Source organism: Solanum lycopersicum, chromosome 8 (genome assembly GCF_036512215.1).
Source record: "Solanum lycopersicum chromosome 8, SLM_r2.1".
NCBI classification, from domain to species: domain Eukaryota; kingdom Viridiplantae; phylum Streptophyta; class Magnoliopsida; order Solanales; family Solanaceae; genus Solanum; species Solanum lycopersicum.
The window spans coordinates 56,452,537-56,524,625 of record NC_090807.1 but is presented as its reverse complement, the minus strand read 5'-3'; the positions used below and the strand labels follow the sequence as shown (position 1 = coordinate 56,524,625).

At 32.3% G+C, this 72,089-nt stretch overlaps 4 protein-coding genes and 1 long non-coding RNA gene across 5 annotated transcripts; 1 reads left to right on the top strand and 4 right to left on the bottom strand.

Moving 5' to 3' along the window:
- Positions 1-3,746: 3,746 nt before the first annotated feature.
- Positions 3,747-5,361, bottom strand: LOC138337670 (uncharacterized). Its single transcript, XR_011211066.1, has 2 exons — positions 5,247-5,361; positions 3,747-4,350 (listed from the first exon to the last, which is right to left on the bottom strand). It is a non-coding gene; the product is annotated as an uncharacterized lncRNA (long non-coding RNA).
- Positions 5,362-20,328: 14,967 nt separating this feature from the next.
- LOC101250615 (uncharacterized) lies at positions 20,329-20,892 on the bottom strand. The gene has a single exon (XM_004245105.4). It carries the CDS (start codon positions 20,890-20,892, stop codon positions 20,329-20,331), a length of 564 nt encoding a protein of 187 aa, XP_004245153.1.
- A 21,429-nt stretch (positions 20,893-42,321) lies between these two features.
- Positions 42,322-46,305, top strand: LOC101250324 (uncharacterized). Its single transcript, XM_004245104.5, has 7 exons — positions 42,322-42,845; positions 44,152-44,190; positions 44,378-44,448; positions 44,975-45,039; positions 45,263-45,352; positions 45,434-45,526; positions 45,631-46,305. The coding sequence occupies exons 1-7, from the start codon at positions 42,427-42,429 to the stop codon at positions 46,066-46,068; spliced, it is 1,215 nt and encodes a 404-aa protein (XP_004245152.1). The 5' UTR covers positions 42,322-42,426; the 3' UTR covers positions 46,069-46,305.
- Positions 46,306-46,386: 81 nt separating this feature from the next.
- Positions 46,387-47,391, bottom strand: LOC109120967 (lachrymatory-factor synthase-like). The gene has a single exon (XM_019215385.3). The coding sequence runs from the start codon at positions 47,065-47,067 to the stop codon at positions 46,552-46,554; it is 516 nt and encodes a 171-aa protein (XP_019070930.2). The 5' UTR covers positions 47,068-47,391; the 3' UTR covers positions 46,387-46,551.
- Positions 47,392-58,306: 10,915 nt separating this feature from the next.
- On the bottom strand, positions 58,307-59,047 carry LOC101250037 (lachrymatory-factor synthase). Its single transcript, XM_004245103.5, has one exon. The coding sequence runs from the start codon at positions 58,893-58,895 to the stop codon at positions 58,386-58,388; it is 510 nt and encodes a 169-aa protein (XP_004245151.1). The 5' UTR covers positions 58,896-59,047; the 3' UTR covers positions 58,307-58,385.
- Between the last annotated feature and the right edge of the window lie 13,042 nt (positions 59,048-72,089).

Sequence of the window (72,089 nt, the reverse complement as noted above, 5' to 3'; positions counted from 1 at the left end):
ACTGTTTTGAATTCAATTTTGATTCCAAAGGATAATAAATATTTATTGTGGCACAATAGGCTTGGTCATTTACCTTTTGCGAAAATGAGAACCATACAGTCTATACCTACAACCTTTAAAACCAAACAACTATTTCTATGTCCAGGATGTCCTATGTCTAGGTACAACAGACTATTCTTCCACAAAAGCACTACTCAATTCACTAAATTGTTTGAACTCTTACATGTGGATCTTCGGGGACCTTACCACACTCCCACTCATGATAACCAAAAGTATTTCATTACCATAGTGGATGACTAGAGCAGATCCACATGGACACATTTTTTAAGCTGCAAGAGTAATGCTCTTCAAGTAATCAAAACTTTCATTTCCATAGTTGAAACACACATTGACTCATCCTAAAAACCATTAGGTCAGACAGTGGCTTAGAATTCATAAATAATGAAGTCACTCTTTATTTTCAATCCAAAGGCATAATTCATCAAGGGTCCTGCCCATATACACAACAACAAAATGGTGTAGTTGAAAGAAAACACAAGTATTTACTAGAAACAACCAGAGCCTTGTTGTTTCAGTCTCTCTTACCACAGAAATATTGGGGAAAATGCATCTTGACAGTCACTTACATAATAAATAGACTACCTTCTACTTACTAACATGGAAAATGTCTTTTTGAGGTCCTATATCAAAGAAAGCCCCAATATTCAGCATTAAAAAGTTTTTGATGTCTTTGTTATTCCACCATTCCAAAAGTTCATAGGGACAAATTTGAACCTAGAACAACACCTCATATTTTTTACGGGTACCCATTTGGAACAAAAGGATAAAAAGTATTGAGCCTAGCTACAAGAAAGGTGCATCTTTTGATTATGTTTTAAAATCCTTGCAGTGCATTCTTTCTAATTCTCCTAGTTCTATCAACTTTTGTCTTGACTATGATGACACACTTATGATTGTACCACATTCAAATGGTCATGAAAGTATAAGTGTTACAAATACTAGATCACCTGTCACTACTCCCATAATTAACCTGTTGATGAACCTGTTACTCAGAGAAAATCAAGTAGACCTCATAAAGCACCTGCATACCTGAATGATTATCATTGTCTTAATATTGTACATAACCAACACACTTCTTCCTGTCTCTACATGCCTTGTTTTCTAAAACCACCATATCACTCCTGATGTTTTATATCCTGATAGTCAAGTTTTGTTACAAAATGTGTGTCATGATAATGAACCAATGACCTATGAAGAAGCAGCTATCAATCTTGCATGGCAAGCAGCCATGACTCAAGAGTTTGAATCCCTACATGCAAATCACACTTGGGATTTATTACCACTCCCAATAGATAAGAAAGTCATTGGTTGTAAATGCGTATACAAGGTAAAACACAAGACAGATGGGAGTATTGAGAGATCCAAATCTAGGTTGGTTGTCAAGGGTTATACTCAACAGATAGGGATAGATTATGTGGAAAAACCAGTTGTGAAGATGACAACAGTGAGATCATTGATTGTCGTTCCTGTGAAGAGAGGTTGGAGTATTTCTCAACTTGATGTCAACAATGCATTTTTCCATGGAGACTTGCATGAGGAGGTTTACATGGAGGCACCCCTCGGTTTGTTAGTTGATACATTAGGCCTAATATGCAGGCTGAATAAATCACTATATGGGCTTAAACAAGCCAGCAGACAGTGGTATGAAAAAATGATTGTTGCCTTGTATTCTAGAGGTTATACACATTCAGTCAATGATTATTCCTTGTTCTAAAAAAATCTCACAACTCAACTGTGTTTGTAGTTGTTTATGTGGATGATGTTCTACTTACAGGTACTGACTCTACAGAGATAGAATCATTCAAAAGTTTCTTGCATGACAAATTCAAAATCAAGGATTTAGGGAAGTTGCATTACTTCTTAGGTCTTGAGATTTTATACAAAAATGATGGGATTTTGATTTCACAAAGAAAATTTGTATTAGATCTTTTAAAAGAGTTTGATTGCCTAACTTGTCACATCTCTTATTCTCCACTTATCCTACTGTAAAGTTGAAAGCCAAGGAAGGAACAATTTTATCAGACTACTTTTTATAGAAAATTGGTGGGGAAGCTGAATTTTCTTACTAATACATGGTTGGATATATCCTATGCAGTCCAGCACTTCAGTCAGTTTCTACAGGATCCCAGAGAACCTCATTTACATGCATCATTTCATTTGCTGAGATACATAAAAAAGGATCCCACACTTGGAATTTTCATGTCTAATAGTCATGACTGCACAGTAAGGGCATTCGGTGACTCTGATTCGGCAGCATGTCCTGACTCTCGAAAATCAGTTTCAGGGTACATTGTGCTGCTGGGAAACACTCTTATTAGCTGGATATCCAAGAAACAAGAGATTGTGTCATTATCCTCAGCTGAAGTTGAGTACAAGTCTTTGAGAAAGGTTGTTGGAGAACTGGTTTGGTTGAATAGACTTTTTAAGGAGCTAGTAGTGCCAACCTCTACATCCTATGCAGTATTTTGTGATAGTCAGTCAGTCATTCACATTGACAGGGATCCTGTGTTCCATGAAAGAACTAAACACATAGAAGTTTACTGTCATTTTGTAAGGAACAAGATCCATGATGGCCTTATGACCTTACACCATGCCTTTACCTCGAACCAGCTTTTAGATATTTTGACTAAACCGTTGACAGGAATTAAATATTCAGCCATACTTGACAAGTTGAATGTAAGAAGCAAACTTCCAACTTGAGAGGGGGTGTTAAGATAGTTGTTATCTAATTAGATGCTGAGTCAGCATATTTTAGTTATTGTTTCTGTTATTTTGTTAGTTTACTAATTTGTTGAGTTGATTAGCTTAGACTAGATACAACATCTTTTCAATGAGATGTACTTTTTCATTTTCTCAAATTGATTCACATTATGAGATATGCTCCTATGGAGCTTACATCAATAGTGGAGTCCTGATTATAGTACTTATCTATAAAGAAAAGGAAAAAGAATTGAGGGACATTGGATGTGGTTTTTCTATTTTGGAGTTAAAATTCAAATATGAAGTCGAGACTGGAAAATACCACTATGACATGTGTATATAACAATCTATGATATGTATATCACAAAAGGATATACATAATATATAATAGATACAAGGAAAATATATACATAGAGATAGATGCAAGATATATTCAACTTTTGCAACAATTTTGTAACACACTTAGACTTACAACAAATAAGCTCAAAATTTAGTAAAAGTTTCACACAAAGATTTTGTAACACACTTCGACTTACAACAATTTTTGAATTTCTTTGATAACAATAAGTTTATTTTTCTTTTTCCTAAGATCAATAAGTTTTTTTTTCCTTACAACATTGGACAAGTTGAAATTGCTAAAGAACGTGCATGTAGAAGCAAATACAATGTATTTAAAGGTAACTTGGATAAGATATATAATTATTAAAACTATTGATACCTTAAGTAATTAACTCATACATTGATGTGTTTTATGAAAGTTTCTCGTTCTAAATTTTATATCTCTTCTTTTTACAACATTAGACTACCTAAAATTGTTAACGAAGTCTTGAAAATAATTACAATTTATGTTGCTAGAGTAATTGTCATTGGATTTAATGCCTCTATAGACTTTAAGGCCATGCACAAGGAGTTCTCATTGTTTCTAAAAATACATATTTAACAACAATTAAGTTAATATCATTAATTAATGGCCACTAAAAGATAGATTTTATTGTAGTGTAAGAAAATTATATACTCAATAATATAGTATTATAACATTCAATAATTAAAACATGAGCAATGAAAAATATGTGACCTAAATTCATCTTATGACAAGAACTTTGATAAATCTTCTAGACATTTTCTTAAACAAGTTCAAGATTGTTTAATAGTAAAGTCAATTCTTGGAACACAACTAGAACTTCTTGAAATTTTGGACATTGTATGATACTTGATTTTCTCCTTATTTTCATGACTTCTCCTTGCAATGTTTCTCATAGACATTGTGAAAGATAGTTTTGGGTTGAGTCTTGTTGAACTATTAAATTCTTGACAAAACTTTGTATGTGAATTCATAGCTTCTTCAATTGATCCTCTTTTTATAAGTCCTTCTTTTACAGCCTCAGAACAAAGACCACACACCCATTTCCCTGAATAAGAATCTTTGATTGTTTTTATGTAATCTTGTGTGCAATCCTCTCTAAGGCCACAACATTCACATTCTGCTTGTGTAACTTCATCAATATTTGGGCAAATATTGTCTAAGTCTTTGCCAATTTTGTTTATTTCAACTGATACATCTGATACCACCTTCCTTAATACTTGTCCACTCTAAATAACAAAGCAAGCATTTCAATTCATTAGTTCACATGGCAAAAAAAAACTAGGTTTAACCAAGAAATAAACATGATATAAAATATTTTAGGCTAGAAATATAGGTCAAACTACTCTGATGTACTTTTTCATGTTTGATTGGTCAATTTTAAAAAAAATATATTTCTTAAAATGAGAATAATGATTTTTCTAGTGGAAGCATCGAAAACAAGTCCTCGATAAATCCGATCCCACCCAAACCACTCATAGCTAGCTCTCATCTTCGCCACTTCACACTTCTACTTGTTTATATAAACAATAAATACTTTTGAACTAATATTTTCTACTTATTACTTAACAATCACTACTAAAAATTACTATTTTTCCCACTACAAATTTTTAACCGTTATTCCTAAAAATATTTTGATTGAATGGTATAAGAAAAATTGATAACTATTCATATGGAAAAATTAGTAAGCTTTTTCACTATTTCAATGAGATTGGTCTTCCACCATGTTATTTTCCAATGAACTGGTTCGGTGGGAAATGTGCGGAAAATCATGTTCTATAGCACAAATTTCTCACTGATTATAATGGAAAAAATCTTTATTTTTAGTAGTGAAACACCAAAAAATAAATAAGAAAACCACATATTATCAAAAAAAAAAAAAAAGATCATCCAAACCAAAAACACCCATAATTCAGCAAGAATTTCTACGAGAATATATGAATAAATTACGTGTAGTGATACATCAAAATGGTTTAAAACTATACATATAGTGACTAATGAGTGAACATCAAAATGTATAAATTAAAAAGAATATGTGACTCTATATTGATCTAAACACTAAAGAAACATAACATGTCTAAATGTGTGTGTGTGAGAATGAAATCAAACTCTAACTATATATTACCATGATATATAGGCAAGTTTGTTCTTCCAAAGTAATGAAAATACTACTACAATTTTCCTATGTATAAAGAAAGAAGGATCTTTTGCTTATCAATCACCTCTCAAATGCTATATATATAGGTTTCACTGACTTGAAGATGATAAATTAAGGATCCAAAAAGGTAGATAAATCTTAGAAAAAGAACAAGTGAACATATGAGTTGATAGGTACTTGTCAATGGATTTTAGAAACTTTCTTGTTCATCAGTGGATAGGTACTTCCTAATTAATTTTTGAAACTATATTTCTCATGCTAAGGGTGACTATCTTTACAGATAAGAAAAAGGAAAAGAAAACATTTTAAAATATTACTCTTAATTTGTTTTAATTTATTTGTCTTATTTTTCCTTTTTTATTTCAAAAAAAAATGTATGTTTTCTAATTTGACTGCTCTTTAATTTCAATATTTAGATGACATGTTTAAGACTATAAGAATATAGATGTTTTTGTATGTTAATGAAGGGCTTTCCCTCCTTTCCGCCCGACTCTTTGGTATTAAAACTGATGGTTTTACGAATGAGTCATTGTCCTTCTCCGACCTTGACTGCTCAACCTGCGCAAACAGTTAATGGGTTCCACTTATTGATAGGGTCTATGGTCGGTCTGAGACCTCTGGATGCTGAAGGCGTCCTAGGGGTGATCTCGTAATTATTCCGAAGATTATTTTCCATGACCTAATACGAAACATCGTTTAATCGAGGTAGTATGATAAATACACATGTTAATTATTGTTTTCTTAATGGATGTGTCAATTTCAAATATGTCAAATAAAAATAAATGGAGACAATACATATATTCTAAATTAGCTTAGAATTATAAAATTTAAAATTTGTTTTATATTCTTGAATTTAGTGTCTAGTCAAATTAAAACACACCAATTAAAAATTAAGAAAGTAATACTTTTATTTTTAAACAAAAAATCTTTTAAGTTCACTTGCCATGCATTAATGAGATATTTGTTCCACTAGGCCTTTTGTGTTGCAAGTTGCAACAGAGAGTTATATATTTCCATAGCATGCAAAAAAAAAAAAGGTAGTGAAGTTAGCATGTGACTTACCAGAAATTTGAGAGTAAAAAAATCAGTTAATTAGTTTATCAAATTTATGGAATTTTATGAAATTGGATAGACTCGTGAGAGAGTTGATTGAACATGTCATTGTATAATTAATTTATGAAAGTGTGTGCATGAATGTCTGTATTTTGGGTGAAGGGATTAACATGAATGTCATGTGAATTCTTGTATCAAAAGCATAGTCTAGCCAAAGAAGCTAAGAATCTAGCCAATAAAGATAGCTGCTGAATTATCAGCCTTGCAACAAGAAGATCTACCACGAGAGACAAATATCTCTTTATCAATTGAAATTACTTTGAATTTACGTGATACTATTTGATTGAATTTTGAATTTTTTAAAAAAATTAGAATTGATGATTTAAAATAAATGGACATGAATTACGAGTATTTGTTGCGGCCATATGCACACGCAACTACACTATCGTCAAGTATTGAAATGAGTAAAAATTGGATGTTGAACCCACGTGGACTTGTGATTAATTATCAATTAAATTAAATCAATGACCTACCCTTTTGGATTGAGTTAGAATCAAATACTATATGTTCACTCGATATAAGAGTTATATTCATCCTTATTTGAGATCTCAGTTCATGCTTCAGTTGGACTTTTGAGCGTGAATGAGAGTGTTATAATAGGTTTAAGTCCTATAATAATTGAAAAATGAAATGATAGTCTTCTTATATGGAATCGAGCTATCCCATTCCTGAACTAGCTTTTCAAAGTTTCTTTTTTAATTTTATAGAGAACATTCCCAAGGTAGGAGAGGGTAGAGAAGAAATTGTTGGAAATAGTTTGTGTAGGTGTTGCAAGGACGGTGGTTGTAATCTATATGATAATTGGCTAAAATTTAATGAAAGAGATTGAAAAAAACTATTGTGCAAAGTATATGGTGATTTTTAACTCCTTTGATCAAAGAATTTTTTCACATAATTTCTTTTTTTAAAATGATTTAATATCCTCATTTTACATATAACATTGTTCCTTAAAAGAATTTGATTCTTGGAGAATATTTTACTATTTAATTTGATCTTTTATTAATATTTCCAATATTTATTAAAAATGTTAATATTTTACTTTGTTATTCTTTTGAAATACATTAATTAATAACAAAAAGGAGAAAATTATTGGAGATGATATTTTTAAAAAAAGAAATATATCACTTAAAATTTTCATCAATTATAATTTCAAAAGTAATTGATAATATTCATCATATTTGTATGATATGTGTATTTGTATTCATTATGATTTTTATGTTTGACATTGTATAATGACATTTGTATTTGTTTATCGGTTTGTATTTATACAAATAAATATAATCAATTGAATTTCAAGTTACTAAAGAAGCATATTTGTATTCATATACTTATGTAAACTTGCGTTCATTTAGAAAGGATATAACATTGATTTGTATGTTTTTTTCTTCTTAAAATTTCAACATTTGTATTTCAGTCATTAAAACATACAAATATACAATCATAGTAGAATTCAAAATTAGTATTTTTAAAAAAAACGTATTTCTTATTTGTTATGTATTCTAAAAATATCATATTCAATGTCTAATATTTAGAACATCTACTAAATAGGATTTCAAATTATTTTTTATTCCAAGCATTCAACATACAAAAAAAATAAAAACAATCCAATCATTTACTTTTGTATCTTAAACATATTCCAGTTTAACCAAATTGAATACCTCAGTGACCATCTAACATTTAAATACAATATTCGAATAGTAACTTATGAAGATCTAAAGGTGAAGATCCAATATAAAATATTATTTTCGAATATTTTTTCAATAACCATTTTCAAATCAAAGTTGAAGAACTAGAAAGTATTTTCTGCATGGAAGAAAAATGAATTCACTAAGAGGCAAGGGTTGACTGCAACAAGTCATCAAGGTACTTCTCTGCCTACGGTTTATCAGGAAGTAAGTCTTGGTAGTCCATTTTGTGCTCGGGCGTCTCAACCAATGCTCCGTGAATGATCTCTGGAGTGTACCCACGGCGAGCGGGTTTTTCCTTGTTATAATGAAGAAGCTATGGAACAATAGAAGAAAGGAAAAAATTTTCAAAATGTCATTATTTTAACATTTAATAAGACCCCTTGTCAACACTTTCAGTATTTATTAATAATGTCAAAATTTTAATTTGTTATGTATCTTATTTATTTTTTTATTATTTGCTTTTATTGAAAGAATACAATTGTTAAGTAATAGAAAGGAGAAATTTAGGGGAGAGAATAATTTTAAAAAGGAACAATCACTAAATATTCTCATCAGTTACAAAATAAAAGATAAATGACACAGGCATTCACATAATTGATTAAATTTCTCATTATGGATTTTCAATTGAAATCTGATCAATTCATTTGGATTAAAATCAATTTTTTCTTTTTGGTTAGAAAAATTGAAAGAAATAGTTCAAAAAATTGTTGGCAAGCAGCTTTCGAGAAGTAATTTTTTACTGGGAGTTCGATAGAAGTGATGAAATACAATTTGAATCAGTTATTAGTTAATTGTTGCATTCTTAATGTGTTTCTAATTGACTATAAATTTGATTTGAATTTTTTTTACATAATTGTACAACGTATTTATTCACATACAATATTGTATGTATTGTGACCAAGTTAGTAACAATGAGTTTTGACGAATTCGTTGAATTTTTTTTGTTGGTTGAATACGAAGATAATAATGAATTATTTGAGGTCTGACTTTTTTCTTTGGCTAATTCTTTTTGGTTTTTTTGACCAAAATGGTATCCAAAAAATTAAATATTACGACAATTGTACTGTATTTTTATTTTTTCTTTGATTATTTATTTTCTATTTTTGTACTATTTTATATCGCTTATCGAAAAGAATATCCTAAATATAATGTATTTTGTAATTGTTTGACCTGAATACAATTTGATGTTACTTTAATATACATATATGTTAGCTGACATATTATAAAATTGTGATACACACAAAATAATTTGTTCAAAACAAGATAAGAGCCCCATTGCAAATAAATATTATTTTAACTTAGATACAAATAGAAAAAAAAATACATTTTATTATGTTCGGATTTTTTTGGCGGTCGTAGGTTACAATTGAAGTAGGGATTATGCAGTTTTGTTCAAAAGATGATACAAGTACTATTGTAAATATATACATTTTAACTTGGATACCAAAATACAGTTTTGTAAATATAATTTTGTTCAATTTTAATTTGAATAGTAATGTGAACATAATATACAAAAGTTGTTCGTATACAATTATGATGAAAAACATAATAACAAAGAAATACAGACTTGTTGGCATTGAAAATTGAGTTTCAAATAAAAAGTGAGATTGAAATACAAAATAGGCACATATAATACTCACTTCGATTGGAATCAAATGTGACTTTGTTGGCATATCATTACGATGAATATAAAATAAAAAGTAATACAAACTTGTATGTTTACAATGTGACAATAAAATACAAAATGAGCAAAATAAAAATACAAAATTTGTTGTCATTTAATTTGTGTTCTGAGTGATCGATGATTGTGAGGTCGGTGACAAAGAATACTAACGATGCCACCATTCTTCCGACACTAGTTAATAGCAATGGTCAGATATATGCTTGGATGTTGGATACCACTTATAATCCTCTTAGAGGGCCATTAGAGAGGATTCCTTGAGATTTTCATTATCCAAAACACTAAATAAATAAATTTTTTGAAAGATTTAAATAAAAATGAAATAGGTTAACAAATCTAAAAATCAAATAAAGATGCATACCTTAATCAAATGAGATTCTTGTGAATATCTTATATTCTGTCATTAAAGAGTAATTTAGAATTTATCAAATCCTAAATATTATTTCAACTATAAACAACAATTTTGAACGATTTAAACAAAAATAAAATCATAAAACAAATCTTAAAAAACAAATAAAGATGCATACCTTAATATGTGAATATCTTTATAATATATATTATTCAATTTCTAAAACAAAAAAAAAAAGAAGAGAGAAGCGTACTTGAAATGAAGAATATGTGAAGAATTGGAAGATGAAAATAAGATAGAGAGAGAGAGAGAGAATATTTCATTTCTTAAAAAATATATGAGAGAGAATTAATTGAAAAATATGTGAGATAAAATAAAAAGTAAATTAAGATACATTATCTTTTTTAAATAATGACATTTTTGATATTTTTACAAATTATTTTAAAGTATGGAGGTTTTTTACTTAATATGTTTGATTTTTTTACTAGTTCGCTAATTTTTCCGTGTGAGAGAATGAGAAACGACAAAAAGAGAAACATATAATTTGGGTAAAAAAATTAGAGAGATAAAAATGGCTAATGAGGTCTTTTATTAGTGGGCCCAATTTGAGAAATAAAAGGAAGGTAAATGAATAATATAAGGATACACTTTATTTGCTAAAAATATTGACATTTTAATAATTATTTTAAAATATAGATATTTTTAACAATTATGTTAGAAATTTTGACTAGTTAACTAATTTATCCTAAAATATAACCAAATTAACAATGTCAGATGTAGTATGCATACCTATGATCAAAATAAGAATTTTTTATCCGGCCCATAAGTTGGAATTGACTGATGAAATCTGTTTATTACATTGCACATATTTAATGTGTAAATAAGGTATATAGCATTTTTTATAGTAATATTCTCAAGATATAGCATTAGAGTTTGTATTTCAATATATAACATTTAATATCTCAAGCTATAGCATATTATCATAAACTTAATGTTAATTTGAAATAATTAAAAAAAATTGTTTTAAAAAAAATTGAATAAAAAAACTGACAAAAATATAAATGGAAAATGACATCCTTTATTATTTAATTAAATACAATTATTAATTGGTGTTAATTGATTAACACGTTTTAAGGAAATTTAAAAAATATTCAGATTAGTTAGTTGCCTTAAATCTCTCAAATTAGTTTAAATGAGAATAAATTTTGATTTAATTCCTTAAAAAGCTCTAACAGATTGACATCAACGTACAAGCTGTTTTTTTTTCCTCCAATTTTTACTATTCTTTCAGATTTGCAGCAGATATCAGTTCGTTTTTTTTTTTGTAATTGAAGAAATTTTGACATTGGAAAAAAATTGATTTGCTATGATGGAGAACATTGTGTCGATATTAATTAAAATGGTGGAATGTGGAATTCATCAGGTTGGTTTTAATTATGATTTGTTGATTTTGATTATGATTTGTTGGGTTTTAACATGGAGAACATCGCGTCAATTTTTTTTGATTATTTTAAGATCTGATATAGATTATAGCTTGTTTTTTGGGGATGAAACAGTGTTTTTGTATATATACCGTATCTGAAAAACAGCGGTAAATGTATATGTGTTTGAGTTTTAATAAAATTGAAGATTCGCGTAATACTTGATTTATCAACAAAATATAAAAAATAAGTTTGATGGTACAGTGTATATAGTTACTAGTCAAAAAATAAGTATTTATAATTATGTGGATCGTTGAAGTATGAAAGTTGTATTAATCGTGTATGAACCTTATATGAAACTTGTATTAATTATGTATGAAGTTTCTTTTTTTTGTTGAAATTAGAATATATGTTTCTGTTTGGCATATGAAGGTAAATGTTGATATAATTCTTTATGAAAACTGTATTTTTTTTGTTTAGTTATTTTTTTTTGTTTAGTAAATTTTTTTTGTGATGATGAAAGCTATATTTGTTTTTTTGTTTAGTAATTTTTTTTTATTTGTGAATATGTGTAATATTAATGGAATTATTGGTGAAAAAATAGTATATTGGTCGAAATATGAAATGCTAGTTTCTTTGTCTGTTTCTGATTTGTAAAGCAATGTTTGTATTTTTTTGACATTTATAGTATGAAAGGTGTACTATTTTGATATTAAATATTTTTATTTTATTTTTTAATGACATATTTTTTTTGAAATTGTTTTTACTGAGCATTAATTTTCCATGTTAGGTAATACCATCGACGGTTGATACGTATGTTCTTGTTGAAGGACCAACGAAGTACATAGCAAATTTAAATACAAGGTGTGTAGTTGCGGGAGATTTCACCATTATGAAATACCATGTGATCATGTAACTGCAGTTCTTAGATACAAGAAACTGCATGAAACATATTTCTATTCTGTCTTTTATAGCCTGAAGAATTTCAGAGGTGCATATGTCATCCCTGTTGAACCTATCCCCTGCGAGAGTATGTAAGATATACCCAATTATATTTCAAAGCCTAAATTGATGGCACCCGATACAAGTAGATCATTTAGAAAATTGCATGTTGAACGTTGGAAGGAGTTTGCTGATGTGAAATTCAAAAGGTCGAAGGTTACTTGTAGTAAATGTCGTCAAGTTGGACATAACAGGAAGACATGTTCAAATTATCCTGTTAAAAAAATGATTTCATGATTTTTACTTTTTGTTACATAACATGTTTTGTTTTATGGAATGAATTTGGTATAATTAATATTTGAGTAGTTGTGATTTCTTAATATTATCCATATAAATAATTCTGAAACACATTTTGTGTCCGTTTTCAAATTTTATTCGTATACTAATATATAGTTAAACAAGAATCGTACATAATTCATACAAAAAACATATATATGGAACAACTTTTTAACATATTATTGTACAGTAAAACTCTTGTTAAAATAGTTCATACATAGATCAACATAGTTCGTACAAAGTTCATACATATGGATCAAAAAATATATGATAGTTGTCATACTAGAACGATAATAAATCAAAAATGTGATATCATGTTCATACTAGTAGTAATCAGAGTTCATACATATTTCATCCAGACAGTAATCAGACTTCATACATAATCAATAATGGAAGAAAGATTTATACAAAAATGCCAACAAATTAGAAATGTAATGTCATGCCCATACAATTAGTAATCAGACTTAATAGAAAAAAGTCAACAAATTAAAAATATAATGTCATGCCTATACAATTAGTAATCAGACTTCATACAAAAAACCCAACAAAGTAGAAATGTAATGTCATGCTCATACAAATAGTAATCAGATTTCATACACACATCAATTTATATATCAATTTAAACATCATTCAAACACTGGTAATCTGTATTAATATCATATGAATTCTGTGTGGATTGATGTATTAGTTTGTATGACTTGTGTATCAATGTTGTATGAATTGATATATACATTGATGTATTACTGTTGTATGATTTGTGTATGAAAGTACCTTAGAATTACATTTCATGCTTTGTGTATGAATTGATTTGGTTGTCTATTTATATGACAGTGTTTGGATTATGTTTTAATTGATATATAAATTGATGTATGTATGAAGTCTGATTACTAATTGTATGGGCATGACATTACATTTCTATTTTGTTGGCTTTTTTGTATGAATCTATCTTCAATTATTGATTATGTATGAAGTCTGATTACTGTCTGGATGAAATATGTATGAAGTCTGATTACTACTAGTATGAACATAATATCACATTTTTAATTTATTATCGTTTTAATATGACAAGTATCATATATTTTTTGATCCATATGTATGAACTTTGTGCGAACTATCTATTATCTATGTATGAACTATTCTAACAAGAGTTTTATTGAACAATTATATGTTTAAAAAGTTGTTTCATATATATATTTTTCGTATGAACTATGTATGATTCTTATTTAACTATATATTAGTATAGAAATAAAATTTGAAAACGGACACAAAATGTGTTTCAATATTATTTATAGTTGGACAATATTAAGAAATCACAATTACTCAAAATTAATTATACCAATTTTATTCCATAAAACAAAACATGTTGTGTAACAAAAAGTAAAAATCATGAAATTATTTTTTAACAGGATAATTTGAACATGTCTTCCTGTTATGTCCAACTTGAAGCCATCTACTACAAGTAACCTTTGACCTTTTGAATTTCACATTAGCAAACTCCTTCCAACGTTCAACATGCGATTTTCTAACTGATTTACTTGGATCGAATGCCATCAATTTAGGCTTTGAAATATAACTGGGTATAACCATGTACTCTCGCAGACGATAGATTCAACAGGGATGACATATGCATCTCTGAAATTCTTCAGGCTATAAAAGGTAGAACAGAAATATGCTTCATGCAAGTATTCTGTATCTAAGAACTGCAATTATATGAATGGTGAAATCTCCCACAACTACACACCTTGTATTTAAATTTACTATGTACTTCTTTGGTCCTTCAACAACAGCATACATATCAAACGTCGTGATATCACCTAACATGAAAAATCAATGCTCATTAAAAACAGTTCCAAAAAAATATGCCATTAAAAAATAAAATAAAAATTTTTAATATCGAAGTAATACACATTTCATATTATAAATGTCAAAATAAATAATACAAACATTGCTTTACAAATAAAAAACAGACAAACAAACTAGCATTTCATATTTCATACCATATTAATATGCAATTCAGACAACTAACATCATGTTGACCAATTTTATACGATTTTTTCACCAACAATTTCATTAATATTACACATATCCACAAATAACAAAAAAAATTACCAAACAAAAAAATAAATATCATACAATCTTATAACACTCTTAATACAATAAATTAACATAGATTACTAAAAACAAATCAGAAAACTATAACAAATACCAACATGACGAATCTCATCTGCCACCATGTTTAATTAATATTGATAAGTTATTGTCCATCAAAATAAATCACAATTTTTTCACATGAAAAAAACTCAATAAAAAAAAAGGAGTAAAAATTCTGCAAACAGGAGAGTGAAAAATGTGATAGAGAGAAAAAAAAGTAAAAAATCATGTTTTAATTTGATTTAAATTAGTTTGAGCATTTTAAGGAAACTGAATAATTTAAATCTTTTTTGAATTCCTTAATATGTGCTAATTTGTTAATTATCCATTATTAATTCAAATTAATTCAAATGCCACAATTGGTGCTACTTACCAATTAATACATAAACGTGGTTTACCTTTTATTTTATTTAAAAATAATATAAAATTTAAATGTAAAAATAAAAATAAATATTTAAACTTATTATTTAGCATTTAAATAATTACTTATAGTTGGTTTTTAAAATATTTGGGGAAGATGAATTTTTATTTTTTTTTAAATATAGCGTGTGACGGTTTTAAAAAAAAATTGGTATTGGTTTAGATAGTGGTGGGTAGTTATTATGGAATGAAAAAATACCTATTATTTTTTAATTTTTTTAAAAAGGTAACTATATAATGTTTAATTTAATTAATAATAGTTAAAGAGTTTTGTTTAAAAAAGGTAACTTAAAAAAATAATGTAATCAAATAATTTGGTTTAAAAAAAGGTAACTTAAAAAAATAATGTAATCAAATAATTTGGTTTAAAAAAGGTAACTTAAAAAATTAATTTAATTAAATAGATTGATTTAAAAAAAGGTAACTGAATAATAAATGTAATTATTTAAATAAATTAATATTATTTAAATAATTAATGAAAATAATATATTTTTTCTTGATATGCTATAACTTGATAATAATATGTTACAAGTAGTTTATTATCAAAAAGTATGTTTATAACTTGATATTTATCATCTTAAATGTGGGTGGAGTGTTATTTTTATATATTTAATATACTAGTATTGGGTTGTAATTAATTAAACAAGCATCCTGACCATAGCTAGTGAATTAATCTACAATATTTTAAAATAATTACATAATCTGCGCTCTCTCTCTCTCTCTCTTAATTCCCTCTTCATGCTCAGCGATGATGGCATATGAAGGCAATATATATATATATATATATATATATATATATATATATATATATATATAGCCTAAGTCATATACAAGCCCTTAAAGTTGTCCGAATATTTCATTTAGACACCTTAACTTAGGGCAGTATCTATTGAACACTTTAATCTTAACAAATTTATATCTATTAAACACAAAATGAAAATTTATGGAAAGACATAAGTGCGTGTGTCTCAAACACAAATACATAGCAGATAGACAAACAAAATAATAACACGTAGCAATTAGATAAAAAAAATTAAAGAAAAAAACAAATTATTTTATCAACCACCCATCCCTATTCTTTTTCGTCAAAATTTCCTCCCATTTAAAGCTTTTCGCCCATTTTGAATTTTCTTTGATCACTTACTACCATAATTATCTAAAGAAAACAACGACTTCAATTTTCTTTAATCACTTGCTACCATAATTATCTTAAAAAAATAACAACTTTTGATTAAAAGAATAATCAATTAATATTATTTTTATAAAAAAGAATAAAGCTTTGCTACAACATTTGAGTTTTAGAACTATTAACTTTTAATAAATTAAGGTAAAAGTAAAAGAAAAATAAAAAAGAATTAGAGAGTACTTAGATGATGAATGCAGTGAAGAAGTGAAGAAGAAGACAAGTTTTTTCATTTTTTTTAATTTAATTTTAAGAAATTAAGTATATAAGTTGGAAAACAAAAAGAAAAAAGAAAAAAATTAAATTTTTAATAGCTATACGCGCTCAAGGAGAGTGGAACACACTCTTTTTGCCATGTCATCATTTTGTATTAACAGGAATGATTTATGAATAAATAAAGTGTTCAATAAGTACAAGCCTTAGTTAAAGTGTCTAGGTGAAATATGTGGACAACTTTAGGTGTCCGTGTATGACTTAAGCCTATATATATATATATATATATATATATATATATATATATATATATATATATATATATATATATATATATATATATATATATATATATATATGCCAAAGTCATATGCGGCCACTCAAACTTGTCCCGATTACTCATTTAGACACCTCAACTAGACGTACGATCTATTGAACACTTCAACCATTCTGAATTTGAACGATTTGAACATTTTTTCGAGAATAAACAAAAAATAGAGGATGTGTGAAATACACTCGCTGACATGTCAATTTGACCAATGAAATAATGACATGTGTTATTTTTAATCCAAAAAATTATTTACACATTATATTATAAAGTAAAAAAAATAAAAATTATTTTAAAGTAAAAAAATGAAAAAAAAAGTAAAACCTAAACTTCCCTGCCTTCAACTGGAACAAAACATACATTTCCCCTAACTCCATTAATGGCTACCCTCCCCTCCCTATACGGTTCCATCTTTAATCCGACAATTTTTTTTTCATCAGCTTTTTTATTAATTATAACTTTTTACTTCATCTCGTTTTTTAGGTAGAGAAAGAATGGGAAAAGAATCTCTTCAAAAAATTTATAAATGAAACAAAATGCTAAGAATTTTGAAACCATTAGAATGGTGGGGGAAGAATATAACCACTGATACTAAGAATTTTGAAATCATTAGAATGATGGGGGAAGAAGATAACCACTGGTGTATGGGTATGGGGGTTGGGTTGGGGTGGGGTTGATAGAAATAGGGAAGAAGAAGAAGAAGACAACAGTTCTTCTTCTTTTTTGTTAATTTTTTTAAAAAAATTAACTTAGGGGTATAAATTAAGAGAAAAAAAAGAAAAATATTACTTTTAATAAATTAACGCGCTCAAGGAAAGTGAATTACACGTTTTTTGCCATGTCAGTATTTTGTGTCTAATAGGAATGACTTTTGAACAAACAAAGTGTTCAATTGGTACATGGATTAGTTGAGGTGTCTAAATGAATTATGCGGACAACTTTGAGTGGCTGGAGATGACTTAAGCCATATATATATATATATATATATATCCACAAATACAATAAAAATTTGATACCCCATACATTGATGTGATATCGGATGCATTGAATAAAATTTATTTTGGAAGAAACATATATATGAAATTGATACTGGATACATGGATACATGAAATTAATATTGATTACATCAATAAATATACATAAAATTGATATCAAATACATCGAATAAGATATATAGTTATTGAGATCATCGATAATTTGAGTAATTAGCACCTATACTAATGTACTTTAGGAAAGTTTTTTTTTTTTTTTTTTGAAGTGAATGATGACTTTGTAACTTGAGTCACCCCAATCTACTTAAATAATGATGGGCCAATTCATGGAAACTGAGGTAGATATTAGCCTGAATTTTATGGGCCATCCATCAATCACCAACTTCCAACAGTGAAAAGTCATAGTACAAATATTTGGACATTTTTCCTTTGAGCCACTCCTCAAATTTATCATGTTTCTACAGAGATGATATTTCTAAGGCCTATTTAGGAACCTAAATTTGGCCCAGTAGAATTGTTTTGGGAGGAAGTTACCCGTAAATAAAGGACAAAAATAATATACTTTATCATTTGTCCCTTATAAGTTATATAATTACAGAAATTCCTCAAACTAATATAATAATATAAGCACTGATACATTAATCTGATGTGCGAGATACATTAGTCGTTAAGTAAGATACATTACATTTTATACATGATACACTTATCTGATACGCGAGATACATTAATCTGATGCGCGAGATACATTAATTTGATGAACTGATACATTAATTTGATGCGTGAAAATGAGGGATTTTGGAGATTTGTAAAACTAACAAGGGATATTGGTACTAAGAGAACTTAAAGGTGGGTTCCTTTCATTTTTTGAATCAGAAATAATTATTTTTGCTAGCTTAATATCTATTATTATGTGTCAAAAAATATATTTTATACATAGTATACAACATACATTTGTTCGCTATTATTTTAGGTCAGTTTCTATTGTTTTTTCAAGTTTGGAATTGTAAAAATGGAAGAAAACAAGAAGAGAATGATTTTTTAAAATTTTTTGTCTCTAATACTTAATGTTATATTTAAAGTGAATAACAGTGTCTCTTCTTCTTCCTTTTTTTAGAAAACCTTGATTTACTTTTATTATTGTTCCATTTCAACTTTTTAAAACTTAGTAAGTTAGATGAACACTTATTTGTATAGATTTCTATTATATAAAGGATTTAAGTGTTTGATTTTAAAAGTGTGTGTATCTATATATATATATATATATATATATATATATAAAGAGTAATATATTCATGTAGGAAATAATTTACTCTAATTAATATGTATTTTACCCTCCATATAAATTTGATTTGTGATTGAAATAATTTTATTTAGTGTAAACACATTTTCCATATAAAATAATAAAACTGGTAATGAAATTTATGTCTAATTCAATAGCTCATAACTAATATGATTTATTTGATAATTCTTTACGAATTCATTTGCCAATTCAAAAACGAGGAATAGATTGAAACATTTGTCTCATGCTTTGAATAACAAGCCAATAAATAGAAGAAAGATTTAAGTTGCATAATATTGTCTCAACTTTTTTATACTATTGTAATATATTGTTATATATGTCAAATTCAAAATTTCATACATCAACCATTTTTCATGGACACCCCCATACATTAAGAAATAATTTAAGATGAGAAGAAAGAGGAAATTCATTTAAACATTAGAAAGAAGATTACTCTACCTATAACAATAGTCACGTATAACAAGATGTTATCTTGTTTTGATTAACATGCAACAACAATAAATTCATTCAACTTTCACGGAGTGATGACGCCTGAGATGAATAGAGTATATACAGAAATTATCAATTATATAATTAAGATACGATAAACAAAATAATAAAATATATAGAAAACAAAATATCATCAATTACTTTTTCTACTGAAATAAATGAACATGAAATGAAATTAAATATATAGACCACTGAGATTAACTTAACAACTTTATATAAAGAAGTACATACAAGAATATTCCCATTGGTTAGAATAATTATTACAACACTCTAACAAGAAAAAAAAACAGTTATTCATATAATATGAAGGAAGCATTAACTCCCTAACTTAGTTGATCTCAAATCCTAAAAATAAGTTATATGCACTGACGATATAATAAACAACTAATATGACTATATGTATCGAAAAGTGATGTAATAATATCAGTAAACGAATGTTCTCCTCAATCAACAATTTTAAGATTATTAATATCTTTTATAATTGCAGGAATACAACTTGAACTCCTAGCAATCCCACCTTTCTTTTGAGTATTATCTCTAGGACTAAGAGACTTAGCCCTACTCTTTTTCAATATTTGTCTCATAGCCTCAGCTTGATAAAGCAAAGGATATGCCCTACCAAGTCTATTAAACTTAGAACATGCATTCATATGCTCATTTAAAGCTTCTTCTAACTTCTTACCTCCATTCTTCTCCATCTCTTCCTTCACAGCCTCAGAACACAAACCACAAATCAACTTCCCTGAATATTTCTCCTTAACTCTCTTAACATATTCAAGTGTACATTCTTCAGACATACCACAACACTCACACTTTGCATCTTCAACTTCAGAAATAGGTGGAAGCACATTCTTCTCAATATCATCATCGTCATCGCGATCACATACTACTAATGCTGCTACTTCTTTGCTAAGTTCAAATGAGATATCAGATATTGTTCTTTGGAGACCATTGTCTATGGCAAGTTTTTTAGTCCCAACAATAGTTTCTTCTCTATTATGTCCCATGATGAGATTATAAAGATTAGGGTTTGGTTTTGTAAGAGATGGAAAAAGGGTTTTCTTGGAGATTGAGTAGTATATAGAAAAATTGTATGTTAAGCTTCTAATTTATACTTGAAGGGAACATGTATATATGGGAAGTGTATGTAGACAGATATGTCTCAAGTCAACATTTAATGTATGTGTGTGCCTTTGAGTGAGTTGGAAGAGAGAGAAAAAGAAAAAGGGAGATTAATCTTGAATCAACTAGATATTTCATTGCATATATGAGTTAATATCTAATAATAGTGTATGTTCATTCTTGTTTTAAAAGTTGGAGTTGTAGCGTATTGATAAGTAATAATTTCACCATAGATGATTTGGGTAACGCTTGGTTTATTTGATTTTTAAAATAAAAGTATCGTGTAAATTGAAACGGAAGTATCTATTTAAGCACTTAAAATCATTTAACCTATAACAATGGTTAGTTACATTACTTTAGAGATACTGATGTGGAATATCAACTTGCCAATATTTATTCTGGAATAAACAAAATAATATCATAAGAAAAGAATATAATCTGATTACACAAGAGAGTAGGAGCGGTACAAGTAACCTACATGTGAGTTAAATTGAAGTCGGTAGATTTTGCTCAAAGTAATATTATATATCATCTAAAATTGTTATTATAAAATTCAGAACTCATAAAGTTAAAATCTTAATTTCGTACTACTCGATGAGGTGAATATGCTTTTGTACCTATGAGATTGTTCACGGGACTAACAGTCCGACCATCACTTTTTTATTGTTGTTGGAAGAAAATGAAACCATGAAAAGTAGAAAATAAAGAAAAGAATATAGTTAACTTTGTATGTTCTTTTTACCTAATACAAATACATAACAACAATGAAGTTCACAAGTAATGAACAAAAAGCAAAATCTTGTGCCTTTTTTGGGTAGAGTTGGATATACCATATGAAGGGGGAAAATCAACTTTAATTGCTTTAGTTTGTGATAGAATCACATGAATCTTGAAAATAGCAAGAAGCAAAAAGGGTGTTTTGTGGCTTCACTACCTAGCTTAGTGATGGATAAGTTTAACTTATTTTGTTCTAAAAGTAATAGTTTTGGCTTTCTTTTTATAAAGTTTTATTTCCTTAGCATATGAGAATATTATACATTAAGGTGAATTTTATGCATCTTATTAGCTTAGTATTTTATTATTATAAATCATAGAATCTTTGTTATAATTGATCTTTGCTTTCATACTTTGGTTTTAAATTGCGAGAGGTTTATGCATACTTGACAACTTAATGCCTAATTATTCGATTAGTGACAATAATATTTATTGAGATTTAGAAAGTTCTTTTAAGATAAAACTATAAGAAAAGTTAGAATTTCAATCTATGAATTTAGGCTTATAAGTTCAAAAATCAAAAATCATTCCAAATCGATTCTAAACGGGACATTAAAATAGATCGTCCCTCTTTTTTTCTCTTTGTTTTTAGTATAAGACATTTTATGTAGGCCCAATCCACAAGTAGCTCAGCTTTAGATACATAAGGATGGCCCAAAAAACTTAACTGGCCCATATTTGTATTCATAATATCTTTGTCAAAACTTATGGAAAACTTCTATGAATATACTATAAATATTAGTTTATTTTCAATAGTTGATCAAAGGGACCATAAAAAACTAAATATACACCATGAATCGAATACATGTATTATATGTGATATTATTTAATCCTTAGTTTGATGATATAAAATAAACAAACAAACAGATATTGCATAGAAGAAAAAGAGTAATTAACAAAAGACCACAACAAATATATATATGTTATAATCCTTCATATTGCACCGAAATCTGACTTAACATATAAAAGGTTCTAAATTAAAATCTTTTATTAGATATTTTAAAAATGGATTGTGGACTAACTTGCGCCGTCAGTTTCGATATCTCCTATGCTTTTTGTACCACTTAAATTAAAAGGATTAAAGACTATTTGATTCGAATATAAATTACGATGGAATTAGTAATATTCATATAATTTCTTAATGAATGCATTGTATAATTTCTATGAATAAATTGTTTGGTTATAAATGCATTTCATTAGTGTAATCAATGTAAAGTGATGTATAAAAAAGATGTTTGAAGGAATATTTTTATCCTTTTAACTATTTTATTTCGGAGCAAGTTATCTTAGGATTATTTTTTTACTTAGAGATCGAGATAGCTTATATCGGTACAAACTATTATTAATTCTATAATGCGTTATTATAGAATTTTTTTTTTATCTATTATATCAAAACGTGTCCAAGTGTTTAATTGAGTGAAATTTTTTTAACCATCATTTTCCACAAGTCTATTTCTCTGCATTGAACACTTCAACTTAGCTATTGAAGCAAAAGTTGGATGAGAGACTAAGCCAACATATTTTTTGAAAAAAATAAAATCTTTATCATCATGCGAAGCAATAATCTAGATTTTGGGTTGCCAGATGTTATTTAGATTTAGATAGATTATAAAAATAAATTGTATAAAATAGCAAACGATTAATTCAAATTAAATGTTATAGTCATAGTCTATTTTAATTGTAATTTGCAGCAAACATTTCATTTTTTTCCATCTGATTTCAGTATAATTATCATTTTCGATATACAATTAGTCATTTTATACATTTCGATATAAGATATGTAAAATGTGTTTGTGTTTGTATTAAGCGAGCGAAAAGTGCATATATAAATACAAATACATATATTTTCGTCCTATACACTTATTAATATACAAATGCAAATCTTATTATACAAATTACAATGTATAATGAAATTATACAAAATAGAACAATTTGTATAAAATTGGATGTTTCTGATGAGTTATACAAATCAAAAGCTCCATAACAAACATAAAATTTGTCATAAGTATAATTATGTAAATTATAACTATAACATACAAATATAATTTCTAAATATAATTTCTAAAAAAAAAGAAGGTGAAAAATCATCATTGTCAATGGAAAGAGTACAAGTACAAAATTGAAATTGAATAATGTCCACATGCTCTATGGTGTCAAGTAACTTAAATTATAAATTATTATATATAGCCAATCATTTTCTACGAATGTGAAGTGGACATTATGTTGACGCAAGTGTGAATATTGAATAGATATGGACCTGATGATCGTTGTGGGAAGTAAATAAGAGAGATTTATAGATAAATTTGAATTTTGAAAAGAATATTGACAGCCATTTGAAGGCTGGATCTTTTTATTGTTCTAATTTATATAAATTTATAAAAGAGCGAAAGTATTGAGAATATTTCTAAATTTAAAGTAAATTATTAGTTTTGTTTTAAATTATTGATGCCTTTAAAAATATTTTTCTACTTAATTGATTAAATTTAGATACACGTCCATAGGGCAGTTCAAAATCGAATCGAAACCGATAAGCCGAATCGATAAAAAAGTTATTGGTTTATAGTATTGGGTTATTAGTTTAGTGGTTTTAATAACGGTTTTGATTTTTTTGTTATCGGGTTATCGGTTCTTAACGGTTTGAAGTTTTTTCTTAACGGGTTAACCGATACTAAATTAAATAATTATATTTATACCATTTTGTGTAGAAAGTCCTCGACTTAGAGTTTGATTTCCTACTGTCACGACCCAAAACAGGCCGCGAGTGGCACCCATACTTACCCTCCTATGTGAGCGAACAAACCAATCTAAACCCCAACAATTCAACGATAATAAATAGAATATAATGCGGAAGACTTAAAACTCATTAACGAAATCAACAATTAACTTCTAAAACTCAAAACTTATCATTATCCCCAAAATCTGGAAGTCATCATCACAAGAACATCTATCCTCAAATTACTAAATCTAAGAGTATCTAAGAAGCTAAAATAAGTAAAAGAGATGGTCCATGTCCGAACTTCAAGACATCAAGACGCGAAGGAAAGAATCCAGTCCGAACTAGGAACAATAGCTCACCCTGAAATCTGATTATGCTGAAGTCTGGCTAGAGTTGCGGTTGAGTCGAAGTCGATGGCACGTTTGCTGCACTCCAAAAATAACAAGAAAGAAACATACAAGTAGGGGTCAGTACAAGGCACAAGTACTGAGTAGGTATCATCGGCCAACTCAAAATAGAAAATAACATATATCAGATAATAACATAAAATCAACTACAATACTCAACAGACAACAACAACAAGTACCATAACCATTGGCCACAACCCAAGCGCATCCATGAGTACTCACGCCTCCACACCATACTCGTTTGGGAAATAGTTTCTTTAAACCTGAGTATATTAACATGATTCAAGATTCATTCTTTTTACTATCCTGGTGTCGGAACGTGACACTCCGATCCTCTACTACTATCCTGGTGTCAGAACGTGACACCCGATCCACTACTACCGTGACACCCGATCCACTACTACTATCCTGGTGTCGGAACGTGATACCCGATCCATTACTACTATCCTGGTGTCGGAACGTGACACCCGATCCATTACTAGTATCTTGGTGTCAGAACGTGACACCCGATCCACTATTACTATCCTGGTGTCGGAACGTGACCCGATCCACTATTACTATCCTAGTGTCGGAACGTGACACCCGATTCACTACTACTATCCTGGTGTCGGAACGTGACACCTGATCCACTAACCTCATTCTTTTAGTTCATCAAGCCTTCTTTTATACCAAGGCATCATCATTAACACAGAGGGTTTTAGGTTTAAGCTTCACAACCTCATCTTTCCAACTCATTACACTTACATAATCACATCATGCAAGCATACAATTAAGCATATAGAAGACTTTACAATACTACCCAATACATATCATTCGCTATTAAGAGTTTACTATGAAATAACATAAACCATAACCTACTTCCATCGAAGAATTCGTGATCACGCAAGCTACTCTTCAAGGTCTTTGCTTTCCTCTTCGTTCTATCTTCTCTCGCTCGTTCGTCCCTCTCTTCTGTTCTTTCTATTTTTCCTTATTCAAACTCTTTTTCTTTTACCCTAATTACCATATAATTAAGTATAAAAGATGGTAAAAGTAACCCACTATTTATTTCAAGGTTATCACCTTTAACCCCCAAGTAATTGAATTATTAACATTAACCCACTAACTTTACAATTATAAGCAGGAATAGTCCAAAACGCCCCTTAAAACATTTAACAGAAATCCGACTCAGTCAGGGTTACGCAGCCTGTGACGGCCCGTCGTGCCTGCGACGGTCCGTCCTGCTGCTTCCGTCACAAAGTTCAGAGACTGAATTTCATTAAAGGGTCTGTGACGGTCCATCGTGCCCACGACGATCCGTCCTGCCATGTCGTCGCGAAGTTCAGATAGTTGTTCTCAGTACCCAAAATTTTAGAATCTAAGTGTTTTGGAACGAGACCCCTTCGACGGTCCGTCGTGGGATCCGTCGACCCAGACAACTATTACTAGAATAAACTCTACTGCTCAAAACGACTAACAGGTCGTTACAATAGATACCAATTTACCCATCGTTTGTCCCCGAACGATCACAAGAAGAAAAACAAGGGCGAAAAGGAGTACCTGAATCTGTAAACAGGTGTGGGTATTTTTCTTGCATATCAGCCTCCTTCTCCCAAGTGGACTTTTCAATTGGTCGATTCTTCCATTGAACCTTGATGGATGCAATCTCCCTTGACCTCAACTTGCGGACTTCTCTATCTAAAATAGCAACAGACTCCTCCTCATAAGATAAATTCTCATCAAGAAGAACTGAATCCCAATGAATGATGTAGTTTCCATCCCCGTGGTATCTTTTCAACATAGACACATGAAATACCAGGTGCACTCCTGAGAGTCCTGGGGGCAAGGCTAATTCATAAGCTACCTCCCCCACGCGCTTCAGAACTTCAAATGGACCAATGTACCTCGGACTAAGCTTACCTCGCTTACCGAACCGCATCACCCCTTTCATGGGTGAAACCTTCAGCAAGACTTGTTCACCCTCGATAAACTCCAAGTCTCTAACCTTTCGATCTGCATATTCTTTCTGTCTACTTTGAGCCGCTAAAAGCTTTTCTTGTATGCATTTCACTTTATTTAATGATTCCCTCAGAAGGTAAGTACCCCAAGGTCTAACCTCAAATGCATCAAACCACCCAATGGGAGACCTACATCTTCTCCCATACAGTGCCTCAAATGGGGCCATATCAATACTTGAGTGATAGCTAATGTTGTATGAGAACTCTGCTAAGAGTAAGAAGTTATCCCAATGACCACCAAACTCTATCACACATGCACGAAGCATATCCTCCAAAACCTGAATCGTTCGCTCAGACTGACCATCAGTCTGAGGGTGAAATGCAGTACTAAGATCCAACGTAGTACCTAATTCAGCATGCAATGTTTTCCAAAACATAGAAGTAAACTGCGTACCCCTATTTGATATAATGGAAAGTGGAACTCCATGCAATCGAACAATTTCTGAGATGTAAAGTTTGGCCAACTTCTCTGCATTATAAGTCACCTTGACCGGAATGAAATGAGCAGACTTAGTTAATTTGTCAACAATTACCCAAATGGAGTCATACTTACCCATTGTCTTTGGAAGACCAACCACGAAGTCCATTGCAATTCTCTCCCACTTCCATTCAGGAATGGACATTCTCTGAAGTGTCCCTCCAGGCCTCTGGTGTTCATACTTTACTTGCTGACAATTCGGGCATTGAGCAACAAAATCAACAATGTCACGCTTCATCCTACTCCACAAAAAATGTTGCTTTAGATCACGATACATCTTGGTTGCACCAGGATGTATAGAATACCTTGAACTATGAGCCTTTGTAAGAATAGTGTGAATCAAATCATCGACACGGGGTACACATACCCTTCCCTTAATTCTCAAAACACCTTCCTCATCGATTTTTGCTTCTTTAGCCTCTCCTCGCAACACCTTATCTCGGATCCGGATCAGTTTCTCATCGGTAAACTGTTTTCCTTTAATCTTATCAAGAAAGGAAGATCTTGCCTCCACACAGGCCAAAAATCCTCCCTTCCCATTTACTTCTAGCCTCATAAAGTCATTAGCCAGAGTCTGAACCTCTCTAGCCAATGGGCGTCTAGAAACCTGCAAGTGGGCTAGACTTCCCATGCTCCCTGCCTTTCTACTTAAAGCATCTGCCACAACATTAGCTTTTCCCGGATGATACAAAATAGTGATATCATAGTCCTTCAGTAGTTCCATCCACCTTCTCTGTCTCAAATTCAAATCTTTCTAAGTAAAGACATACAGTAAACTACGATGATCCGTATAGACTTCACACTTAACCCCATATAGATAATGTCTCTATTGCTTTAATGCAAACACTACCGCAGCCAACTCCCAATCATGGGTCGGATAATTACGTTCATGCACCTTTAATTGTCTCGAAGCATAAGCAATTACATTCTTCTCTTGCATTAGCACTGCACCCAAACCCGAATAGGATTCATCATAATAAATAATGAAATTCTTACCTTCCACTGGCAGGGTAAGAATTGGTGCGGTAGTCAACAAGGTCTTGAGTTTCTGAAAGCTTTCTTCACACTCGTCTGACCATACAAATGGGACACTCTGCTTAGTTAAGTTTGTCAATTGGGAAGCAACAGAAGAAAATCCCTCGATAAATCGATGGTAGTAGCTAGCTAAACCAACAAAGCTCCTTACCTCTGTAACATTAGTAGGTCTTTCCCAACTCTTCACTGCTTCGATCTTAGAAGGATCCACAATCACTCCATCCTTAGAAACCACATGCCCCAAGAAGGACACTGAATCTAGCCAAAACTCACACTTGGAGAATTTGGCATTAAGCTTTTTCTCCCTCAACATTTCCAATACCATTCTCAAGTGCTCCTCATGTTCTTTCTTGCTCTTTGAGTATACCAGTATATCATCAACGAATACAATGACAAAGAGATCTAGATATGGATTAAAGATTCCGTTCATCAAGCTCATGAACGCAGCAGGGGCATTCGTAAGCCCAAAAGACATTACTAAGAACTCGTAATACCCATATCTTGTTCGAAAAGCAGTCTTGGGCACATTCGTTGCCCATATTTTCAATTGATGATAACCAGATCTCAAATCAATTTTTGAGAAGGTACAAGCACCTTGTAACTGATCGAACAAATCATCGATGTGAGGAAGAGGATACTTGTTCTTAACAGTTACCTTATTCAGTTGTCTGTAGTCAATGCACATCCGAAAACTTCCATCCTTCTTCTTCACAAACAAAACAGGAGTACCCCAAGGGGATGCACTTGGTCTAATAAAACCTTTCCCTAACAACTCTTGAAGTTGGGCCTTTAACTCTCTTAACTCAGCGGGAGCCATTCTATAAGGGGGTATGGAAATGGGGCGAGTACCCGGCTCCAGATCAATACAGAAATCAATATCTCTATCTGGTGGCATACCAGAAAGGTCTGCAGGAAACACATCCAAAAACTCACGGACTATCGAAACCGACTCAATTGAAGGTACTTGGGTAGTATCATCCCTGAGGTGTGCCAAGAAAGCTAAACACCCTTTACTAACCATTCTCTTAGCACGAAGAAATGAGATGATACGAACTGGAGTGGGAGTGTAGTCACCCTCCCACACTAACGGATCTGTCTCAGGCTTGGCCAATGTCACAGTTTTGGCATTACAGTCTAAGATTGCAAAGTTTGGAGAAAGCCAAGTCATACCCAGAATTACATCGAAATCAACCATTTCTAAGATAACCAAGTCTACATGAGTATTACTCCCCATAAAAGTCACAAGACAAGACCTATACACCTTTTCAACTATCACAGACTCACCCACCGGAGTAGAAACACGAATAGGCATGTCAAGCAATTCACAATGTAAATTAAGACCAGTAGCAAATGAGGAAGATACATATGAAAATGTGGATCCAGGATCAAATAATACAGAAGCCATGCAATCACAAACCAAAAGATTACCTGTGATAACAACATCAGATGTCTCCGCTTCAGACCTCCCAGGGAAAGCATAACAATGGGCCCTATCACCTGTCTATCCGTTGCCCCTACCATGTTGTGCTGCAGTCGCTCCGGCTTGTCCGCCACCCCGGTTGATTTGTGTGACCACCATTACCTCGGCCACCATGTTCTCCAGAATAGCGGCCTCTTCCATGACCACCTCTACCCCTGACTATTGAAGGTCTGTAACTCTGTTTTGGACAATATCTCTTAATATGTCCAATTTCCCCACATCCATAACACTCTCTGGGTTCGAGCATAGGTCTCTGTGAGAACGACGGAGTCTGGGGATAACCTCCAAACTCAGAGAAATGTTGACCGGTCTGTGGACCCCCAGCTACAGCCTGTAGTGAAGACTGAATAGGTCGGGCTGGATACCCTCCTGAACTCTGCCCTCTGGAGTAAGAACTACTAAACTCACCTCCCTTACGAAACTTCTTAGTTGTTGATGCCATGGTGAAATCATCTGGCTTCACTCCCTCCACCTCTATCACAAAGTCTACCACTTCCTAAAAGGATTTTGCTGCAGTAGATACCTGTAAGGCTGGAATCTGCAAATCTGACCTCAATCCCTTCACAAAATGGCGAATCCGCTCTTGTGGACTGAAGCAAAGCTGGGTGGCATACCTAGATAATGCACGACACTTAGCCTCAAACGCAGTAACCGACATCCTGCCTTGCTCTAGGCTCAAGAACTCATCTCTACTCCTATCCCTCTAAGTCCGGGGTATATACTTCTCCATAAACAAGCTAGAGAATGATGCCCAAGTCATAGGCGGTGCCTGTGCTGGTTGACACTCGACATACGATCGCCACCACATTTTGGAATTTCCCTGAAACTTATAGGTTACAAACTCAACACCGAATCGTTCCACTATGCCCATCTTATGTAGAAACTCATGACAATCAACCACAAAATCATAGGCATCCTCAGATTCAGCACCCTTGAAGACTGGAGGTTTCAATTTCAAGAACTTATTGAAAAGTTCGTGCTGATCACTTGTCATTATAGGTCCTGTAGTCAACCGAGGAAACGTGCCTATTTCCAATGAGGCATCCATGCGGGGAGCCATAGCAGCTGCATGTTGTACTCCCGAAACCTGAGGCGTTGGTGCAGAAAACACTGGAGGTGTCTGGCCTTGATCAGATAACCCGCTAAGATAAGCAAGAACCTGGTTAATCATCTCTGGGGTAGGTTGGGGTGGTAATTCCTCATTCTGCACTTGTTCATCCTCCCCTTCCTCACCCTCTCTTACTACTTCCTCAGTCGGTGGAGGAGTCACCGCCCTAGTACTAGATGGGCCAGGTGCTTGTCCTCTTCCTCTAGAGGACGTCCTCCCGCGACCTCTACCACGGCCTCTTGCCACTGCTCATCTTCGAGCTACAACCCCAGTGGCTGGCTCAGACGCATCTTGTCTTGCCGGTGTTGGTGTTGGCGCAGTTGTTGCTCTAGTTCTAACCATCTGTGAAATAGAGTGAAGATGGTCAGATACCAATTTGTATCACCTAGATACCAATTGGATCCAAGTAAAAGCACGAAAGAAGGAAAGAATGGAATTTTCCTAAAGTCTTATAGCCTCTCAAAGAAAAGTAAAGGCGTCCCCCTACCGTTCCTCAAGACTCTACTAGACTTGTTCTTGTGTGATGAGACCAACGAACCTAATGCTCTGATACCAAGTTTGTCACGACCCAAAACGGGCCGCAAGTGGCACCCACTCTTACCCTCCTATGTGAGAGAACCAACCAATCTAAACCCCAACAATTCAACGATAATAAATAGAATATAATGCGGAAGAATTAAAACTCATTAACGAAATCAATAATTAACTTCTAAAACTCAAAACTTATCATTATCCCCAAAATCTGGAAGTCATCATCACAAGAACATCTATCCTCAAATTACTAAATCTAAGAGTATCTAAGAAGCTAAAATAAGTAAAAGAGATAGTCCATGTCCGAACTTCAAGACATCAAGACGCGAAGGAAAGAATCCAGTCCGAGCTAGGAACAATATCTCACCCTGAAATCTGATTATGCTGAAGTCTGGCTAGAGTTGCGGTTGAGTCAAAGTCGATGGCACGTTTGCTGCACTCCACAAATAACAAGAAAGAAACATACAAGTAGGGGTCAGTACAAGGCACAAGTACTGAGTAGGTATCATCGGCCAACTCAAAATAGAAAACAACATATATCATATAATAACATAAAATCAACTACAATACTCAACAGACAACAACAACAAGTACCATAACCATTGGCCACAACCCAAGCGCATCTATGAGGACTCACTCCTCCACACCATACTCGTTTGGAAAATAGTTTCTTTAAACCTGAGTATATAAACATGATTCAAGATTCATTCTTTTACTATCCTGGTGTCGGAACGTGACACTCCGATCCTTTACTACTATCCTGATGTCGGAACGTGACACCCGATCCACTACTACTATCCTGGTGTCGGAACGTGACACCCGATCCATTACTACTATCCTGGTGTCGGAACGTGACACCCGATCCATTACTACTATCCTGGTGTCGGGACGTGATACCCGATCCACTATTACTATCCTGGTGTCGGAACGTGACACCCGATCCACAATTACTATCCTGGTGTCGGAACGTGACACCCGATTCACTACTACTATCCTGGTGTCGGAACGTGACACCTGATCCACTAACCTCATTCTTTTAGTTCATCAAGCCTTCTTTTATACCAAGGCATCATCATTAACACAGAGGGTTTTAGGTTTAAGCTTCACAACCTCATCTTTCCAACCCATTACAATTACATAATCACATCATGCAAGCATACAATTAAGCATATGTAAGACTTTACAATACTACCCAATACATATCATTCGCTATTAAGAGTTTACTATGAAATAGCATAAACCATAACCTACCTCCACCGAAGAATTCGTGATCACGCAAGCTACTCCTCAAGGTCTTTGCTTTCCTCTTCATTCTCTCTTCTCTCGCTCGTTCGTCCCTCTCTTTTGTTCTTTCTATTTTTCCTTATTCAAACTCTTTTTCTTTTACCCTAATTACCATATAATTAAGTATAAAAGATGGTAAAAGTAACCCACTATTTATTTCAAGGTTATCACCTTTAACCCCCAAGTAATTGAATTATTAACATTAACCCACTAACTTTATAATTATAAGCAGAAATAGTCCAAAACGCCCCTTAAAACATTTAACAGAAATCTGACCCAGTCAAGGTTACGCAGCCTGTGACGGCCCGTCGTGCCTATGACGGTCCGTCCTGCTGCTTCCGTCACAAAGTTCAGAGACTGAATTTCATTAAAGGGTCTGTGACGGTCCGTCGTGCCCACGACGGTCCGTCCTGCCATGTCGTCGCGAAGTTCAGAGAGTTGTTCTCATTACCCAAATTTTTAGAATCTAAGTGTTTTGGAACGAGACCCCCTCGACGGTCCGTCGTGCCCACGACGGTCCGTCGTGCCCACGACGGTCCGGGATCCGTCGACCCAGACAGCTATTACCAGAATAAACTCTACTGCTCAAAACGACTAACAGGTCGTTACACCTACTTTTATTTTTGGTTGTCTGGTTATTCAACAATGTAAAAGTGTTTGCGTTTGACCAAGATGTAACATGTGAACTTAAGTGCACGGTTTATTTGGTTTGTCACCTTGTTTCTAAGTGATTTTCAATGTTTTTTCTTTTGTGTCAAATCTTAACGGTTAAATTGATAATCGAACCGATAACGATTAAAAGCTGATAAATCAATAACCGATAATTCAATATCTTAATGGTTTTATAACGGTTTAGCATCTCCACAAACCGATAACCAATAAGACAACCCGATAAACTTCAAAATCGAATCGAACCGACCGATACACAGCCCTACACGTCGATATATTGCATGACATAAGAAACTGGTCACGAACTTTTATAGAAGTATGAGACTCTTAATAAAAAGTTGAAAGAAGTGTTGAAAACACTTCTAAACTTGATGAAAAATTAAAAGTATATTATATTCGGGTTGCAAGATTAGGGGTGTGTTGAAGTTTAGTCAATCAAGTAAATTAAAGGTTCTTTTTTTTAAAAATTGTTAATAATTCAAAAAGTAAAACTAATGATTTACATATAATTTAGAAGTGTTTCCAATACTTCCCTCGTTTAAAGATACATGGGAAGATTTTTCAAAATGTTGAATGATTTACATGGAAATTAATAAGTGTTCAGCATTCGGTCATTTTGCATTTTTCTCTGTACAAATTCAGACTGCTTCACACATCATACATGTGAAAAACTAGTTCTCGCTCATTTTTTTTATGTTTAATTATTTTTAACGACAATTCAGTAACAGTGACAGTTAAAAATTTCATAAGAATGTTTAAGAATTATATAGGTAAAAAACAATTAACGAATGAATACATTAAAAAATTGTAAATTATACAAAGTAATATAAATAATTATTATTTTTAATTAAAAATAGGGATAAGATATGAATATCCCTAAATTATGACCGAAATTTCAGATATATACAGTAACTAAATTAAAATCTTATTATCTATGAATCCATTTTTTTTTTGTAATTTTATACATTTATTTATTAACGTATTCAAAAATTTAGTTAAGTTTTACTTTATACAAAAATTATACATATCTATAGGAAGATTTATCAAATATATGTAATATGTGGCCCCGAATATGTATTTTTGCTTGTACCCAAACTTTTATTCTTCAATTTACGTAAATAAATAAAATTTTGAATTATACGTGGACACATACATTAATGTATATGCTACGTTTAGAAAAATATATTTGGTAGGTCGTTATTTTTCACATAAAAGACATTCTGTTTATAATTTTTATTTTTTTTAATATCATCTTTATTATCCGATAACAGTAAGATGGCTTATTAATAGATATATTTATAGACTATATCACAACAATTATCTAATAGATGTCCTGATGGTATAAATACACCTAAAACATAAAGTCACGCTTCTGAGCCTACACTTAGATGAGACGGACACTCGAGAATCATTATTGGCCTCAAACGAATTCTTGGTCTGACTTATTTACTCAACGAAAGACTTAAAACATAAAGAAAAATATTCAAATGCTAAATATCTCAACTATCTCGAACTTAATGCATGATGTTTTAACATTAAACATTTAACTTAGCTAAAATGACAACTCAAGTATGAACATAATTAAATAACAAAAAGATAATAAATGGACTAACATCTGACTGCAAACTATGAAGCCTCTAAAACAATTGAGATGGATGTTAGGGACAAACCCGATGACATCCTAATGAACTAGTAAAATCACTGAAAGCAATAAATTAAAAGAGTCCTCTGGAATACAAGGAAGTTCACTAACTGACTCTAGAGTGCTCACTGGATCAACGGTGTGCTGCGTGCTGATTATGATTACCTGTGTTTGCATCATAATATGATGCAGGCCAACTAATATCAATAAATTGAATACAAGAGTATGCGAGTTGAAATACTAAAACAAGACATAAGCTTGGAAAGAGTCCGAAAGAAACACTTACCTAGCCTTTACTTAAGTAAACTGAACTCAACTAATTTCAATAGAAAGCAATGTAAATAAATGCAATACAAAGAAAAGCTTTAAAACATGAACTTTAATTCTGTTTATTTAGAAACACAATGATAATGGCGTATATATGCAAAGATACAATATGAACTCTATTTGTATATAAAAATATAATTATATCTGACGTATATAAAAATACAAAATACTATTGTGGGTAAGGTTGGACAACGGACCGGGTTGTACCGATACCGGTCCGATTCGGTTGCCTACGGAATGGAATAAGACATCGTGAATCGATATGAGGAACGGAATGGAACCGCAATTTGGTACCGCTGTACGGTACCGATTTATCCCAATTTATTTCGATTCTGATCCGATTCCAATTAATTATTATTTATTAATTAACGTTTACATCCCTACAAATCCGTCCAACCTTTTTTTACCTCATAAAGCCCTAAATAGAAAAAAAATAATTATATGTAATAGGCTCAAATTTTGTGGGCTTGGAATTGTGGCCTTAAATTATCTATCAACTGTGTATGTAAAACTCACTCGTATTTAAATAATTTTCTAGACTGTGCTAGAAATATAAAATAAATGTTAATAAATGTAACAAATAAAATGATTATAAAAAAATAAATGTAATAAATATACTAATGACGTGAATTTAACAAAATAACAACCTAATAAAAAATGATAAAATATTTGAACATATTTAACCGGTTGTGACGAAAATAAGGTAATTTAAATTTATCAGAAGAAAATATTCTAAAACTTGACAAATGAGGAGAGTTATCGATAAACTTATTTATTTAAAATTATAAAAAAAATCATTTTGAACTATTAAATAAATATAACTTTAAAAGTTACAAATTTTGAAATGTTATAAACTTAAGTAAAAAATTAAATTATAAATTTAAAAACTATTAATTTAAACTTAGAAAAAATAAAAAAAATCATAATTTCGTAATTTTAAAAAATATTTTTTGAAATAACTAAATGTGTCGTCCCGTTTATCCCATCCAGTTTCATTCCTGTTTCATCCCGGTATATAGTGGGACTAGACGAAATCAAGTATTCGTCTTGATAATTCCGGTCCGGTTCATTTCGGTGTCGGTCAACGAACCGGTCAACTCGTTCCGTTTCGGTATAGTACCGATTCGTGCCGGTCCAGTGGTTCCATTCTGATCCGTTGCTAGTCTTAATTGTGGGAGTTTCTTTAACCGACAATCATCACTTAAGAGTTATATTGATGATACAGTGTCTCGCTCATGCTTCCAAAATTGTCATATACTTTGTCGTCATATAAGACGTCTTTACTAAGTGGATCCACTAGTCTATGCTAAAAAACAATAAGAAATCATCTAAAAAGTATGGTCCTTTCTATCCATAATGGCTACATGGTTTTAGGGGGTTGTGAGTTATATGAACTCTCCTTCATATCGGTGTTCAATACTACTCCCAAAATATACTAGCTCTTTATGCTTAGAAGCATAACTTCTTTCTATGGTTTGAGATAATTGCTCAAAGACTTAGCTTAGATGTTATCTTGAAAATCTTAGTTTCCTCTCTAGCTTAATTGTAAAGCATTTACTCTTTAACTGAAAACTAGCTCAAAGGCTCTTTTGAAAATCTTAATTTCCTTTCTTATTGAAATGTGAAAACATTTATTCTTTATTGAAAAACTAGCTCAAAGGCACTTTTGAAAATCTCATTTCTTTTCTTGTTTAAATATGAAAACATTTACTCTTTTGGAATACATAATCTCCATATACTTTTGAAGAAATGAACTTCAATTTTACTGTTTATTGAACTCAAAACTCAAGTCATAAAACAAAGTTAAAACATTTGTAAAAGACTTCTAAAAACTTTATGAACTGCTCTTGACTTGACACTTAACTTCTCTTGACTTGGCTTGTAACTTCTCTTGACTAGACTCTTAATTTTTCTTGACTTGAATCTTAACTCACCTTGAATTTAGTTTATGGATTCAAGGATCATGATTTGTGATAGGAAAGATCTCATGATGTGTTGGAATGATTTTAGATAGTTAATCATGAGAAACGATCAAGAAATCACTACTGGAAAGCTGCTTCGCAAAGCAGAGATGTAATTCAATTTTGGTGGCGAAAATACTTTTGAGGTAGAAAGGTCTGTGATCGCTCTGCGAAAACACAAATTTTCAAAATGCAGAATGGGTTCGACGAAATTTCTTCTTCGCTTTTCAACTCTATACCCTCTAAACTCGTGGATTCTTTCCCCAAACACTTCGAATGGATTATATGATTAAAGTACATCAAATTCTACAGAAAATCAAACCTAAAATCATGTATTCAGATTGAACAACTCCTCAACAATTTCAATGAATCAAGAATTTAATATAACTACAACAAATCCATCATGAATTCAATTTCTAAGCTTTTAAGAACTTAAAACGCTGAAATAAATCATGATTGGCGCGTGAGTGAACTAACCCAGCGCTATGTGTAGTGGCGGATCCAGGGTTTCTTAGTTATGGGTGTTTAACTATTTGTAATTTGAAGTTGGTACCAAAATGGGTGCTCAATTTACATATTCATACAAATTATATTACTGTTGTCTCCAAATGTAATGGGTGCTGAAGCACCCATGCACTTGAATGTGCATCCGCCACTGGCTATGTGAACTCACATACCTTGTAGGGATCACCCCCGACGAAATCCACAAGCAAAACTCGATGATCTTGTCGAATCTTGCTTCTTTTCTCTTTTCTCCTTTCTCCTCTTCCTAGAGTATTTTTGTAAAAGTGTAAACTGATCTAATTTTATATAGACCCTAACTTAATCACCAAAAACGAAATAAATTAATTGGGCAAGAAAAAGACTGAACTACCCTTTAAAATTCGGATGGGGCCTCCTTATTCCAACATCCTAACTTTCAAAAGGCATAATTTTCTCAAACGAACTCGAAATTGTGCAAACTCAGTGGTGTTAGAAAGATTATTCTAAGATCTTTTCAAACATATCAGAAAGTACACTAACTCATCATGAGTTAAGATTTATAGCCGTTTGAAGTTGACCAAAAACCTCACTTTACTTAACTTAAACAAATTTTCAGATTTTTTTATTATTTCAAAAAATAACTATTTTCAGTTTTTAGCTTCTTTTTAACTATTTCAAATTGCGAGATGTTATAAACACAAAATAGATTTAGCAGTAAACATTTGGATTTTGAAAGGAATAAAAGCACTTTGATGCTGGATCTTTAAAAAAATTGAAAATAACGTAAAATCAGAAGTAGCAGTAAACATTTAATTCTGGAAGGAAAATAAAAGCAGTTTGCTGCTGGAATATTTTTCTCTTGCAGATATTAGTAATAACAACTTATTATAATTATTTTATTTACTTCTTAGGCAAAATAACGAAGTCAATGAGTACGTGTACGCTAATATCTGAATGGTTACTCAATGTAGAATAGTTCATTAACTCAATTTTATTTTATTACTTGAAAATCATTTAATTAGGAATACACTTAATTTTACTTTATAATTTAAAAATTATTTAACTATTATTATTTCACTTACAGTATCGTTAAAATTGGTTAAGAAAAAAAAATGATAAGGAATGTAGGCTAGCAAGAATGTTGGTGACTGAAATCCCCTATTAGGACTAACGTGGCAGCAAAATTCTTAGGTCATTGGACCTAATTTATGTAGTTTAACTAAATTTCTCACTCATTTTGTTAGTGACAAAATCAACTTTAATTTTTACTAAGAATTAATTTTTATTTTTATTTTTCAAACAATTTTTAGTATCTAATAATTTATTATTATTATTATTATTATTATTATCATTATTATTATTATTATTATTATTATTATTATTATCATCATCATTATTATTAGAGATGTCAAAATAGATTTAGCTCATAGAGTTGGCGAAATTCAATTTGTTATTATAGGTAGAATTGTAAAAAGATTCTTCAAACCTATTTAAAATTGGAGTTTATAAGTTCGATTCATATAAGCCTTGATCTTTGGACCTTCATCAGTATTGTTCATGAGTCAGAACTATTTATTTAATGATAACTTGTAGAAATCTCACTAATGTATGAGTTAATTACTTAGATGTACATTATATTGTAATATTAAGAATTTTATAAATTTCGATGCGTTTAGAAGACTTAAAATTAGGTGTAATTTGTTCGAGATATATACTCTATCTAAGTGGATTTGCATGTATCTAAGATATATAAATAAATTTCGTGTTGAGCCTTCCTCTCATCTCCCTCGCCACCTCTTATCTCGCTTGCATATTTAGGATGTTTCACATCAGATATATGCATCTTGCTATCTAGCATCCTAGATACATGTTAAGCACACTAAATTTTTTGCTAGTGTTATTAAAACATTACATTTGTTTGTCATATTTGCTTTTAAAATTTTATTATTTTCTTGAAGTTATAGAATTTCAAGTTTGAAAAAAGGCTAGTCCACTCCAGCCTGCAGCCCTTCTAAAATTGGGTAAGATTAAACATTTTTAGATCCTTCCAAATTAATGAAAAATCGACCCACCCAGGCTATCAAATTTTTGGACCTATAATGTTTGAACTGACCTTTTTTAACAACTCTAATTATCTCATGAATCTATTAGAATTACATATTAATAATTATTAATAACTTAGAATGGATTGATGTAATAAAGAAACATATCAAAATCCACCAAACTTGAACAAATTATAACAATTGAATCGATTGAGCTTGACTTTGACATCCTTGAGCACATAAAATCTAGTATACCTTTGTCCTTTTTTACTTGTTAAATTTAATTTTACTTGTTCCTTTTTACTTGTTATTTTATACAAATCAAGAAAAAGTACTACATATATTCAATAATACCTATTCATTATTGACTTTATACATTTCTTATAAATATTATAGAAATAGAACTATAAATTTATTATATCACCCTTTTTTAAATAATATATACAATATCTTAAAAAATGTATTAGAAAAATGACTATAATTAATTATTATGATAAATTAGGAACTAGGTGTAAAATTATCCATTAAAATCATAAGGTAGATAAATACTTTTAAATATTTCAAAATAGGATAGTGGACAATTATTATTCAACGGAAAGAGTATACCTATTATACTTTAATTTATTTACGGAGTTAATTCATTTTAAAAAGTGAAACCTCTCTAATAAATAAATTGATTTTGAAATATTGATCTATTAATAAAGTTAAAATGATAAATTTACCGAGTTAATTATTATTTTTTTAATAGAAAGACTAAATAAAAAATGAACTGATAAAATAGGAAGAGTAAAGAATCCGTACTGAATATTTATACCAAGCTAATACATACGTGTCATATTTATAATTTATTTTACTTTATTAAATCATATACTAATAAAAAACACATTACTTTAATATCAACACTCAATACAAACAATTTTTTTCCTTTTTGATATGGATGCCAAAATACTTGTTTACTCCGCAAATTGTTGTATAGGGAACTCCACAAATTTCAACTTCTATTCATTATTTAATATTTAATAATCTTCCATGCATAGAACTTTCCAAAGTACTTTTTTGTTTTTTTTTCAAATACCCTTCCTTTCACTAACGTATAAGTTCCATGGCAGAAATAAAACACCAAATACATTAATTTATCTTCTAATTTTTTCATTTATTATTAAACAATGGCAAAGTCATTTACTTCTACGCTAGAAATCATATATTCTGTTTTGAATGCAATGTACTAGAGATATACAAAAGGAAGTACACAAATATATATATAACAATCAATTAAGTGTTCTCTTTTGTCCCTATTTATTTACTAAATATTTTCTTAATTTAATTTTTCTTTTACTTGTTATTTATAACATATAAAAAATATTTTTTTTTCTTTTTGTACCATTTTTTTCTTTTTATACCCTTATATATTACATTAAGTTATTCTTTTTGACAAATATAGTAAACAGTTAGGGACTTTTGCAAATAGTATTACAATAAATTTAATTATGTTTCATAACTATAATTTGCATCTTTATGGGTTGTAGCTCATTTAAGCTATCTCATTTGTATAATTTACAGATTTATATAATTCACAGGTTTATATAATTCTCGGGTATATTTGTTTAATTCAGTTATTTTTGTATAAACTTAAAATAACGAATTTATACAATTACAAATATTAAAAGTGTAAATAATTATACAAATTATGAATTAGACTAAAGTTATATAAACATATTATACAAATTTTTGAATTATACAAACGTGTGAATTATACAAAACTAAAAAATTGACCTGCACAATGATAGCTAAAAATAAGCTGCAAATTATAAGTAAGACAAACTATAACTATGTTAAGTGATTAACTATTATATATTTGCTTATACACATAATTTTTTTAAAAAAAATATTTTTGAAACTCAATCGATAAATAATATATTTACTATACCTTTTTTTTTTTGATGCCAAGTCAAAATCTAACACATAAATAGGAATGAAGAGAATTGTTATTACTTGCATTTATTAGTAGGACCAAAATAAGTTCTTAGTAATTACCAATATATATGATTTCTAATTTTTTTTAAAAAAAGAATGGAATAGTTTATAGCGTGTTAAGTAGGGGTTAAGAAGTTAGTTTTATAGCTATTTTTATTTGTTCAATAATATTAAAAATTATACTTTTTTTGTTTTGTTTTGTTTAGTTTGGTACTTTTTGATTGTGGAGTAATAAATAGTGCGACAAGAGTGTAACCTCTTTTCAATTTTCAAGCTTCCTATTTTGACTATCCACTCAAAATTAGCCACGTCATCAGTTGCACATATAACTCCCTGTACCTCTCCACACGGAATCAAACCGTGTACTTCTTCCTTTTCAACATTTTCCTTTTTAAAGAAAAAGTCATCATCTTCTCCATAAATAAATATTTTTCCATTATTTTCTCAACAAAAACCCCATTCACAAAAGCTTCATTCTTCAATTTTCACATAATTTTTTTTTCTTCATTTGATGGAATCTTCGTTGCCGGTGGAGGAGCTTACTTCCGGCGCAAGTGGTCGGATAATTCCTCTTTTCAAAAATCTTCACCGGTCAGTTTTCTCATACCAAACTTACCGGAGACTAATTATATTTATACAGTCTATTTTCCTATGGGTAATTCTTCTGTCTCGACGGAGGTTCTCCACGTCACCTTCGTCTCCTCCGCCTTCGCCATCTGCAGCTACTACGGCGGTGTTGGGGAAGAGGAGGAAATTTGCTTTGCGGAGGGATGAAGAGGATACGCAGAGAAGGAGGGCTCTTGCTGAGGCGTTAGATATGACGGTTGAGAATGACGGTGTGAGCTGCCGTTGGAATACGTCTTTGTTCTTTGGGGCTCGTCGGAATGCTTTGTTTTGCCGATCGTGGTTTCCGGTTACAGATGAATTGAGGTAGGTTCATTTTCGAAATATTGTTATGTTTGTTTTTATAAAGATAGAATTGAGGTGAAGGGGTTTGTAGAAGGTTGATGGTTTATGTATAATATAAGCAAGTCAATTTATGATAAAGCATGAATAAAGAGGATTCATACAGGTAATTAATTTGGAATTGAGTCATACATCATGTTTATTAATTTTGCAATCACGGGTGTGTGGAGGTATGGGGATCTAATATATGGGAGGAAAAAACCGAATTGAACGAATGAAGGTGTGGCCTAGTGCTCAATAAAGTGGATTGAGTTCTTAGGTTCAAAACACTAGTGATTTCTTCCCCGTGTTTTAGCCTTGTGCGCACAAGCTGGTCTGGACGCAAGGGTTATCAAAATAAGACTTTGATTTTGATACTAACTTGGCAAAGAATTGTTCCTTCGTCGTGTTTTGGGGGAATGGGGTGAATTGGGATATGGTTATTTCAGCATTGAAGTATGGAAAATATAACTGCATGGGTTCATCACCCCTTGCTGACTTTCATTTACCTCAAGTACAGAAGGCAGTTAAGCATACCCAATGAAACTATTTTTCATTTCTATGTTAGCTTTACCCCATGTGATTTATTTGACTTGATTTTATTAACAGATATACTAGGGATGCTCATTTTCAGTTTTTTCTGATAAATTACTCTCCTTTAACAAGAAAATTGCAAGTATTTGAAGTGATAATTTGTACATGAGTATCTTATTTTGTTTGTGCATGGTCGTTTTATATTGCATATGAGAACAAATAGACATGAATTTGATTGGCAAGTTAAGAGCATTAATATTGAGTTTTTAAAATTATTCTACTTTGCTAGGACATGAAATGCAAGCCAGAATCTACCAGTGATCAAATGTGTTTTACTGCTTTCATCAGGAAAAAGGCTTAGGTTGAATTTCCTAGACTTGGCTTCACGTTTTAGACAATTCCTCCTTAAATCCTTTAAGGTAGAGTGCTATCTTAGAAGGCGAGTGATTTCCATTTGAATAGATCGATCAATATTAGACTTATAAGAGAAAACTAAAAACTGTGCATCACTATTGCTCCTGATCATAGTAATCCTAAGCTTGTTATAGAACATTAGGAATACCCTTTCTCTTTTTATTGCTAAGGCTGAGTCTGATAATTTGACAAAATTCACTCACTTTGTTGGGGTATTAAGGAGCAGTAGTGCTGCAAGTTCTGATATTTATGTTTGCTAATCTACTATAAATTGACCATCTCTCTTTTAATGTTTTAGTGTTTTTCTTTAATTGTTTCTTAATGGACGGATTTTTCGTTTCAGGGGCATAATTATCATCATCCATGGACTGAATGAGCACAGGTAACTGTTCATTGACTTTTGAAAATAAAATGTTGGGAGGAGAGGGGTAGCTGTTTTTTTTTTTTTTTGAAGAATAGGTGTTTTTGCTAATGCGAGTTGTTTAAGCCTTCTCAGTTCAGTATTGAGTACAGAACAAATGTTGGCTTAACTAGTTGGATGACGATATTCCTTTTATATTTCATTTCAGTGGACGATATGCTCATTTTGCTAGGCAACTGAACTCCTGCAACTTTGGGGTGTATGCAATGGACTGGATAGGTACTTTTATCCTTCATTTTGAAGACCTTGTTTAAATTGGTTAGAGGTCCTGTAGTGACCACTTTATGATCGCACATTCTAGTATTTCACTCTAATCATGTGAAAGGGTAACACAGTCATTCTTAGGATGCTAAAACAAACTTGCCTTATCGTTAGAATGGCTACCAAAAGGTCAATTATGGAAGAGTGTGTGTATAACTTCATCATTTTCTTTCTCATTGTGTCTGTTCAATCGTGGTCCTTTCTTTATATTCTTTTCCATGGATGAAGTTGGTCCTTTTTTCCCTGATGTTTCTTTACTAGATAGCCTCTTATCAGGATTATACTTCTCTCACAGATACCTCACAAAGTTTGTTCTTCTTCTAAAATGTGTTGATTTTGGGCTACATGCATTAAGTATGTCTTCCTCTGATTCATGGATAATTAAATAAGCTTCTCTGAGCTGATTGTTATGATTGATTATGCTAGTAGTCAAAGTGGATGGTTGATACTTCTTAACAAATGACAGAGTTATTCTGTGTGACAGGTCATGGAGGGAGTGATGGATTACATGGATACGTGCCATCTTTGGACCATGTTGTGGCAGACACAGTAAGTTGTCACTGTTTTTATTTTTCATGCTCCATCTCTGCCATATATGAACTCTTTTCCTTGAGGATTCTATTCCTATTATTTTCTTGAACTGGATAGCCACTCCTAAGTAACAAGCTGAAACTGTGATCTTCATTCTACATTCATCTTTCTTTCATTGTTTTCTTGCCTCATCCATAGAGCCTGCCAATTTACCCACTATATTCTTTTCATGTTTATACAGGGGGCTTTCTTGGAAAAGGTCAAGTTTGACAACCCTGGTATACCATGCTTCCTCTTTGGTCATTCAACGGGAGGAGCGGTGGTCTTAAAGGTAAGGCTTTTGAAGTGAAGTTAGCTTCGACCATTCTGAAACCCTAAGTATTTTCATTGATTATTCTGCTCCCTTGCACAGGCAGCTTCTTATCCACATATTGAAAACATGGTGGAGGGCATCATATTGACTTCACCAGCATTGCGTGTGAAACCTGCAAATCCTATTGTTAGTGTAAGGCGCCTAACCCTTATATGGTTATTTTCGTGTGCTTTGATGAATGTGTTTTCACAGCAGTGTCTTCTTTCATTAACTTTGTGTTTGTTATCGAAATGCAGGCTGTGGCACCAATTTTTTCATTGGTTGCACCTAGGTACCAGTTCAAAGGTTCTCACAAAAGGGGAATCCCTGTTTCAAGGGATCCTGCCGCACTGGTGGCTAAGTATTCTGACCCTCTAGTGTATACTGGGCCTTTGAGGGTGAGGACAGGGCATGAGATTCTGCGTATCTCGTCTTACTTGATGCGGAACTTCAAGTCAGTCACTGTCCCATTCTTAGTCCTCCATGGATCTGCTGATAGAGTGACTGATCCATTGGCTTCTCAAGATTTGTACAATGAGGCTGCTTCTGAATTCAAAGACATTAAACTTTATGATGGATTCTTGCACGATCTTCTATTTGAGCCTGAGCGTGAAGAAATTGCCCAGGATATCATTGATTGGATGCACAAGAAGTTAGATTCTGGCAATCTTGCAAATGTGTATAGTCAGTGCTAGTTTTCTAAATCATTAGTGTTTTGATTGATCAAAGGGGATGCTGTTCTATTTATTTATTTCATCAGTTATCCTACTTTGCTTCTCTTCTCCAATGGAATTACAAAGATGATTCCCACTATCCAAGCTTGTATAGTGTGTGTAGTAGTAAAATTAGTGTTGCTGATCTTTAGACTATGTATTCTATGAACACAACACAATCTTCTCTATGTTGGGTAAAAGATTATCTTGCTCATTCAATTATTCGACCAGTTAAACGTGACACATATAAGAAATGTAAACTTAGATCTTGAGAAACATTAAAAACAACCCACTCAATAGTTCAACTAGAAAGAATCGATCTGAATTAGTCATGATTCATACAAAAAGTTGTAAGCCAAAAATATCTCTTTTTGTATGAGATATTATTTTTAGAAGGAATTGAAAATATCACATAAATTAATTGAAATAGCGGAAGAAGCAATCAAAAACTAGTTTCCCTGCTTATTAATTAGAACACACAAAATCACCTAGCTTAGACGATTCTAGAGCTTTCTCAATATTTTCAGCCATGCCTTGGAGGGATGAGTTATTATAACCCGAAAATAATTCCAAAGTCAACCCATCAATCGGATCAGCAACGAACAACCACTCGATCTGGCACCCGCCCTCATCCAATGACAACACTTTCAACGTAGATACATAATACTTGATCCCGATATTGTTATCTAAGACCTCATAGCTGATACATCGCTCTATCTTATCAATCGTCAGCAACTTCTCGTGACACCACTTGATGATCGCTTCCCCATCGCCTGACGATAGGGGCGTGGTGCTAGCGCAGTAGCGGATAATTTCATCTTTATTATCACTATCAATTTGGTGACAAGTGTCAATGTTTGGTAGCCATTTGTGGAAGTTGAAGAAATCTTCAAGGAGTGGCCATACTTGTTCAGCTTTGGCATGTTTTAGATTGACTATAAATTTGCCTTCCCATTTGGACTCAAGTTGTTGGGTTGCCATACAAGCAGAAATGAATAATAATAAGGACCAACTTTTCTATAGAATTGATTTAGCTGCCCTATGTATTATTTATATAAGAAGATTATGATTATCTTAAATTGAATATAATTCATATACTAAAAGAGTATATGTGAACATTGACACTAGCTAGTCAAGATCGACCATTAAATAAAGGGTCCTAATTAATAAGTAATTTAGTACCACCTAGATTCTTCCTCCCATTTATTTTACTATTCATTTTTTTCTCTTTACACGTCGAAAATATTATTATTTGGATAGGTGTATACCTCTATTATATTGTTAATTTAAATATAATATTTTTATTAAATATATTTGCGTATTTTATATGATATTATCATTATTATTTTAGTATTTTCTTTTCAGTTATTCTTTACTTACTATTTAATTATTTATTTTATCTCTCACCCTATTTTTTCATATATAGTATTTATACCTCGTACCCTTTTTTTCCTATAGACGTATCATTTAATTTATTGATACATGGTATCATGTCATAAGAAAAAAATGATATATACAAATTATTTTATTATTATACCATTAAAATAATACAAAACAACACAAAATAAATTATTTTTAATGATTAGTGATAACAAAAATGAATCAGAAAGATTATTTATTCAAATCTGATAAAATCTGATTTAAAGATCCCATAAATTAAATATCGCTATTTGGTCATTTAATAATTGTTTTTGGACTATAGATACTTATTAATCTGAATCCTGAAATTAATTAACATAGCTTGCTTTTGAATTTCAAGATTTAAAGTGAAATATCACTTGCTAAAGTAGATAAATTTAACTTTGTTTTGTTTAATTGTTGGGTAGTCATATTCACTGATTCAATTAATTTAAATTTACGTTAAATAAATAAACTAAAAACGTAAAGAAAAAAAATCTTACTTTCAATTAATAAAATGAGAAATTTCGTCGTCACACATTGAAAATTGATAGATCTAACTTATAAGGCAGTGGACATTAGAAAATGAGACGTAAATCTAACTGGCACAAATACACTATAACTCCATTTTTATTTATTTTTGGTTAAATTGAAATAATGTCATACAATCTCCACTTTTAATTATACACTACTAAAATTAAAGATTTTTTTTCATAATGAATTAGTGAAAAAATTATATTATAAAATATAATTCTTTTTCTATTTATTTTTCACAGAATTCATATAGAGATGTTTATTATTTTTTACTCACCACCGATATATTTATACAATAATTATTAAACATTTTTTTAAAAATATTATAAATTATAAACTTAAGTCAACGAGGTAGAAGCCTGAATTTAGGCTACGAGGGCCTTTTGGTAAGGGAATCTGTTTGTAGTGGGAATATTGGTCCAATAGAGTGTGGGCATATATCTCTTCTTTTTTTATTTCTTATTACGAGAAATTATATAAAATAATAAATTATTAATTTAAATTAAGTGTTACCATCACAATTTCATTTAATTATAATTCGTGGCAAATATCCGTCATTCACCTCTCTCCGGAGAGAATCTCGATCGCCACTATTTCGCTCGCAACTCTCCCTTGTCTCTCGCACTTTATACAAAAACAAATGTTAAACTGTATTTGTATTTATATAAAGCGAGATAAAACTATATATACAACTATTTATATTATTATTATATAAATACAGATTTTTCCCTACGAGTTCTCTATTGTCTTTCTCTTTTTCTCGCTTTATACAAACACAAATGTATGCATTGTGTTTGTGTTTGTATAAAGCGAGAGAAAACTATACATACAAATACACATATTATCGTCTTATATACTTATAATTATACAAATACAAATCTTCTCCTAAGAGTTCTCTTTTGTCTTTCTCTTTCTCGCTTTATACAAACACATATTTTATACAAGTTACAATGTATAATTTGTATTGTATAGAGAGAGAGGTTTGATATATAAATGTTTTATTTCGATTCAATTGTGTATAAATTCAAAATTTACGTAAATATACCAACATAATACTCGAAACATATACATAGTAGTTAAATATATACAATTATCTAACTAATATACATATAGAATGTTTTTATACAAACGAATGCCTGCATGCAATTTAGACAAACTTAATGCTCCATAATAAATATAATATTTCTTATGAAACATAATTATGCAAATTATAATTATAATATGTCGCTAAATTTAAATTTATTTTTTTTATTATGAAATCTCCATTAAAATCCCAATTAACGTAAATTAATTTGGAGTGATATTTCTAACAAGATTTTATACGTATTTAAAATTTATATTAAAAACCTCTCATCACTATATTATAATCCATGTCGAAGCGGGCATATATGTGAAGGCTACTTTGTCCAAAAATTCCTTTTTTATAGCAGAATTTATTATTATAAAATTACGTCTGGTCTGAATTGTCTATTTTGAGGGCTGTACACAGCCCAACAATACCCCACAGCTCTATTTTGTTTTATTTATTTTTTCTCTTGCGTTGACAGTATATAGTTTGTGGTTCTAAGTCAATATTGAAGGCCAATATTAATAATTATGATATCTGTCAATCAAATAATTCTTGATAATATTTTTTATTCTAGTCTAGTATAATAACTAATCATAGTTTGTTTTTGTATTTCAAGTGAAACATCACTTTCTAAAGTAAATAAATTTAACTTACATTTTATATAAAGTTCTCTTCTGTTTGTATTTATTAATTTAACTAATCTAAATTTACATCAAATAAATAACTTAAAAAGGTAAATTACTCCTCACAGGAAGTTCTTAGCTTTAATTTATATAAATTTTAAGTTTAGCAAACATAAAAATTATATTTGTTTGTTATGGCTATAGTTTGTATAATTACGCTCCATAACAAATTTTTATGTATGTTTGCTATGAAGCATTAGATTTGTAAAAATCATGGCAGAAGTACCAAATTTGTATAAATCGCTGGCAGGACTCTCACTTTTAGAAAAACACAGTGACTGTATATTTATATTGGTTAGATAATTGTATATATGTAATTACTATGTATATGTATCAATAATTGTCTTTGTATATCTACATAAAATTGAATTTTTATAAAATTGAATCAAAATAACATTTATATATCAAATCTCTCTCTCTTATACAACACAAATTATACATTGTAATTTGTATTTGTATAAAACGAAAAAGTGAGAAAGGAAAAAGAGCACTAGTAGCGGAAGATATGTATTTGTATAATTATAAGTGTGTGTGTGTATAAAAATTATATATTACTGATTCAAATTAATTATAAGGAAAACGAGTGTGTGTGTATATATATTTGTATATACAGTTTTATCGCGCTTTATACAAACATAATTTATACATTTGTATTTATACATAGTGAGAAGGGTGAGGGAGAAGGGCGAGTAAGATTCTTTCAGAAGGAAGGCGAATGTCAAGTGTTCCCTATAAAATACACTGAAACAAAACCATAAATACAAAATTTAATTTGAATCAGTAATTTATTATTTTGTACAATTTTCGTTAAATATATACTATTAGAAATAATTGTTTGTATCATCAAGAATAATTAAAAAAACTTATGTTATCAAACATTAATTTTCTATTCATTTCTCACAAAATCATCTCATTAAATAAATGCATCATGAAAAATAAATTTTCTCTAAAATAACAAAAAGTTACTAATAATTTCGTATAATCTATTATTATATTATTTTCTTTCTAATTTATCGAAATATCTATTAAAAAGTTACTAAACATTTTTAATAATAATAAAATTATAAATTCAACTCAACAAAATATAAAAAGGTGGAAGCCTAAAGGTAGGTGAGGGAACTTTTTTTGTTTTGTTATTCACTTTGTGTTTTAAAAATTTATATTGAAATTCAATTAAATTTAAATATCATATTAACTTATTTATGAGTGACGTTATTAATTAAATTTTCTTCATATTCAATATTTAAATTCAAAATTTTTAATTACTAATAAATAATAATTATATTACTACATCACAATCAAAAATAGTTGGTAGTGGTCCAGTAGGATGTGGCAATTGGGAATATATGTTAAGGCTACTTTGTCCAAAAATTCCTTTTTTTTAGCATAATTTATTACTTATTATAATAATATAACGTCTGGTCTGAATTGTCTGTGTACAGCCAAACAATGCCCCGCCGCTCAATTTTATTTTCTCTTGGGGAGGCTAGTGGTGCACAAAATTCTTGAGTATTCATCTTTAACTTTTTATATTGCTTATACAATAAGAAGATCTATTATTTAATATCTTTATGGATGTCTGGTTACTTTATAAATGTAAATTTTGTGCAAGTTGTTATTTTAAAATCTTCTATACAATTAAAATAATATTTTAATGACCTTTTATATAAATTTATGGAATTATAAAGTTTTCGAAAATAAGACCTTTATTTATTTTAAAATATATTAATAAAGATTTATTTTCTTTCGATAGAAATCCTCCTATAGATAAGTGACAACATATACGATCATTACTATGGCTTCCAAATTTATGTATCAAAGAAGAAAAATATAAGGAGAAAATTTATTTTTACGGTCTGTTTGCAACAAATTTTAAGCATATGGAAAATAAATAAATCAAACAAATAAAATATGAAGAAACATACATTTTATTGATCAAGATAATTGCGGGTACAATTCTGTTGATCCCTTGATTCTACTCTCCTAGGATTTATCTATGATTTGAGGGCGTTATTGGCATACTTCTTGAACTAGGATGATTTAGATTTGACCTCTTTATATGAATAATCCATCAATTTGTATGGTTTATTTATTTTTCATATGTTTAAAATTTGTTGCAAACAAATTGGAACGCCCAGTGGGACAATCTTTACCTCTCATCTTTTCTCTTCCAAAATACAAATTCAAGAACATTATGATGACTTTCAAGAAGATCAACTCGAAATCTGCATCTGCACCCAAATCTGGATCTACATTCGTATCTGCATTTGCATCCAAATTGGAATCCATATCCACATCTGCATCGAGATCTGCATCTGCATCCAAATCTGTATCTATATCTGGATCGCGTCTGCATTTGCATCTGCAATCGCAAAAACTGATGGATCCAAATTCTACATCGATGTGGAAAACAACCTTGATGTTACTGCAGGAAACATGAGACCTATCACGAGAAATCAAGCCAAGTTGTTGGGACAACAAGCCTCAGGAGTATTGTCTGAATCTGTTGTTGCTTTTGGTTTGTCCCCAAGAAATGTGGAGTCTTCTGCGAAAGACGCAAAAGAAGACATCGCCGAAATGGTCGAGAGGGTTCTTGCCCAATTGAGCCTATCTACATACGAAAAGCCTTTTGCTTTAGTTGACAATGATGTCTTGAGCACTGGATCTACCCCACATAACATGTTTGCATCACATGTTCGGAAAAATCAACACCTTTCTCCATCACCTACTATGGTAATACATGCAATGGTGACTAGCACTTTATCTGTAGAAGAACAACTTGCGAGAATGACAAGAGCTATTGAAGGCTTGACCAAGTATGTTCAAGATCAAGATGCTCGAATTGTTAAGATGACTGATAGGATGGAAGGCATGATGGATGAAGAATCAAGCCATGCGCCTGGAAAAACGTCCACAAGTACAAGAGACAGTTGATCGCTCTTCAAAGCAAGTGGAACATGCTAAAGAGATCCAAGTTTCCTCTGACGGAACGATTCCCATCAACAAAATCAAGGAGTTCATCATGTGAACCATTAAAGACAAGTACGAGGTTGCTGACATATGCAAGACCATACACTGCAAGAATTGATAGCTTGAAAATGCCTGCCGGTTATCAACCTCCAAAATTTCAGTAGTTCGATGGTAAGGGAAACCCAAAGCAACATGTGGCACACTTCATTGAAATGTGCAACAATGCTGGGACATACGGAGACTACCTCGCCAAATAATTTGTCCGCTCCCTTAAGGGCAATGCTTTTGATTGGTACACAGACCTTGAGTCTGGTTCCATTGATAGTTGGGAACAAATGGAGCAAGAATTTCTCAACCGCTTTTATATCACATGACGTACTGTAAGCATGGTGGAACTTACAAACACACGTCAGCGCAATGAAGAGCCAGTCTTTGACTTCATCAATCGATAAAGGCATGCAAGTCTAAACTGTAAAGATAGACTTAGTGAAGCTTCAGGCATAGAGATGTGCATTCAAGGTATGCATTGGGGTCTCCGCTATATTTTGTAAGGCATAAAGCCTAAAACTTTTGAAGAATTGTCCACTCGCGCTTATGATATGGAGTTGAGCATGTCGTTAGTTGGAACTGAAGTGTCACCTGTCCACGAACTCCGCAAAGTCAAAGAAAGACAAGCATTCAAGAAAATGCTCCTAAAGTCATTTTAGGACCATCGAGGAATAAAAACAAGGGTCGAAGAAATAGCAAGGGTATGCAAGCATCTGCTTTACCCAAATCTCAAAATGCTCCTAAAGACTTTCAAAGTCTAATCCCTTCTAGAATGAAGCAACATACGAACATTGTGGTCTCATGTGGAGAAGTACTAAAGGCAAAGTCACATGTTATGGTCTACACTAAGAAACGCGAGGAAGATGAAGAAAGTGTTGGCTCTTCATATCATATCACTACACAAGATGAAATACATACTTATTCTCTAATTAAAATTGCTGGAGAGTCGGAGAATGTTTCATGGTGTTACCACATATCTTTCAGCGATGTAGAACCTCAAGAAGATGAAGATGCTAAAGATGTGCCACCCGAACTTGAAGAAGGAGTAAAGGTGACCGTTGATGCATTGAAAGAAATCAACCTTGGAACTGAAGCAGTCCTTCCACTTGAACGACAAATACCTTCATTGAGGCTAGCCATCGAATAGGGACTTATTGAAGAAGATAATTCTCGCCTGCGTCTTGAAGATTTGGAAGCTCTCGATGAGAAAAGGTTAGAAGCTCAACAAAGTCTTGAATGCTATCAAGCTCGTCTTTCTCGTGCTTTCAATAAAAAGGTTCGCCTAAGGTCCTTCCATGTTGGTGATCAAGTTCTTGCAGTTAGAAGACCAATTATCATATCTCATAAATCGAAAAGCAAGTTCACCTAAAAATGGGATGGACCATACGTCATCCAAGAAGTCTATTCAAGCGGAGCTTCCAAACTTGTGGATGCAGATGTCTTGCGGATTGGTTCCATTAATGGAAAATTCTTAAAGAAGTACTATCCTTGAAGCTGCGTCATGTAATCCTCTGATTTTTCTTTTCACGAATGATCTTGGTTTGATGGAATACTTTCGGCTCACTTGGAGCGAAGACTTCTTTGTATGCGGAAGACTTGCAGATCACCACTGAAGAGCAACTATGTATTTTTGTATGTATGACTTTTTATGTCTTTTGGTCAGAAGAAGACCACTGTATATATGCTGAATTTAGAGTTTTAGGGGTATTTTGATCTGAGCAATTTTTACCCCTAGACCTGAAGAACATGAGTTGGGCTCATCTTGTCAACTTAATGGACTGACCCAAGTGATTTGGACTTGATTTAACTCATACAATTTTGACTTACATATTAATCAGACTTTATCAACCAATAATTTGACTTGGTCAACATATGATGATTTAAGATTTAACCCAAATTTAATATGAATTTATTAATAAAACTTCACTGCCTACAACGTCTTTCAAATTTTAAAGGTGATCGTTAAAATAACTTGATTAATGCATAACATTCTATATAGTAAAGCCCATACATCATTCTAATTTAGTTTAGTCTTTATATTTTAATTTATTAGTGAGAATTTTTTATAAATAGAGGCTGAGTCAAGATTTTTAATAAGGAATTTAAATTTGTAAAAATAAACACATAAAATTGCTGAAGGAGATTCAACATCTACTATACATATATATAAATTTATTTAATTATATATAAATAACATAATTTTTTGCCAAAAATACGAATGAACCCCTTCATACAAGGGGCTCCGCCCCACCTACAAAGATCCTACTCACTGACATTGTTGTTGTGACGCAACAACTAGAAAGTGAATTGCTTATTCTCTATTCCCTCTATTTCATATTAATTGAATTTTAAAAATATTTTTTATTTTTAAAAATTAATTTAATTATTTAATTTTAAAGACTATTTTTATAATATTTTATTAATTAATATTAAATTAATTATTAATTTAAGATTTGATATTTAATTATAAATTGAATAATAATTAATAATAATAAAAATAAACAATTATATTTCTATTTATATTTTAATCTTCATTTTTTAAAGGATAAAGCAACTCAATAATTCATGAAATGAAAGGTGTATTTATTTAATTAATGTTCTAGACAAGTGTTATTACTTGGACAAATTATATTAAGCTTATTACCGAGGTAATGATGACTGCCTTTTGGCGCGACCCACCATTTGCTCTTCCTCGTAGTTAGAGTTGTCCATACGAATTTAGCGCAAACTATAAAAATTACATATTTTTAAGATAATGTTATCATTTGTTTTTTTATAAGTTTATAATTATAATTTTTTAAAAATAAATATAATAATATAAGTGTTGATATATTAATTTGATGCTCGAAATATATTAATCGTCAAGTAAGTTACATTATATTTTATAGATGATACACTAATTTGATACATATTTTATACATAATACACTAATTTGATGCGTGAGATACACTAATCTAATAAGTACACTAATATAATAAGTACACTAATATGATGTGAAAAAATAAGAGATTTTGGAGATTTGTAAAACTAATATGGGATAATGGTAATAAGAGAACTTAATGAATGAATTATGTTATTTTTCCATGAACTTATCTACTTTATTCGAATTAATTTATACAAACTTTGAAATTTGACAAGATGGACTGATTTATTTTTTGGATTAATTACGAAAATTTCACCTTTTAGTTTACTTATTTCCATTATCCTCAATAAGTTTTACAAATTTCCAAAATTTCTCATTTTTGTGCATTACATTAATGTATCTCACACATTAGATTAGGATATCACGCGCGTCAACTAGTGTATCATGAATAAAATGTATATCAGATTAATGTATCATATATAAAGTGTAATATATCTTACTTGACAATTACTGTATCTCACACATTAGATTATTATAAAATTTTAAAAAATAAATTATAATTTTACCTTTTTTTTTGGGAAAAGGGTCAAATATGCCCCTAAACTATTCGAAAAGGTCTAGATATACCCTCCGTTTAAAGTTTGGTTCACTCATGCCCTCGTCGTCCAACTTTTGGTCCAAATATGCCCTTATGATCGTTAGTTGCCATGTTGGACATATCCAATTCATTTTTCATTTTTTTAAATGCCACATGGAATCACCATGTCATTTTGGCCTTACCACATAACATTTATATGAAAATGGAAAGATATTCGAACTCATAAACACCTAATCCGATCCAAAAATGAGCAATTGATTAATAAAAAATATGAAAAAAATATAAAATTCACAAATAAATATAGTAACCTTAAATCTAACATTTCAATTTTTTTTAAAATTTTTTTATTTTCGATAAATCTCGAAAATGAGTAATTGATTAATAAAAAATATGAAAAGTATGAAAAAAAATATAAATTAACGCCAAAAGTTCACAAATAAATAAAGTAACATTTCAATCTACAATTTTTTAAAAAACTTATATATTTTTCGGCAAATCCCGAAAATGAGTAATTTTTTAATAAAAAGGGAAAAATATGAAGAAAAAAATATACGTCAAAACTCACAAATAAATATAGTAAACTTAAATTCAATAATTTTAAAAAATAATATTCTATATTTTTTTTTCATATTTTTATATTTTTTATTTCTGAATTTTTTGCGTAATTTTATATTTTTTGTTAATAAACTCATTTTTGGGATTTGTCGAAAAAATTAAAAATTTAAAAAAAATTGAAATTGTTGAATGTAAGGTTACTATATTTATTTTTTTAATTTTTTGGCGTTAATTTTATATTTTTCATACTTTTTATTAATCAATTACTCATTTCGGGATTTATCGAAAAAATAAAAAAAATTGAAAAAAAGTGTTTAAATTGAATTTAAGATTACTATAATTATTTATAAATTTTTGGCGTTAATTTTATACTTTTTTCATATTTTGCTATTTTTTTATTAATCAATTACTCATTTTCGAAATTTATCGAAAAAAATAAAAATTAAATAAAATTGTTGAAAATTGGTCGGATAATTTATTTAAAAAGGGGTTGGATTAGATGTTTATGAGTCCGAATATCTTTCCATTTTCATATAAATGTTATGTGGTAAGGCCAAAATGACATGACAATTCCATGTGGCATTTAAAGAAATAAAAAATGAGTTGGATATGTCCAACATGGCAACTAACGCTCATAAGAGCATATTTGGACCAAAAGTTGGACGGCGAGGGCATCAGTGAACCAAACTTTAAACGGAGGATATATCTAGACCTTTTTGAATAGTTTAGGGGCATATTTGACCCTTTTCCCTTTTTTTTTAGAGGCCAGAAAATAGTCACTCCAATTCATAAGTATATGACATGCGACTGTGGCGGGTCAATTCATTTCTAAAGTATATTTTTAATTTTTTTTAATCAAAGTAAAGTGGTCATTGCCAGAAGTAGGATGGGTTAAAATGCTATATTGATGGTGAGAGTTCCTATGAATTTTGTGTTTGAAAAATATAGTGAGATTTTTCATATGCCATCTTACTCTCCTCAAACTACAACTTGGCATGTATTTTGATCCTTGTTTTGGTTTGGGCTCACCTTGAACCCAATACACCAGCGGACTATTGGTCCAAATTTCATTTTTTTAAAATTGAAAAATTGCTTAAAATTTTAAAACACCTAAGAATAAACTAATTCAAACATGCATTTAAAAGTGATTTTTTTTTTCAAACATACGTTTTCATCAGAAGTAATATTTATTTGTGTCTCTCGGAGCTACTTCTCTGATAAAAATGTTGGAGTTTTATATCATTTCATATGTATGGGTTCTCAATATAAAAGATTCGACTAGGAATAGATCATGTACAATGATTCAATGCTTTGTAGAAAGTGCAAATAAAATTATATGAAAGCAAGTCCTGCAAAGCATAAATTATTGTATCCACACAATTTGAATCTACTTCTACACCATTTCTACTTTTTTAATTTATTGATAAATTAAAAAATGACGATACTTATTTTCTTATTATACCCTCAATTTATTAATATTGAGTTAATTCAGGGAAGAAATATTAATTAAGTAGAATTCATATCATTAATATATGACATAGGAAATAATAAACATAAAATCCCCCCAAAATTAAAAAAAACTTATGAACTTGTTAGGGCATTTTGCATGTTCTTAGCCATTCCTTGCAGGCCAACATCATACTTGTTGACCAAATCCTCCAATCTCATCCCTTCAACTGGATCAACGGTGATAAACCACTCAATCACACATCCATCAACTCCATTTGGAACAATCTTGACCGTTGAAAAGTATGACTTAAACCCAATGTTACAATCCACCATCTCATAACTTAATATCCTCTCCGTTGGATCAATAGCCACCAACCTCTCCTTAGACCAACCGCTCACCGGGGCTTCTCCGGTGGCACCACCACCTCTCTCCGGAGGGAGAGAGAATCCGGTACAGTATCGTATGCAACCGGCCTCGCCATTTTCGCCGTGGATGCCATAACATGTTGACAAGCTGGGAAACCATTTGTTTAGCCCAAAAAAATCTTTGAAAAGAGAAAATATTTGGTCTGCACTTGCCTTGTGTAATGTTGTTGAGACTTTTGCTTCCCACTTTGGTTGTGAATCCTTTTGTTGCTCCATTATAGAAGATGAATTTAGATCCAATTTGTTGGGAAGATTATTATATATAAATAAAGTTTGTATGATATGGAATTTTCTGTATGTCACGTTTCTCCATGGTCATATTAAGACAACTAGTAATTTATTTTTATTGGTTTGGTTTCTTTTCCTTTTATCTGGTTGGAAAGCACATTAAATGCGTTTATTACGTGAAATGTTGAGATTTAAATATAGAAAATAATTAAGAATATATATTAAAAATTAAATATTATTATTATTCTCAAATTGTGATAAGATAAAGTAATTCAGAATTTTGTTACATTAAGGATAAATATGAAAAAAATTTAATAATTTTTTAAATTTTAAATAATTCACTTATTTTATATTGTGAAAAAGATCTCAATAATTTACACTAAAGGAGTACCAAATTTCGTTGGGCCTAGTTAGAATGGTTGTGGGCTCTCTACACATGGCCTAGGAAGGACCCCACTAGACATCCGAGTATGTGGTGTACAGGGGGTGTGTCAGTAGTATCTTCTTACTATGAAAAAGAAACGAGAAAAGATATGACGCATGTTATCAATTGAGGACATGATCTTCAATAAGAGGAGTGTGACGGATAAAATTAGGATAAAAGGTTGATAGAAAATATAATATTGTCTTGCTTAGTAGTACAGTAAAAAATTTCATAAGGTGTGTCTAATAATTGTATATGAGTATATTTTTTCTTTTGGATGAATGAATGCGCTAGAAATTTTAAAAATTAAACTACATAATATACATGAAAATTTTGAAAAAAAATGAAAGAGTGCACTAGAAATCTTAAAAATTTAATTATATAATATACATGAAAATTTGTGAAAAAAAGTACACAATATACATGATTTATATATAAAAAAGGGAAAATTGTATAAAATAGCAAATTAATAACCTAAATTAAATTGAATAGCTAGGGTTTGATTTAATTGTGCTCCATAGCAAACATTGACAAAAAATTGCCAGGCGTCTCTCTCCCAGAAGTCTCGCTCGCCACTCTCCCATTCTCGCCTCTCTCGCTTTATACACAAAAGTGTATAATTTCTGTTTCTGTTTTGTATAAAGCGAGAGAAAATTGTATTTACACATGCAAAAATGTATATCTTCGTGTTATACACTTAATTATATAATTTACAAACATTTTACTTCAAATATTGCAGAGAAAAAGGCCAAAAAATTATACAATTGTGAATTATACAATTGCAGTGAAATACAATTTTTTCTAGTTTTATACAACAGAAGTGTATATATTGTGTTTCTGTTTTTGTATAAAGCGACAAAAACATATATCTTCTTGCTATACACTTATAATTATGCAATATACATACATTTTAATTCGATTCAACTGTATGCAAAGCTAATTATACAATTGCGGCGAAATAGGCCAGCGAATTATACAATTTAAGCCAGCGAATTATACAATTTAGGCCAGCGAATTATACACTTTTATATGTATAGCGAATTATACAGTTTTTATGTTTGCTATGGAGCGCAATTATGCAAAGTTTGGTATATTATACAAATATGATTTTTTTGTTTGCTATATGTGAAAGTTGCCTAAAAAAACGAGGAAAAAAATTGGAAAAAAAAACGAGGAAAATATTTGAAAAAAGAGGCTTAAAAGCTATTGCTAGCGAGATTTGAACTCACAAACAACTTAAATGCTTGACTTTTTCAAGGCTCCTTAAATCACTAGGCTACAACACCTTGTTATGTTAAAGGTGTCCAAATTATATTATTTAACACTTTGTATATTATTTTACTTGCATATACGGTGTAATTTGTTGACGAAGGGTGTCCAACAGTATATAGCTATGCCCCTAGTCTTGCTTAGAGTGATTGGTGTATTGTTATTGCATTAGTTATATTACCATAATTCTTATATTTGAGATTCATTATTATTTATCATTGTTTTCAATAATTTATCCTAATATATGTTGTTTATTATGTACCGTTAATTATATTATTTTCTTGTTCTTTTGGTAGACTTTGCATTATTTTCTTTTTTATTTTAGAAAATTAATTTTACATTTACTAAAATTGAGCCAAAAATCTTTTGAAAGAAACTCTCTATCTTCGGTAAGTAATAATATAATAATATAATTTGAATATATTTACTCTTCTTTGAGCTTTACTTATAAAATTAACGGAATATGTTATTATTATTATCATTACGAACAGGAGGAAACAAACAGCAGGCGGGTGGACTAAAGTCACATAAGACAACTGCACTTATTATGTTCCTGTTGTCTTTTTCTTTTGTATTATATTTATATTTAAATAAAATAAAATACAAAAATGACTAAAGCCAAACCTAAAATGAAATGGCCAAAGTCAAAAACTTGCTGAAATTACTTGTAATTTTTCTTTTATTAAAATAATAATAATTGTTTCTTCTTTTATATTGTATTATATAATTTCCGTAATTGTTTCTCTTTTTAGCGTGATTCTCCATTCACCTTTTACAAAAATACTGCATAATATTCATTGGACTTGGAACCATCTACTTTAATTTTTGTTCCTTTTCTTTTCTAATTTTTGTAAATATTAATATAACAGTATTGTTGACTGAGATTAGGTTTAGACTTTGTTTACTGGGCTTCGGCCCACTGTGATTATATAACTATATATATCTCGTTGTGCTAATGGAAAACCCAAGCAGTTGAATTTATCTCTTTCACTAAATTCTACATGGTATCAGAGCCTCGACCGGGAATCTAACCCTAGCCGAGAGCCGACCATTTCCGCTACCGACGTACGATCTCCTGATCGTCGCCGCCGTCTTGCACGCCGAAGCCTCCGAACGGCCGATCGCCACAGCCCCCACGAGACGTCATGACTGCCGAGTCCACTCAATCCAGCACTGTTTCCATCACTGTTTCCACGGTGATTGCTGCGACTGTCCGACCGATCCATGATCCGAGCTCCGTCTATTATCTACACCCGTCAGAAGGTCCGAGTAATTCTCTCACTAAATACCTACTGAAGGGAGATAATTTTGACGTTTGGGAGCAAGCGATTTGTAATGCGCTTGAAGGTAGAAGCAAGATTGGTTTTCTATATGAAAAGGGTTTTCCAAAGCCGACGAACGTTTTGGAACTTGATGCCTGGAAAGCGAACAATTCCATCATTTGTTCGTGGATTTTTAACAGCGCCGACGAGACGATCCAGCCGAGTCTCGTCGCTCAAAAAATTGCCCACGAATTGTGGACCGATATGAAGGCACGATATGGAGGCACGAATGCTCCTAAATCGTGGCAGTTAAAGTCTGACCTACAAATGTTGAGGCAAAAAGGTCAGTCTGTAGTCTCGTACTACAATCAGTTCATCATTGTCTGGAACCAATTGTATGGTTCGATTGATCCAACTTGCGGGTGTATATGTCCTGCGGCTGCAAAAATGCGTCTTCGATTTGAGGAGGAGAAGACGCAGGCGTTTCTCCTCGGGCTTGATGATGCTCAGTTCGGGGCGACTCGCTCTCAGATCTTCGGCACCCGCCCACTTCCTGTTCTCAACGAAGCCTACTATCTTGTCTCTTAGGAGGAGAGATACAAGTCGATTGTGCGTAACTGTGATGACCGAACCGATGGGTTGACATTCGCGGTTGAAACTCAACCCACACCACCCCCGAAATACAAGTGCACCCATTGCGGGAAAACTGGTCACTCTGCCGAACGGTGTTTTCTTTTGGTCGGTTTTCCCAATGGAGGAAGAGGGGGTTGTGTGGGCGGACGCGGGGGTCGAGGAGGTCGTGGCCCACCTGGCCGTGAGCAGTCCACAAGTCGCGATAGCGGCACGGCTGCACACACCGACGGTCCAACGCCCGTACCAGCATCGACGTCCGGCAGCAGCCAAAGCGGGGTCCTTTTCGGGCTGTCGGCCGAGCAGATGACCCGACTATTGATTATGCTCGACACTCCTGCACAATCAGGCAATAACACGGGTAAGGTTCATGCTTTGTCACCCGATTGGTTAATTGATAGTGGTGCTTCACACCACATGACGGGTAATTTTCCATCTCTTTATGATATTATGTCTGTCCCTGAGTGTTCTATTGGCCTCCCGGATGGCACTCGTGTTATGGCCAATTACTGTGGTAGTGTACAGATTTCTGCCAATTTATTTTTGAGAAATGTGCTGTTCGTCCCTACCTTGAAATGCAACTTGATCTCTATTGGATGCCTGATTGAGTTTAACAATTATCGTGTGATTTTTGATGATTGTTGTTGTGTGTTACAGGACCGTGTTTTGACAATGGAGATTGGTCGAGGTACGGCTTTTAACGGAGTGTACGTGTTCCAGTCTCAAGCTTTCGTGTTAGCCTCTAGAGTCGACCAGGTCGAGTTGTTGCATAAGCAGCTTGGTCATCTGTCTCCTGCAATTTTATGTTCCCCTCCTTTTAATAAATCCCCCTCAGATATTAAACAATTAGAGTCATGTGAGATTTGTTTTTATTCTAAGCAAACTCGCTCAAGTTTTTCTTCTAGTTCTAATAAAGCTGTTGATTTAATTCATTGTGATTTGTGGGGTCCTTACTCCACCTGTGTGTCTTCTGGGTCATATTATTTTTTGACCATTGTGGATGATCACTCTCGAGCTGTATGGGTGTACCTCATAAGTGATAAAAGTGAGGTCACATCTTGTTTAAAACAGTTTTTTATGTTGATCCAAACTCAGTACCATGAAACAATAAAAATTATTCGATCTGACAATGGCACTGAATTTCTTAATACCCCCCTTCGTCAGTTTTACCACGACGTGGGCGTCCTCGTCCAAACATCATGTGTCGGAACGCCCCAACAAAATGGGCGGGTCGAGCGCAAGCGCCGTCACATCTTAAACGTGGCGCGCTCTTTAATGTTTCAGGCGTCCCTCCCTGTTGAGTTTTGGGGGGAGTATGTACGTACTGCAGTTTATCTCATCAATCGCACACCTAGGCGCCTTATCGGTGGCAAGTCTCCGTTCGAAATACTAAATAAAGCCCCACAAGATATTTCCCAGCTACGTGTCTTCGGGTGTCTGTGTTTTGTCCGAAACATCCAGCGTCCACCATATAAATTTGCACCCCGTAGTCTCAAATGTATGTTCCTCGGTTATCCTTCTGGGAAAAAAGGTTGGCGGGTGTACGATTTGGAGAATCATCGTTTCTTTCATACACGTGACATTGCATTTGACGAGACGATTTTTCCTTTCGCAACTACTCCTACCACCTTGCCGGCCACGACGTACACACCGCCGGTCCAACACGCCGACTTTCCCATCGTTGTCTCCACTACCCAGCCGAACACCATTGCGGTGCAGCAACCCGAACCCACCTCCGCCACAGAGTCCACGGCCACCGTCCCTCCCGTCGACCCGGGCGTGGTTTAGCCACTTGCCCGGGCTTCGGGTCGTGTTCGTCATCCGCCTGGATACCTTTCTGAATATGTGTTCCAGTCTGCTACGTCTGTACCTCCCTTTACTAGTCCTTCGACTGCTCTTCGTTTAGGTACACGGTTCCCTATCACTAACTACGTTCATTATGAAAAAATTGCATGACAGGTATCGTGGTTTGTTGGCTGCCATCTCTGCTACAGACGTCCCCCGGTCCTTTCGGGATGTTGTTAAATTTGCCAATTGGAGGGAGGCTATGCAATCAGAAATTCGGGCTTTGGAAAATAATCAGACTTGGGTGTTGACTGATCTTCCCATCGATAGGCGCGCTTTGGGGTGTCAATGGGTGTACAAGACTGAATTTCACGCTGATGGGTCTAAAGAACGAGACAAGGCACGATTGGTTATTTTGGGAAATCATCAGGAATTCGGAACAGGTTATACGGATACTTTCGCTCCAGTTGCCCGAATGGGAACTGTACGAATCTTATTATCCGTTGCCGTAGCCAAGAATTGGGAAATTCACCAACTTGATGTGAATAACGCCTTTTTACACGGGGACCTTACTGAGGAGGTCTACATGCGGCTTCCACCTGGTTATTCTAATGCAAGCCCCGGCAAAGTTTGTCGACTGAGAAAATCTCTCTATGGTCTACGACAATCACCCAGGAACTGGTTCGAGAAACTGACAATTGCATTGAGGTGTTATGGTTTCAAACAGGCTCATAAGGATCATACGCTCTTCATTTTTCGACGTGGCACCGACTTCCTGGCTATCTTAATTTATGTCGACGACATCTTAGTCACAGGTAACAACCCCAGTTTATGTGCTTCCTTCATAAAAAATATTTACACAATTGTTTTCAGCTGAAGGATTTGGGGCCTTCAAAATATTTTCTGGGAATCGAATGTGCCCGCTCTTCAACTGGTTTAGTGTTGTGCCAACGCAAATATGCACTGGAAATTTTACAGAAAGCCGGACTCACCGACTGTAAGCCGGCCGCGACCCTTCTGTCCCTTGGTCACAGCTTGGCCACGTAGACCAATGCGCCAATTCACGATCCCGGCAAATATCGTCGATTGGTTGGCCGTCTCATTTATCTGACGATAATGCACCCGGACTTGGCCTATTATGTTCATCTCTTGTCCCAGTTTATGCACGAGCCCAGAGTTGACCATCTCAACGCTGCTCTGCACGTGCTCCGTTACCTCAAGGGTTATCCGGGTCAGGGCATTCTTCTCCGGGCTGATAGTAATTTGCAGATTTTGGCCTATTGTGATTCTGATTGGGCTACTTGTCCTGTCAGCGGCTATTTTGTTTTGTTGGGGGCTCTCCCATTTCTTGGAAGACCAAGAAACAGACTACAGTCTCTCGTTCTTCCGCAGAAGCTGAGTACCGTGCCATGGCTGACACTTGTTACAAAATTCGGTGGATTCAGCATATCCTCGGATGTCTCGGAGTCGCGGCTACTTCACTTCCGAGGTTATATTGTGATAACCAATCTGCTCTTTATATCGCAGCTAATCAAGTGTTTCACGAGCGAATGAAACATGTCGACATTGATTGCCATATTGTACGCGAATGCGTACGCCGTCACGAGCTCTCAACCCACTACGTTCCCACGCGCCTCCAGCGTGCTGATTTGTTTACTAAACCTCTATCTCATCCCTGTTTTTCGTTTCTTTTATCCAAGTTGGGCATTCACGATGTCATGCTCCAACTTGAGGATGAGTGTTGACTGAGATTAGGTTTAGACTTTGTTTACTGGGCTTCGACCCACTATGATTATGTAACTATATATATCTCGTTGTGCTAATGGAAAACCCAAGCAGTTGTATTTATCTCTTTCACTTAATTCTAACAAGTATTATTTAACATATTGTAAAGTTAGGTCTATCCCTATTTTGACTTAAAGGGTTCCCGTAAAATTTAAAACATTTTGTACTTCCTTTCTTTTTTGTATTTGGTTAGTTTAAATATTTTAAAACATAAAACACAAGTTAACTTTCCGCAAATTTAAGAAAAATGACTTTCCTTAAAAAGTAAGGAAAATATTTTCAAAATAATTTTGAACTTCACACCTCAACTTTCCATTCTAATTTAAGTCTGGGATATTGATCCTCAATATATTAGAGGTTGAATTTCGGGGGGTGGGGGGGTGGGGGGGAGTGGGGTAGGTCTCAGGTCGTGTGTCAAGTCTCGGGTCGGGTTTGAGTCTCGAATAGGGTATCAAGGTCCTGTCTTAGCGGGGTAAGATTGATATCGAGCCTCGGGTCAAGTGTCGAGGTCAGGGTTGGGGTCGGGTGTTGGATCGAATGTCAGGGTCGGGTCTAGGGTCGAATGTTGGGGTTGGATTCTGTTTCAAAAGTTGGAGTTTGAGTTGGATGTTGGGGTTGCAAGTCGGAGTTGTGTCTTGGACCGGGGTCGGTGTTTAGGGTGAGTTCGGGTCTCGAGTTAAGTGTAGGTGCCGAGATCGTATTCTAGTTCGAACGTCGGGGTCTTAGTAGGGTTAGGTCATGGGTTTGTTCTTGGGATCTTGTCCTGATTCGAGTCATGGTCACCATCGGGTTTCAGTTCAAATTTCATGACTCATGTCAGGTGTATGGATCAAGTTCCGAATCAAATGTCCATATCAGGTCCATGTCGGGAATAAGAATCAGGTTTCAAATCGGGTGTCCTAAGCTATCTTATTATATTTGTTACAAGAAATACTGAAGTTAGCATAAATTGATTCTTACTAATTCACATAAAATATTTATACACTTCTCTCTTGCAGGAGGGAAATTAAATAAGTTAGGTCCTTTTCCAAAATTCTAGGTTACAATAAGATTGTTAAATTGTGATATGTCAACAGCCAAAAAGGTAAAGGGGTTGCATTTTTAATGTTAAAACAGTCACAATTTGTTAGTTAGTCTGCCATTTACTCCAAAGTCTTTTCTCCTTTTGACGAACTTTCAAATTTTGATAACATACATTGCGTAACCACTTCCTCTTTATTAATTAGTCAAATCATACTATTTTCAAAGAATGATGCTTAACGGACCATTCTTTTCCTAAGATGACTCATCCATATCTGAGAAGAATATAGTATATACATATTTTATTTTTGTCTCATAATGAAATAACAATATTATTATTAATATTTTTTCTAAATCATCTTTTTTTTTAAAGTTTTATATCTAAATTATTGAAAGTGTTAAAAAAACACTTAAACTATCATAAAATAATTTAAGAAATTAAACATGAATGTTGACTCGACCAAATGGTGTAATGTGTATTATATACACACTTAGGTACGTCTGATCTTAAATTTTCATTCACGTGGCTTCTTCGTTTTTTGCTGACACATAAAAACATTTAAAAAAATATTTTGAATTGATTTTTAAAATTCTATATATACTCTCCCTTTCTTTTTTTTTTCTTTCATTTCTTCACTTCTATCACATATTTTTCTAACATTCTCATCCTTCTCCTTCATTATTTATCAACATTCTTCTCCACTTCATTTTAATAGTTAACTTATTGCCATGGTGGAATTGTTTTTCCCGTGATAATTCAAATGACAATCTTTTTAAAAAAAATTTATAAAAGAGAAAACGTAATATAAATTCAGTAATGTAGGTTGGATATTATTTGCCCTAAATTTCTTACCATAAATAGGTTTTCCTTTTAGGAAAAAGTTTTGGAATGACTAATATTTTTCTGGTAGGAAAAAGTTTAGGACTCTATAAATAGAGGCATGTTTCTTCTAACTTAATCAGCATTCACAATGTAGTCTTAAATGCTTTGAGAGTTTTGGTTAGGTGGAGAATTTATGGGTTACAAGCTTGATATGTTATCACTTGTGAACCTCGCATGTATTTCGAGTGAATTGATTGAGGTTGTTTTTCTCTGTATTTTGTACTCTCATATTTATAGTGGATTGCTCATCTCCTTTGTGGACGTAGGTCGATTGACCGAATCACGTTAAATCTTTGTGTCTTTTGATATATTTCTCGTTTATTCTTACTCGTGGTCTTTTGAGGTTTGCTTTGCTAGCTTCCGCGTTTACACCTTCTTATTTCCGGTCCTAACAATGTAACCATTTTCTATACTTAAGATTTGGCTACTTGTCAATATTCAAGGACCCTAAATTATCCTTTTTCTAATAAGTCAAATAAAACTTATATATGTCGCCATATTGATCATAGTATTACATGAAATTAAATTTCCCATTCATTTTTGTATATAAATATCATATTCTTGCAATATCCTTCTTTTTTCATCTCCTTTTGGTGTGCTTTGTTTTGTGCCCTGGAAGCTGGGTCATTTACAATGGTGCAAAGACCACAAAAACATGTTCATTTTGTGGTGAAAAACTATAGGCTTAGTCCTGGAGTTGGTCATCCTAACTATAAACATACAAGGGCAACTAGTAATTTATTTATTTTTGATTTTGGTTTGTTTTCCTTTTCTCTAGTTGGAAAGCACATTAAATGCGTAATGTTGAGATTTAATATAGGGTAACTTTTACATATAGCAAATAAAAAATTTATATTTGTATGTTATAGCAAAATTTGCATAATTACGCTCTATAGCAAATATAGAAACTGTATAATTCGCTATACATATACAGTTGAAGCAAATTGTATAAAACAAGAAAGAGAAAGACACATGGAAAGAGAACTGTATAAAAATGAAGTGTATAAAACGAATTGTATTATCATAAGTGTATAGAACGATTATATACAATTTAAATATGTATAAAATCAGAAAGAGAGAAATACAAAAGAAACTTGACAAGGAATATACAATTGAATCGAATCGTATAAAACGAGAAAGAGAGAAATTAGATACAATTGTTTTATCAAAAAATATAGTTTCGAAAAGAGTTCATTTTATTTTAAGCGATATTTTTGACTTTTAGGAGTCACCACTTAATTTTTTAAGGAAAATTAAGAAAACTTATTTTCAAACAATTTAAACAGGAAAATTGTGTTGAAAAATATTAAGGGTTCGGGATTCCTATTAGCGTCTTAGGAAGGTTTCGAAAAAGCACCTAAGACGCTCCGTTAACCACGATTTTCCGGCGATTAACTATTTGACTATTTTTTAGATTTTGCTAATTGAAGTTGAACTTTATTAGAGTTTTACTTAGCCAAATTCACAAGTTGAAATATTTGTTGTTTATCTTGTATTTTTGCGAGTACATTTCGTAGTTAAACCTTCTTAAGGTTTTCATCTAAACCAATTTTGCGAAATTGGAGCATTTATCGCTTTAAGACTTAGTTTTAGCTTGATAAAATAGAAAGGCGCTTCGGAGGGGTTTGAGTTATTCTAATCCTATGCTAACGGTATTTAAACTAAAACACGCAAGTAAGTAGTAAAGAGAGAGAGAGATTTGGATCCAAGTTTCGGGTTCTGTTCGCCTTGACCAAAATTGGACCCACCTGCTTTTAGGTTTTTGACCCGTTTTTCTTTTTCGCACCTGTCCTAGTCTAGGCATTCAGAAGAAATACTAGAAGATAAAACAACAAGAGCTTATGCCCGTTACAAATGAAAATGCAAAAAATGTAAAACAAAGAAGTCTTCCAATTCGTCTTCTTCAACTTTCTTCGGACTTCATGGGATTTCGGATCTGCACTTACGTCTTAATAGGTTGACTCAATGGAAAGAGTTTTGAGCCTCTATGACTCTTCCCAAAATGTGAGGAAAAGGGGATCCCCACAATGGACCCGAGAGAAAATTTTTCATGCAACCAAATAAAAATGGATTAGTACGTGAAAGACGAACTAGTAAAACGTATATTGAATAAATAACCATGATAAACGGAACTCACCAACACAACAATGCTTCCTTAATCATGTACTACCAGTCAACTACTCACAAGAATGACAAAAACCGATATCCAACAATGCTAATGATAACTAAGATTATGCAAATCATTTCAACCCAAATGAAACACACAACAAAATCACGAGATATGCTGCAAATCCAAACATGGAGAAATCTTTATACAAAATTCAACCCAAATGAAACACACAACAAAATCACGAGATATGCTGCAAATCCAAACATGGAGAAATCTTTATACAAAATAATTGACATCCTCCAACTCGGGTTTTAAAGGACAAACTTAGCAAGAAGCAAGTAACGAAATACTATTGAAATACTCCATACAATTAAATACCAACTAAATATTTGTGCTCCAAACATTTGAACATCCTTAAGAACAAAACCCAGCACTAGACACACAACACATGAATCCCATAAAATAAAATCAACCAGCTCGTCATAGTCTTCATAGATGTTTGAAGATGCATAATTCATACAAGGAACACAGATCATGCATTATCAGACTAAGTTGAACCCGCTGGAAGCCGAGAAAACCTTTAACATACGACAGCAAAGAGACCAGCAGAGAACAGAACTATTATGAAGAAAAAAACCAGTAAAATAATCTAGTAAATAAGACGAGCAGAATAATCTAAAAACTATGCCGAATGTAACTATGAAAACCCGAAAGTACCAAGAACAGCAGAATTTGAACTAGAAAGTGAACTCGAGACCCTTTTAAACACACACATACTCAACTCCTATTCTACGAGACCGACAACCTCAAAACGCAAAGAAAACATCATCTTTTAGAACTATCGGAACAACACAACCAACTGAACGGAGTAATACCTACTAGAATAAAGAGAAAATAAAACGAACTACGACAAGAGTAATACCTTTTTATGAGGCAAAAAAACCAGGACGGGAACGAGCAGCGAGTGTTTCTTCGTCACACCACTTGCACTTGAACGCTATTCGGAATTCAACGACGACATAAACTCGAACGACAGTCAAACACAATGGGGTTCCTACCCAGATTTTCTCTTAAATCCTTCCGAAGCAAACAGCAAAGGCAAAGGAATCTCCAACCTAGAATTTTCTCCCGAAGCTATACAGAAATCGAAAACCAAAATTCTTTGCTCTCCAAAAATCCAAACAAAAATCTCTCGACCAAAAATTCCAACGTTCTCTACGGCAGACAGAGGAAATAAATAAAAAAAAACAAAATGTTCCTTCCCTTCCTTTAAACTTCCAGCGAATTTCGACTCTTCTTCTAAAAATTGTCTAACCAAATTTCTAACTCCCAAAGCTCTAACCCAATTTCTGCCTCTCTGAATTTTTTTTTCGACAAAAATCTCCAACCCCTTTCTTGAAGACGGAAGGGGTTTATATAGGGGATATTAAGGTTTCGTTAGGAGGGCGGGGGGAAAAGGGAAAAGGCTTGGAGCAAATCGGAACTTTTGCCCTCCATTTCGAAATTCAAATCTGGGAAGATCAGGTTGAAGCTGTCAATCAGTATAATATTTGTACCATTTGCAACGGACAAGGAATGGGAGCCGTTCGATTGTGCTCCAAGGACGAAGGGGCGAGGGGATTGATCCATCTGGCCTGTTCACGTACGAACAGGTCGTTCTCTTTGGAGAGGTACGAACAGACAGGGGGAGATAGAGAGCGACGCGATTGAGTCGCGTTGGGTTCGCGTGAGGGAGAGTTTTCTGGGGAATTTCTTTGGGTTTGGCGTTTCCAGCGTCGCGTGAGAAGATCGCGTCTTGGGGGGGGGGGGGGCTTTTCCGTTTTGGGTGTATTTGCTTTTTCTGGGTTTGCTGGTGTTTCTTCTGTGGCGTGGGTTGCGTCTGGGGGGAGCAGGAATCGTGGGGGGAAAGGGGAAGGAAAAAGGAGGAAACGGGTTTGGGCTGGCAAAGACGTTGGGTCGGGTAAGAATTTAAGGTATTTGGGCCTGGGGGATTGTTTGGGCCGCAGTAAGGGAA

Bases quoted from the DNA above. Each gene is read 5' to 3' on its own strand.
- LOC101250615 (XM_004245105.4), bottom strand. From the start codon at position 20,892: ATGGGACATAATAGAGAAGAAACTATTGTTGGGACTAAAAAACTTGCC.
- LOC101250324 (XM_004245104.5), top strand. From the start codon at position 42,427: ATGGAATCTTCGTTGCCGGTGGAGGAGCTTACTTCCGGCGCAAGTGGT. The intron at 44,449-44,974 runs GTACTTTTATCC...TCTGTGTGACAG, and splicing joins GTATGCAATGGACTGGATAG to GTCATGGAGGGAGTGATGGA. The intron at 45,527-45,630 runs GTAAGGCGCCTA...ATCGAAATGCAG, and splicing joins CTGCAAATCCTATTGTTAGT to GCTGTGGCACCAATTTTTTC.
- LOC109120967 (XM_019215385.3), bottom strand. From the start codon at position 47,067: ATGGCAACCCAACAACTTGAGTCCAAATGGGAAGGCAAATTTATAGTC.
- LOC101250037 (XM_004245103.5), bottom strand. From the start codon at position 58,895: ATGGAGCAACAAAAGGATTCACAACCAAAGTGGGAAGCAAAAGTCTCA.